This window comes from Stomoxys calcitrans, chromosome 1 (genome assembly GCF_963082655.1).
Source record: "Stomoxys calcitrans chromosome 1, idStoCalc2.1, whole genome shotgun sequence".
Taxonomy (NCBI): Eukaryota; Metazoa; Arthropoda; class Insecta; order Diptera; family Muscidae; genus Stomoxys; species Stomoxys calcitrans.
This window is the reverse complement of record NC_081552.1, coordinates 244759507-244831595: the sequence shown is the minus strand read 5'-3', so window position 1 is coordinate 244831595 and position 72089 is coordinate 244759507. Positions and strand designations below refer to the sequence as shown.

Below are 72089 nucleotides of genomic sequence, written 5' to 3'. Positions count from 1 at the left end.
GATCGGTTTATATGGCAGCCATATCAGATTATACACAGATTTGAACCGTACTTGGCACAGTTGTTGCAAGTCATAGCAGAACACTGCGTACAAAATTTCAGCCAATTCGGGCATTAATTGCGGTTTCCAGGGGCTCAGGAAATCAAATCGGGAGATCGGTTTCTAGGGGATCTATATCAGGTTCTTGACGGATTTGAACTGTACTTGGCACATTTGCTTGAAATTATAACATAACACTACATGCAAAATTTCAGTCAAATCGGATGGAAATTGAGGCTTCAAGGGGCTCAAGAAGTCAAATCGGGAGATTGGTTTATATATCAGGAGTCCACCGTAGCGCAGAGGTTAGCATGACCGGTATGACGCTGGACGCCTGGGATCAAATCCTGGCGAGACCATCAGAAAAAATTTTCAGCGGTGGTTTTCCCCTCCTAATGCTGGCAACATTTGTGAGGTACTATGTTGTGTGAAACTTCTCTCCAAGGAGGTGTCGCATTGCGGCACGCCTTTCGGACACGGCTATAAAAAGGAGATCCCCTATCATTGAGCTTAAATCGGACTGCACTCATTGATATGTGAAAATTTTGCCCCTGTTCCTTAGTGTTTTATAACACATAGTGTTCCATTGTGATTTCCAACAACTGCGGGAGGTACGGTCCAAATCGGTCTATAACCTGATATAGCTCCCATATAAACTGATCTTCCGATTCGACTTCGTGGGCCCCAATTGAGGCAATAGATAATTTTTCATCCGATTTTTATGAAACGGACCATATTTGAATATAGCTGCCCTATAGGCCGACCATCCGATCTCCCGATATAGGATATTGCGGCCATAAAAGGTCAATTTTTTACCCCAATTCGATGAAATTTGCCACAGTGTGTTCTGAAATTTGCCACAGTGTGTTCTGACATATAGACCGATCTCCCGGTATAGAGTATTGAGTCCATAAAACTAGAATTTTTCATACGATTTTGATGAAATTTGAAGCAGTGCGTTTTGGTATCGCTCTAAACCTTTCCAGATTGGGCCAACCTGTCGTCCAGATTGGGCCATATAGAGAATGTGGACCAGATATTCTACAAAACATTCTATACACCGTAACGCAGAGGTTAGCTTATCCGACTATGACGCTGAACGCCTGGGTTCGAATCCTGACGAGATCATCAGAAAAAAATGTTCAGCGGTGGTTTTCCCCTCCTAATGCTGGCAACATTTGTGAGGTACTATGCCATGTAAAAACTTCTCTCCAAAGAGGTGTCGCACTCCGGCACTCCGTTCAGACTCGGCTATAAAAGGGAGGTTCCTTATCATTGAGCTTAAACTTGAATCGAACTGCACTCATTGATATGTGAGAAGTTTGCCCCTGTTCCTTAGTGGAATGTTCATGGGCAAAATTTGCAATTTGCGTTCTATACAATACTCTATATCGGAAGCTTGGTCTATACGCCAGCTTTATCCAAATATGGTCCGATCTGAACGATATTCAAAAATGTGTAGAGGTCTATCAAATCGAACTGTTTCAAATTGCATCCAAATGGGATGAAAAATGCTCCTTTTATGGGCTCAATACTCAATATCGGGAGATCGGTCTATATGGCAGCTATAATCAAAAATGGTTCGATCTGTACGATATTCAATAATAAGGTTTAGAGGGGTGCCGGAACTCGCTGTGCCAAATTTCATCATTTCGATCTGAACCGCACTTCGCAGAAATGGATAGCGGTCAACCAGAACTTACTGCGCTAAATTTCATCGAAATCGGATGAAAAATCACCAATTTGTTGCTTCAAGATTTTAAGTCTGGAGATCGGTCTATGGGGTCACAGATCAATATTTCAAGGTATTGATCTCATCCTATGGTGGAGGGTATAAAAATGTAATTATTGGCTAAATACCCACGCATTGAGAATTTACCCGGTAGAATCCCATCTTTATATATATGGGGTCTATAACAAGCTAACATCCCATATGTCAAATCTTCGAACTTAACCTGCCTACTGTCCCATAACAGTTAGCCAACAGTGACTCATAGCAATGGCAAACCAATTGTTGTCTGCAAAATATCTGCATTAATATAAACGCAGACTATTTTCTTACATTCTATCAACCGCAGCAGACGGCAGCGAACGACAACAACAACACCAACGAAGCGAAATCCACGACATTTACTGCCGTTATGGTCCATTCATGTCACATCATCTCTACCGCTAACACCACCACCAACACCATCCTCGGTGTGTGGGTCTGAATCTGATTCTCAGATGATGCTCTGCGTCCGGGGGCTATGACACAGCCAGAGCCAGCCAATGCTGGCTGATAGGGTGAATGAATGCAATGATGGCGTTGCTGATTGTTAATGATGATGAAGCAATAAAATAAATTTCAATTGTAAACTGAGATATTCTTCGCATATTTTTGTAGACATTGCGTTGTGCCAGAACTACAATGAATGATCTCTGTAGAAACTGAGTACACATCCCAAGATCCTCATCATCATATTTACATAAATGACAAAATACAACAATGAATGGGATCATATGTCGAGCAGCCGCTCAACTGCCAGCCAGATAGCCGACCATACGACCAGCCATCTCAATTTGCATGTAAGAGGCCCATGTTTATCAGAGTTTCCTGTCGCCTGTAGCTGATGACATATCTACGATGGCGTTGAGACATAGCCAAAGGACGGACATGACTCAACAACTGCTGAGGCATTATTTTTGCATAGATAGCAATGCCGTCGTGATGGGTTGTATGGTATATCAAAAAAAATTTAATAAAAATCTCATAAAAAGTGATTTGTTTCACATTAAATATTATTGGGTTGCCCAAAAAGTAATTGCGGATTTTTTAAAAATAAATACATTTTTAATAAAACTTAGAATGAACTTTAATCAAATTTACTTTTTTACACTTTTTTTCTAAAGCAAGCTAAAAGTAACAGCTGATAACTGACAGAAGAAAGAATGCAATTACAGAGTCACAAGCTGTGAAAAAATTTGTCAACGCCGACTATATGAAAAATCCCCAATTACTTTTTGGGACACCCAATATTTTGCTGAACATTTTAGGAAAGACTAACAGTTGGCCAGCATGATGGGGAACATATTAAGAAATAATAATAATTAAAATAAATTTGTTTGGTGATATCTAAACATCATAAACTGTAATAACTACGGTTGTCAAAAGACAACATTCTTGCAAATTACCAAAAATTTTACGAACTTATATATGGGAGCTATATCTAATTCTCAACCGATTTTGAGCAAACTTCTCAAATAATGTGGTAGTCGTCGGAGAAAGCGATGTGCAAAATTTTGGCAAGATTGGTCAAACAATGCGGTTGCAGTGGCTCTTGGGCTGAAAATCTGGCGATATAAATATATGACAGCTATATCTAAATCTGAGCCGATTTCTATGAAATTCACCAGTAATATCGACAGTCATAAGAAAATCGTTCCTACGAAATTTCGAGGGAATCGGTTAAAAAATGGGCAATTTCTTGCAACATTTCTCAAAATCGGACGAACATATATATGGGAGCTATACCTAAATCTGAACCGATTTCGAGCAAACTTCTCAGATGCTTTGGCAGTCGTCGAGAAAAGCGTTTTTCAACATTTTGGCAAAATGGGTCAATAAATGCGCTTGCTGTGACTCTAGAATATAAAATAGGGCGATATATTTATATGAGAGCTATATGTAAATCTGAACCGATTTCCATGAAAATCACCGGTAATGTCTAGAGTTAAGAAAAAATCCTTCCTGCCGAATTTCGAGAGAATCTGTTAACAAATGAACATTTTATTGCAATATTACTGGAAATCGGACGAACATATATATGGGAGCTATACCTAAATCTGAACCGATTTCGAGCAAACTTCTCAGATGCTGTGGCAGTCGTCGAGAAAAGCGTTTTTCAAAATTTTGGCAAAATGGGTCAATAAATGCGCTTGCAGTGACTCTAGAAGTTAAAATCTGGCGATATATATATGAGAGCTTTATGTAAATCTGAACCGATTTCCATGAAAATCACCGGTAATATCTAGAGTCAAGAAAACATCCTTCCTGCCGAATTTCGAGAGAATCTGTTAACAAATGACCATTTTATTGCATTATTACTGGAAATCGGACGAACATATATATGGGAGCTATACCTAAATCTGAACCGATTTCGAGCAAACTTCTCAGATGCTGTGGCAGTCGTCGAGAAAAGCGTTTTTCAAAATTTTGGCAAAATGGGTCAATAAATGCGCTTGCAGAGACTCTAGAAGTTAAAATCGGGCGATATATATATGAGAGCTATATATAAATCTGAACCGATTTCCATGAAAATCACCGGTAATGTCTAGAGTCAAGAAAACATCCTTCCTGCCGAATTTCGAGAGAATCTGTTAACAAATGACCATTTTATTGCATTATTACTGAAAATCGGACGAACATATATATGGGAGCTATACCTAAATCAGAACCGACTTCGAGCAAACTTCTCAGATGCTGTGGCATTCGTCGAGAAAAGCGTTTTTCAAAATTTTGGCAAAATGGGTCAATAAATGCGCTTGCAGTGGCTCTAAGAGTGAAAATCGGGCGATATATACATATGACAGCTATAACTAAATCTGAACCGATTTCTATGAAATTCACCGGTAACGTCGAGAGTTAAGAAAAAATCCTTCCTGCCAAATGTCGGAAGAATCGGTTAACAAATGACCATTTTATTGCATTATTACTGAAAATCGGACGAACATATATAAGAGAGCTATATCTAAATTTAAACCGATTTCGAGCAAACTTCTCAGATACTGTGACAGTCGGCGAGGAAAGTGCTGTACGAGTTTTTGTGAAGATTGGTCAATAAAGGCGCTGGCAGTGGCTCTAGAAGTGCAAAACATGCCTGTACAAAATTTGAAGACGATCGGTTGAAAACTGTGATCTGTACTTTGTTTACAAATAAACATGGACCGACGGACAGACAGGCCAATAGAGAGACAGACGGACATAGCTAAATCGAATCAGAAAGTCATTCTGAATCGATCAATATACTTATCAATGGGTCTATCTCTCTTCCTGTGGGTGTTACAAACAAATGCAACAACAACTGTGCTAAGTGTGGTTGAAATCGGTTCATAACCTGATATAGCTGTCATATTAACCGATCTTGGGTCTTGACTTCGTCAGCCTCTAGAGGGCGCCATTCCTTTCCGATTTGGCTGAAATTTTGCATGAGGTGTTTTGTTACGATTTTCAACTAAGTATGGTTGAAATCGGTCAATAATCTGATTTAGCTGTCATATAAACCGATCTTAAGTCTTGACTTCTTCAGCCTCTAGAAGGACCAATTCGTATCCGATTTGGCTGAAAATGTGGACGACATGTTTTGTTATGATTTCCAACAACTGTGCTAAGTATGTTTGAAAACGGTCCATAACCTGATATAACTGTCATATAAACCGATCTGGAATCTTGATTTAGTGAGCCTCTAGAGGACGCAATTATTATCCGATTTGGCTGAAATTTTCTACAATGGCTTCTCCCATGACCTTTAACAATATGATCTGAATCAGTCTATAGCCTGATACAGCTCCTATATTAACCAATCTCCCTACTTTACTACTTGAGCCTCTAAAGGACTAAATTCTTATTCGAATTGGCTGAAATTTTACACACTGACTGCTATGGTCTCCAATATTCAATTCAATTATGGTCCGAATCGGACATCCCGGCCGATACGGGATAACTATGAGCACCACACAGGCTGGAACTTTGAGCTCCGACTTGTGTAGTGTTCATCGTTACCACGGGAAGCTTAGCTGAAAGCTATCGGCAGCGTCCACAGGTTGCGGATGGTAGAAAGCTCTGTTTTAATGCGAAATAGCTGCAAACGTGCCCGCTGGCAGTCAACGATTTTCGAGAGGAGAGTCTTAGTGAGGAGTCAGGTGGCACTGGCTCTTAACAAAATACTGATGATACTCGAGATGACAAGGCGTGTTATAGGCGCCTTCAAATAACCAATGGCCAACATCAGTGTCCCAGGTTAGGGGCGGCTGGAGGCGAGCGTCGGATTTTGGAGCAAGCGGTTCGCCACAACGAGGTATACATCTGCAATACCATAAAACCCATACGGTTGAGGGCCTGGGCCAGTAACCCATCCGCGGAAAACTATGAGAACTACTATGAAAAACAAAGGAATAGTAAAAACGGAAACCCCCCCCCCCCCCCCCCCCCCAACGTTGACGACCCACGCAAACGAAAAAAGGACCATGATTTGCGGATCTGCACCTGGAATGTCCGCACTCTTTATAGAGAAGGTGTAGTATACGCGCTGGCGGATGTATTAGAAAAGTACAAGGCAGACATAACCGCCTTACAGGAAGTGCGATGGACTGGGAATGGCGTCACTACAACACCAAACGGTGACGAACTATACTATAGCTGTCATAACACGAGGCATGCATTTGGCTGCGGATTTGTGGTTAGTCGGAGACTGAAACTCCTAGTCTCCAGCTTTACTCCGGTGGATGAGAGGCTAGCCACAATCCGCATAAAAGCCAAATTCTTTAACATCAGCCTTATTTGTGCCCATGCCCCGACGGAAGACAAAGACGAGTAGACCAAGGATATTTTCTACGAGCGCCTAGAGAGAGAATATGACCGCTGCCCCGTCGGAATAGTAAAAACGGAGCCTTATTTGTGCCCATGCCCCGACGAAGGACAAAGACCAAGGACATTTTCTACGAGCGCCTAGAGAGAATATTACCGCTGCCCCGCTTATGATATTAAAATCGTTCTGAAAAATTTTAATGCGAAGATAGGGAAAGATGACATTTTTGGTCCAACAGTCGGAAAATTTAGCCTTCACGAGATAACGTCCAGTCATGAGTTGAGGCTGAAAGAATTCGCCGCGGCAAAAAATATTCACACAGCCACATGGCTGTCACCCGATCAAAACACGAACCACGATCACGATCACGTTGTGATAGATGGAAGACATTCATCCAGCGTGTTAGATGTACGATCGATCCGTGGAGAGAATATAGATTCGGATCATTACCTTGTTGCAGCAAAGGTTCGCACCCGCTTGAACATGGCGAGGAAAGTACGATCTGACACTGCACGCAAGCTGGACTTTGAAAAGCTGCAAACACAACAAATGGCAGCGGCATATTCCACTCGACTGACCCAACTGCTTGATGAAAGCATTCCTGGTTCCGATGATATAACGGCGCAGTGGCAAACTATTGCCCACTCCATGGAAAATGCCGCGAAATTCGTACTTGGGTACCGGAAGCCTCCTCCAAGAAACCCATGATACGACCAATTGTGTCGAGATGCTACTAAAGCCAAAAATCCGGCATATAGAGGAACCCTGCAATCAGTAGCAACGCGCCAGATGTAGAAGAGGTATCGGAAGAAAAGGAAAGAGGAGAAACGACTATTCCGCTGAAAGAAAAAGGAAAGACTTGTGTGTCAGCGAATTGTACAGGAGTCAGAATGAACTCCGGAAATTCTACCAAAGAATTAAACATAAAACCGAATGCTTTGGTGCAGGCACATCCTCCTCCTGCCAACATCAGAGGGATAAATCTCTTCCCCATCGCATACAAGATACTCTCGAGCGTACTGTGTTAAAGATTGAAACCTAAAGTCCATGACATAATTGGGCCCTATCAATGCGGCTTAAGACCTGGTAAACGCACCCAGGATCAGATATTCACACTGCGCCAAATCCTGGAAAAGGCCCGAGAAGTACAAATCAACACCTACCATCTTTTTGATACTCCTTTACGTTCAAAGGTATTTCAAGCCATGTCTAAGTTTGGTATCGCTGCAAAATTAATAAGTCTCTGCAGGATGACACTTGCTGATACGCGTTCCTCAGTAAGAATGGGAAAGAATCTGTCCGAACCATTTAATACCAAACGAGGTTTCAGACAAGGAGATAGCCTATCGTGTGATCTCTTTAATATCCTGCTGGAGAAGATTAGACGAGATGCAGATGTGACTAGATATGGCACACTAATCACAAAAGAGTACATGCTACTCGCCTATGCCGACGATGTCGATATCATAGGTCGGTCACCGGAAGTAGTAACTGCAGCCTTTGAGAGAATCGAAAGAGTGTCAGAGAAAATGGGTCTGGCAGTACATTTACTTCATGACAGTACATTTACTTCATGACATAAGACGAAATGGATGGTTTCAACTTCCAAAACACCTTGTACAACCGAGCAGATAAAGAACATGGAGAAAGTCGGGAACCACAACTTTGAGATAGTCAGTAACTTTATCTACCTCGACACCGCCGTAACCGAAACAACTGACACCAGTTTTGAGATAAAGCGAAGAATAATACTGGCAAACATATGCTACTTTGGACTAAGGAAGCATTTTGGAAACAAGGCCACCTCTCGATAGACCAAGATTCCACTTTACAAGACACTGATACTACCCGCATTGTTATATGGTTCTGAAGCATGGGTACTTGTGAAAGCAGATGAGGCAGTGCTTGGAGTATTTGAGAGAAAGATTCTTCGTAAAATATATGGACCAGTTTGCGTTAATGGAGAATATAAGCGACGTATGAACCACGAGCTGTGAGAGCTGTATGACGACGCTAGCATAGTTACACACATCAAAATACAAGGGCTGCGTTGGCTAGGTCATGAATGAAGAAGCTCCAGCAAAGAAGTCTTTTGAAGGTAAACACGGTGGTACACGCAAACCGGGAAGACTAAAAGCCCGATGGAAAGATCGAGTGGTGGGAGACACCTCGAAACTTGGTGTCAGAAATTTTAGAATGAGCGCAGTAGATTGAGGCGCTTTGAACGCTATTCTACGTTCGGCTAGTGGAACAAATGTTTTGTCATAACCAATGAAAGTAATTAAGTAAACATAGCAATTATTCGCTTTTATTCTTTGTTAGCCTAAAAAGAGATAAAGGGAAAAGAACTCGAGAATTGCGATCCATGGTGGAGGGTATATAAGATTTGGCCCGGCCGAACTTAGCACGCTTTTACTTGTTTTTATACCCTCCATCATAGGATGGGGGGTATACTAATTTCGTCATTCTGTTTGTAACTACTCGAAATATTCGTCTGAGACCCCATAAAGTATATATATTCTTGATCGTCGCGACATTTTATGTCGATCTAGCCATGTCCGTCCGTCTGTCCTTCGGTCTGTCCATCAGTCCGTCCGTCTGTCTGTCGAAAGCACGCTAACTTCCGAAGGAGTAAAGCTAGCCGCTTGAAATTTTGCACAAATACTTCTTATTAGTGTAGGTCGGTTGGAATTGTAAATGGGCCATATCCGTCCATGTTTTAATATAGCTGCCATATAAACCGATCTTGGGTCTTGACTTCTTGAGCCTCTAGAGTGCGCAATTCTTATCCGATTGGAATGAAATTTTGCACGACGTGTTTTGTTATGATATCAAACAACTTTGCCAAGTATGGTTCAAATCGGTCCATAACCTCATATAGCTGCCATATTAACCGATCTTGGGTCTTGACTTCTTGAGCCTCTAGAGTGCGCAATTCTTATCCGATTGGAATGAAATTTTGCACAACGTGTTTTGTTATGATATCCAACAACTGTGCCAAGTATAGTTCAAATCGGTCTATAACCTGATATAGCTGCCATATAAACCGATCCTGGGTCTTGACTTCTTGAGCCTCTAGAGTGCGCAATTCTTATCCAATTGGAATGAAATTTTGCACGTCGTGTTTTGTTATGATATCCAACAATTGTGCGAAGTATGGTTCAAATCGGTCCATAACCTGATATAGCTGCCATATAAACCGATCTGGGATCTTGACTTCTTGAGCCTCTAGAGGTCGCAATTATTATCCGATTTGCCTGAAATTATGTACTACGGATCCTCTCATGACTATCAACATACGTGTTTATTATGATCTGAATCGGTCTATAGCCCGATACAGCTCCCATATAAATCGATCACTCTATTTTACTTCTTGAGCCCCCAAAGGGTGCAATTCTTATTCGAATTGGCTGACGTTTTACACAGGTCTCCAACATGTAATAATATAATAATAGCAGAGCAAATCTTTTCTTATATCCCTTTTTGCCTAAGAAGAGATAAAGAGAAAAGAACTCGAGAAATGCGTTCCATGGTTGAGGGTATATAAGATTTGGCCCGACCGAACTTAGCACGCTTTTACTTGATTTTATATATAAAATTTTATGCAAACTTAACTTTAACCATATTATTACTTAATTTATTACTGGTCAACAAAACAATTTTCTCAAAATTTGGTTTTCTTCGGTTGGTTTTTCGGCAAGGCGAGGCAAATCTGGCAAAACGCTCAATTAAGCATCTAACCAATTTGATTACGAACATATGCTGGCATGAGGCATGAAAATCAGAACGGTGACACAGATCTATAAAATTGATATTTTAATGTTATGGCGACAATCAATTATAACCAACTGACAAGTGTTTAGTGCTATGTTTAAGAAAATCATTTATCAATAACGGTAATTATAGTGTTTTTATCTTGTATGATTTCAAATGCTACAACCCAATTATCATTAATTAGATCCCAAACGAGGGCTGATCTGGAAATGTTTTTTTTTTAGAGCAAGCAAGCAAGTGGCAAATGTTTAAGGAAATTGCCTGCCGACTTTTGTAGGCCATGTAAAAAGTTTTCCCCAAAAAAGTGTCGCACTGTGGCAGGACATTCGGGCTCGGCTATAAAAAGGAGGGGTATTATCATTGAAATTGAATCGGACAGTATTGATTGATATCTGATAAGTTTGCCGCTGTTCCTAAATGGAATGTTCAGGGCACAATGAATGGATTCAATGAAATGGATTCAAAACCGTAAATCTGGAAATCGTTGTAAAGGGTGATTTTTTTAAAACTATAATACTGTAATATTTCAGTTCATTCGGATAAGAATTGCGCCTTATAGGGGCTCAAGAAGCAAAATCGGGAGATAGGTTTATATAAGAGCTGTATCAAGCTATTGATCGATACAGACCATACTAGACACGTATGTTGAAGGTCATGACAGAAGCCCTTGTACAAAATTTCAGCCAAATCGGATGAGAATTGCGATCTCTAGAGGTTCAAGAAGTCAAGACCCCAGATCGGTTTATATGGCAGCTATATCAGGTTCTATATCGATTTACGCCATACTTAGCACAGTTATTGGAAGTCATAACAAAACACCTCATGCAAAATTTCAGCCAAATCCGATGAGAATTGCGCCCTCAATTGGCTCAAGAAGTCAAGATCCAAGATCGGTTTATATGACAGCTATACCAGATTATGAACCGATTTGAATCATGCTTAACAAAGTTGTTGAAAGTAATACCAAAACACTACGTGCAAGATTTCAGTTAAATCGGACGATAATTGCGCCCTCTAGAGGCTCAAGAAGTCAAGACCCAGGATCGGTTTATATGACAGCTATACCAGATTATGAACCGATTTGAACCATACTTGGTACAATTGTTGGATATAACAAAATACGCCGTGCAAAATTTCATTCCAATCGGATAAGATTTGCGCCTTCTAGAGGTTCAAGAAGTCAAGACCCAAGATCGGTTTATATGGCAGCTATATCAGGTTATGAACCGATTTGAACCATACTTGGTACAATTGTTGGATATCATAACAAAATACGCCGTGCAAAATTTCATTCCAATCGGATAAGATTTGCGCCTTCTAGAGGTTCAAGAAGTCAAGACCCAAGATCGGTTTATATGGCAGCTATATCAGGTTATGAACCGATTTGAACCATACTTGGTACAATTGTTGGATATTATAACAAAATACGCCGTGCAAAATTTCATTCCAATCGGATAAGAATTGCGCACGCTAGAGGCTCAAGAAGTCAAGATCCAAGATCGGTTTATATGGCAGCTATATCAGGTTATGGACCGATTTGAACCATACTTGGCACATTTATTGGATATCAAAACAAAACACGTCGTGCAAAATTTCATTCAAATCGGATAAGAATTGCGCACTCTAGAGGCTCAAGAAGTCAATACCCAAGATCGGTTTATATGGCAGCTATATCAAGTTATGGACCGATTTAAACCATACTTGGCACGGTTGTTGGATATCATAACAAAACACGTCGTGCAAAATTTCATTCCAATCGGATAAGAATTGCGCACTCTAGAGGCTCAAGAAGTCAATACCCAAGATCGGTTTATATGGCAGCTATATCAGGTTATGAACCGATTTGAACCATACTTGGCACATTTATTGGATATCATAACAAAACACGTCGTGCAAAATTTTATTCCAATCGGATAAGAATTGCGCCCTCTAGAGGCTCAAGAAGTCAAGACCCAAGATCGGTTTATATGACAGCTATATCAAAACATGGACCGATATGGCCCATTTACAATACCAACCAACCTACACTAATAAGAAGTATTTGTGCAAAATAAAATTTCAAGCGGCTAGCTTTACTCCTTCGGAAGTTAGCATGCTTTCGACAGACAGACGGACGGACGGACGGACAGACGGACGGACAGACGGACGGACGGACAGACAGACGGACGGACAGACGGACGGACATGGCTAGATTGACATAAAATGTCGCAACGATCAAGAATATATATTTCTATGGGGTCTCAGACGAATATTTCGAGTAGTTACAAACAGAATGACGAAATAAGTATACCCCCCATCCTATGGTGGAGGGTATAAAAAAAAAACATAAAATTTCGGAAAAATTTATGAAATCTTTATTTGAAATAGATAATAGGGTCCATATAATTTCATGTTTGAAAATTATTTCATGCAAATGTTGCCTGTGCCTCAAATGGTCCATATGCTTAGTCCAATTTTGGACTTTCCGAAATTTCGGCCGGTATTTCACGAATAAATGCTTCAATGTTGTCTTCCAATGCGTCAATTTAAGCGGGCTTATCTGTATAGACATGAACTTTAACATAGCCCCACAAAAATTAGTTTAAAGGCGTTAAATCGCAAGATCTAGGCGGCCAATGGACCGGAGCCGAACGTGAAATAAAATGTTCACCGAACTCGCCTCGCAATAAGTCCATTGTTATGCGTGCAAACACACCGAGTCCCATATAGTCATGATTGGTTCAATGCCCATTTGAGGCATGTTTGGGGGTGGTGTGAACCCATATACTTTGATCTGATTTTGTATGCCAGATTCGTAAACTACTCCCAAATACCTTTCATTTAAGCCCCATAATGACATGAACGTGCAATATGGCTGTTTGGGGGAGTTTTTGGGTTGGGGCGCCCCAATGGGTACTTAGACACAAATGTTAATACCATATTCGTATTCTACTCTCCATTACCTTCCATTTGTTACCCATATTGTCCGAAACGATCCACTTTTGATTTTGGGTGGTGTTTTTGGCATAAGGGAGAGGGTCCGCCCCACGCCCGATATTAAAAACTTTTAAGGCCTATGTTTCGCTCCAGACAAACCTACGCAATCTGTGAAAATTTCAAGGTAATCGGTTCAGCCATTTTTATACCCACCACCATAGGATGGGGGTACACTAATCTAGTCATTCCGCTTGTAACACCTCGATCTTGATAGTCTCGACGCTCTGAGTCGATTTAGCCATGTCCGTATGTCCGTTCGTCCTTCGGTCGAAAACACGATAGAGGTCGAACGTGTAAAACTAGTCGCTTGAAATTTTGCACAGATACTAAATGCTGATGTAGGTCGTTGGGGATTGCAAATGGGCCATATCGGTTCAGATTAAGATATAGCTCCCATATATACCGATCTCCCGAATTGACTTTTTGAGCCCCTATAAACCGCATTTTAGGTCCGATTTGGCTGAAATTTTGCACATAGTGTTCCGTGACGATCTCCGACAACTGTGCCAAGTACCATCCAAATCGGTCTTTGACCAGACCGACCTCCCGATTAGTCACCTTGAGCCTCTAGAGGGCGCAATTCTTATCGGATTTCACAGAAATTTTGCACAACGGTACCAAGTATGGTGTAAATCAGTCCATATCCAGATATTGCCGGATTTCTTGGGCCTCTAGAGGGCGCAATTGTCAACTGATTTGGCTGAAATTTTGCATGTGGTGTTTTCGTATTATCTTCAACAACTATGCCAAGTTCAAGTTCAAATCGGTTCATAATCCGATATAGCTGCCATATAAACAATTCTTCCGAAGAGACTTCTTGAGCCTCTAGAGGGCGCAATTCTTATTATATTTCCCCCAGGAATTGCGGTTCTAATCTACTTAAAGACCGCAATACCACAGAGTTAAAGGATCGATGATTATTTTTAAAAAGAGTTGTAAGAAATTGTTCCGGCTCCATAAATTTGATAAATTATTAATAAAATAAGCGATGGTGTGGTAATAGCTAATAAATTATTTATCGTCTGTATGGAAAAGCCCAGTAGCTCTGTTGGATTTATTTAACCGTACAAGGGTGTCACCCGGATACATTTGTATAAAGCAGGCAAAAACAAGTAAAAGCGTGCTAAGTTCGGACGAGTCGAATCTTTTATACTCCACATACTCCTATACACCAGGGATCGCAATTGTCAAGTTCTTTGCCTTGTATCTCTATATAGGCAAGCAATGGATAATGGAGAAGAATTGTCATGCTATTGGAGCTATATCAGGTTATGAACCGCTTCCATAGCATACTTGGTTTGGATGTTGGAGACCATGGTCAAAGTCATTATGCAAAATTTCAGTCAAATCGCATAAGATTTGCTCCCTATAGGGGCTCAAGACTTAAAATCGGAAGCTCAAGTTATATGGTAGCTACATTAGGTTAAGGACCGATCTACTAGAACTGCGACCTTTAGGGGCTCAAGATGTAAAATCGCGAGATCGATTTATACGGGAGCTATATCAGGTTTTATACCGATTCAGGTTCTATTTGGCAAGATTGTTGAAACTCATAGGAAGAGTCTTTGTACAAAATGTCAGCCAAATCGGCCCCTATATCAGGTTATGAACCGATTTGCACCATGCTTAGCACAATTGTTGGAAGTCATACGAAAACTTTAGTTTTACTATAATCGACCATGACAGAACATTTGTTCCCCTGGCCGAACTCAGAATAGTCTTCTAAGCGCTTCGATCGTCTGCGCTTACTCTACAATGACACCAAGTTTCGAGGCGTCTCCCACCATGAGATCTTTCCATCGGGCTTTTGGTCGTCCCGGATTGCGCGTATCACCGTGTTCGCCTTCAAAAGACTTCTATGCTGGAGCTTCTTCATCCATTCTGACAACATGACCTAGGCAACGCAGCCGTTGTATTTTGTTTTGTACTATGTCGTCATACAGCTCGTGGTTCATATGACGCCTATACTCTCCATAAGCGCAAACAAAGAATCTTTCTCTCAAGCACTCCAAACACTGCCTCGTCTGCTTTCACAAGTACCCATGCTTCACTACCCGGGTAGTATCAGTGTCTTGTAAAGTGGAATCTTCGTCTATCGAGAGGTGGCCTTGTTTCTAAAATGTTTACTTAGTCCAAAGTAGCATCTGTTTGCCAGTATTATTCCTCGCTTTATTTCAAAACTGGTGTCATTCGTTTTGGTAACGGCGGTGCCGAGGTAGATAAAGTTGCTGACTATCTCAAAATTGTGGTTCCCAACTTTCTCCATTTTCTTTATCTGATCGGCTGTACAAGGCGTTTCGGGAGTCGAAACCATCCATTTCGTCTTATCTCCATTTACTGCCAGACCCTTTTTCACTGACTCTCTTTTGATTCTTTCAAAGGCTACATTTACTACACGGCAAAGGCGAGTATCATGTGTTCTCTTGTGATTAGTGTGCCATATCTATTCACATCTGCATCTCGTATAATCTTCTCCAGCAGGATATTAAAGAGATCACACGATAGGCTGTCTCCTTGTCGAAACCTCATCCTGCAGAGTCTTATTAATTTTCCAGGGATACCAAACTCAAACATGGCTTGAAATATCTTTGAACGTATAGGGCTATCCGAAAGGTCCTTCTCGGATCTTTTCCAGAGTTTGGCGCAGTGCGAATATCTGGTCTAGAGTGGATTTACCAGGTCTAAAGTCGCATTGATAGGGCCCAATTATCTCATTGACTTTTGGTTTTAGTCTTTCACACAGTACGTTCGAGAGTATCTTGTAGGCGATGGGGATGAGACTTATTCCTCTGTAGTTGGCACATTCCGTCTTATCTCCTCTCGTGGGTACGGGACAAAGTAGGGTGAGGTTCCAATCATCGGGTATGCGTTCTTCTAGCCAGGTTGCGCAAGCAAGCTGATGCATACGCCGTATCAGAGTGTAGCCTCCGATGTTGAAAATTTGAGCGGGTAACCCATCGGCTACTGCTGCCTTGTTGTTCTTCAGTCGGGTCACTGCTACTTGAACCCCATTCGGACTAGGAGGATGTGCTTGTACAAAAGCCATCGGTTTGGTGGTAGAATTTCCGGACTTAATTCTGACTCCTGTATATCTCAATTCGCTCACGCTCACGCATACGATTTATCAGCCTCCGGTCTTAAATATTGTAGTTCATCGGCACCTGCAGCCTTGTTGTTCTTCGGTCGGGTCACTGTTACCTGGACTTCATTCTGACTAGTAGGTCCAAGCAGCAGGGATTGGTTCTGCGGTAACCTCTTCGCCGCCAACAGCGGACACTAGCAGTTGGGCTAAATGTTCTTTCCATATCCTCAGCATGCTATCTGTGTCAGTTAGCAGATTGCCTTCTATGACTCTGCAGGAGGATGTGCCTGTGCCAAAGCCATCGGTTTGATGGTAGAATTTTCAGACTTAATTCTGACTTCTGTACATCTCAACTCGCTCAGACTCACGTCTTTCCATTTCCCTCTTTTTTTCTGAGAAATAGGCGTTTCTCCTCTCACCTTTTCTGGCCATACCTCTCTTTCATCTGGCGTTGCTACTGATTGCAGAGTTTTGCAGCATCTCGACACTCTTGGTCCTACCATGAGTTTTTTGGAGAAGGCTTCCGGTACCCAAGTGCGGATTTCGTTGCATTTTCCATGGAGTGGGCAATGGTTTGCCAATGCGCCGTTATATCATCGGGACAAGGAGTGCTTTCGTCAAGCAGATGGGTCAGTCGAGTGGAGTATGCCGTTGCCATCTGTTGCGTTTGCAGTTTTTCAATGTCCAGCTTCCGGGAGCGAAGCTTTGCTGCAACAGGGTAATGAGCCGAATCTATGTTTGCTCCTGGGATCGAAAGGACATCTATGACGCTGGTTGAATGCCTTTCATACGACATGATCAATTTGATTTCTTGTGTTTTGATCGGGTGACAACCATGTGTGTGGCCGTGTGAACCCTTCAATGTTGAAAGCTGGTGCTGCTAACTACCATGTTCTTTATTGGCCGCAATCCATTACGGAAAGTTTCTTCGTTTAGCCTTTATTTTTCTTCCCTATGTTTGCATTAAAATCTCCCAGAACGATTTCAATATCATAGGCGGGGTAGCGGTCATATTCTCTCTCTAGGCGCTCGTAGAAAATATCCTTGGTCTTCCGTCGCAGCATGGAAACAAATAAGGCTGATAAGATTGAAGAATTTGCCTTTAATGCTGATTGTGGCTAGCCTCTCATCCACTGGAGTAAAGCTGGAGACAAGGTGTTTCAGTCTCCGACTAACCACCATATCCATTTCCGACCTTAAAATGTATGTATATTCTTGATCAGTGTAAAAATCTAAGACGATCTAGCCAGGTCCGTCCGTCTGCCTGTTCGTTTGTCCGTCCGTCTGTCTGTTGAAATCACGCTACAGTCTTTACAAATGGAGATATTAAGCAGAAACTTTGCACAGATTATTTTTTGTCCATAAGCAGGTTAAATTCGAAGATGGGCTATATCGGACTATATCCTGATATAGCCCCCATTTAGACCGATCCGCCGAATCAGGGTCTTAGGCCCAAAAAAGGCACACATATTACCCTATTTTGCTGAAATTTGGGATAGTGAGTTCTGGGCCCCTCGACATAATTCTGCAATATGGCACAGATCGGTCCAGATTTCAAAATAGCTGCCACATAGACCGATCTCTCGATTTAAGGCTTTGGGCCCATAAAGGGCGCATTTACTGTCCGATGTCGCCGAAACTTGGGACAGGGAGTTAAGTTAAGCCCCTCGACATATTTTTGCAATTTGGCCTCGATCGATCAAGATTTGGATATAGCTGCCATATAGACCAGATATAGCTGCCATATTAGATGGCACCATAGCGCAGAGGTTAGCATGTCCGCCTATGACGTTGAACGCCTGGGTTCGAATCCTATCTAGACCTTCAGAAATTTTTTAGCAGTGGTTTTCCCCTCCTAATACTGGCATTATTTGTGAGGTACTATGCCATGTAAAAACTTTTCTCCAAAGAGGTTCCGCTCTGCGGAACGCCGTTCGGACTCGGCTCTGAAAAGGCTCAGTGCCCCGTATTGGTTTTGTGGGATCGCACATGTATGCCTGTATGTCGCGAGCCGCTTGCTCCAAGATCTGATGCTCGCCTTCAGCCGCCCCTAATCTGGGAAGAGACGCTAATGTTGGCCATTGGTAATTTAACTCGCCTGGTCATCTCAAGTACCATTGGTACTCAGTATTTAAGTAAGAATCAGTGCCACCTGACCCTTCACTGAGACCCCCCTCTCGAAATCGCTGACTGCCCCCAGCCGCATTTGCAGCTAGCTTTCCACTATACGCATCCTGTGGACGCACCCGGTTGCTCTCAGCTAAGCTTCCCGTGCTAGCGATGAACACAAGTCGGGGTCCCACACAAGTCAGGGCTCAAGTTTCTAGTCTGTGTAGTGCTCATAGTTATCCCGTGTTGGCCGGTGACTATGGTGGCAGAGAATAATGGCCGCTGCAATTTAGAATATGTGACTGAGTCAGCCCATATAAGCCCCACATTATTTAACAGTTGTCACGCCACAATAGTTTTGAAAGACTTTGATGCACACCTAAACAGTTCTTCTGACTCTACATCTTAATTGCGTTGCAACATAGTTGCTATAAAAAGGAATGAGGAATGCGATCAAATTTATTTAAATGTTGTTGGCATTTGGGTTTTGATCACCTTTGCTCACCTGATGGCAACAAAGTTTCCCCAAAGATCTTGTAGCATGCCCCGAAAGAAAACAACAACAACAAATAACTCTGTCAATTAAACGCCATGTTACTTTGGTTGTTATTCTCTGGTTTTTCTCGCTGTGTTAATCAATCAAATGTCAAACGATTGTCAATTTAAACAAAATATTCAGGAAAACTATTAGACTAGGTCGGCTGCACTGCACAACTATTAAATTTGAATGGATGCACTTACTCGGTGATTGCATTGACCGTCCTTACCGTCTGTCGGTCCCCAGCAACAACTGTCTTCCGTTAAATATGCGTATGAAAAGCATATTAATTTGTGAGTGGAACACCATCGTTGATTCGAGCGTCATTCCATTTTGGAACGACGTACTACGACAATGGAATGAACTCAAATTTAGACGTCACTTAAATGTCATGTCTTGCCATATTTGCATGTGATGTAGTGACACATGGAAATGCACTGCTCTCAGGTTTACTGGCTGGCTGGCTAGCAAACTGCCTAAGTTTGGAAAGTAAGGCTTTTAAGCATGGAAGTAAACCGTCTCGAAGACTAACTTATTTGACTCAAATTCAAGTCAAAGTAATCACAACTAAAATGGAATATAAACGGCATGCGAAATTGATGTTAACTTGCCGGGGTGAGTGAGTGAGTCCAACAAACAAAGAAAAAAAAAATCTCGGAATAGGTACTACCTTTTACGAAAAAAATTTTAAAGCCTTTTGGAGTAGGCTAGAAATGGACTCCAAAGACTCAACATCTGCGGTGGTGACGTCAGACCGTAGCGTGTTGTCCTGCCCTCCTATAGGTGTGGGTGCCTTGGCACCTGTAGTCGAGATTAATGCTTCAAGCGCACAACTAGTCGTCAGACTAATTAATGAGGAAGAGACGGATAAATCAGAGGGATGCACAGTTCGTCCCCAGCCCTTAAGTAAAGGTGGCGTTTCCGACTCGAATTCAAACAGCGACTGTGTCAATAAAACAGTCATCTCACAAGCAGACCGAGAAAGCGATCCGGTGCACGACGAAGGAGACAGAGTTGTATGTACCGGCAGCGTAATCGAACGAAAGAAGAAAAAGATCTCCCCGCTTTCAAGTACTCTGGGAAAAACAAGCCAGCCATCCCGCAATGGAGACTCCAGACAGTGTCCTTCGGAGGTAGACAAAGTCGGAACAGGAACGAAGGAAACGTGCACGGCCCCTGAGTCTTCATGGAGGACTGTGATCTCCACAGCCATCACGGAAGGAGAAGATGGTCGCTGAGGATGGTAAGGAGCCGCCCTCTTGCGTCAGAATGGCAAAGTCGGAACAGGAACGAAGGAAGCGCGTACGGCCCCTAAGACTTCATGGAGGACTGCGACTTCCAATAGGAGGCCAAAGCCATCGTGGAATGGGAAGATGGTCGCTGAGAATGTCAAGAAGCCGCCCTCCAACGCCAGAGTGGCAAGGAAGCACAACAGAGATGAGCTGACTCATGCAGCCGTCAGTATCGGTCCCAAGTGTACGATCTGGTTAACGATCAGATTTTTGAACGTGTGTGGAACTCTGTAGAGGGTCAAATGATCAGGACCATACCACAGAATCAGAGAACATGTTGTTTTGGCATAGGCGGAGCGATGAGGACCACGCCCACTAAGGCACTGGAGAGTATTCTAGATATCCGACCCATCGACATACAGATTAAGTGTGAGGCAGCCACTGCGGCTATGAGACTTAAGGCGATGGGAGATGGGAGAGAAGATATAATCGAGGCGACGATAGGAAACCTGGACGAAAGGGAAGAGGTTTCCGATCGGATACCTGAGATGAGCCTTGAAGTCGTCGAGTGTGAGGCACTGTTGCCATCGGCACAGTCTTGGATTGACGGAACCCTAGTATTGCCATCTGGAAGATCATGTCACACGGATGGATTAAAGCTAGAGGACAGAGTTGGCCTGGGGGTTTACATAGATAACCCAGGGACTGAGATCTGTTTAAGACTGCCTGACCATAATACGGTCCTGCTGGCGGAGATGCGGGCGATCACGGAATGCGTGAAGTGGTGTGGTGCTAACGCGAGAACGTCGAGCATGAACATCTTTACCGACAGTAAAATTGCCATAAGGGCAATAACAACCAGGACGGAAAGGTCACGAACAGTCTTGCAGTGTAAGAAGGAGATTAACGCCATCTCTGAGGTCTGAGGCCCGGCTTTCGCGTCTAACAAAAACCGGCACTTAGGTGGAGACACAATACCAGACATGAACCAACTTAGGGGAGTGGTATTGAAAACAATTAAGGATTTGGAAATAGCACAGAACTCCTTACTTAAACATTTTTTTTTGAGGTTACTTTATAGTTTTTAGAGCGCACAACAAGCCGATTACTAGCTTAGGTGTATGTCCATAGTGGCATGGGACGAATTAATATCTGCACCCTCTTTTCAATCTAACCTAAGTCTATGTCCGACCGTCCGTCTGTGGAAATCACGATAGCGGTGGAACGCGTAAGGCTAGCCGCTTGAAATTTTGCAGAGAGACTTCGTTTGATATAGCACCCAAATAAAGCCATCCTTCAATTTGACTTCTTAAACCATTAAAAGCTGCAACTTTTTTTCCTATTCTACCGAAATTTAGCAAATGGTGTTCCGATACATCTTTCAACGATTATGCCAAGTATGGTTCAAATCGGTCTATAACCTGATATGTCTTCCATATAATCCGGATTTGGCATCTTCAGCCCCTAGAAGCCGCAAAAGTTATTCGATTGGCCTGAAATTTCGCACGTAGTGTTCTATTGTCAACAATCGTGGAAAATAGGTTCCAAATTGGTTTTTACTCTGATTGAGCTTTCATATAAACAGATCTCGAGATTTAACATCTTGAGGGCTGAAATTTTGTGCACAGTGTTCCGTTACGACTTCCTACAAATCAGTTTGAAAACTTGAAATGGCTGTGTCTCCTATGCGTCCTAGAGGGAAATGGGCCTTAACACGTGACCCCATCGAATAATTCAAAATTTCATCAAGAATCAATTAAAAATCGAAACTTGACTTGAAAAATGTAAAATGGCTGTATCTCTTAAACTATGTGTCCCAGAGGGAAACAGGCCTTTATTCGTGACTACATCAAAATTTTAAATTTCATCGAAAATTTTATTAAAAATCGCAATTTTACTTGAATAACTTAAAATGGCTGTATCTCCTTAACTATGCGTCCTAGAAGGAAATGGGCCTCAAGTCGTGACCCCATCAAAAAATTTAAAGTTTTTAATTAATGTATCCCATCAAATTATGGGAGGCCACCGTAGCGCAGAGGATAGAATGTCCGCCTACGACGCTGAACGCCTGGGTTCGAATCCTGGCGAAAGCATCGGAAAATAATTTTCAGCGGTGGTTTTCCCCTCCTAATGCTGGCAACATTTGTGAGGTATTATGCCATATAAAACTTCTCTCCAAAGAGGTGTCGCAATGCGGCACGCCGTTCAGACTCGGCTATAAAAATGAGGCCCTTCATCATTGAGCTTAAACTTGAATCACTGCACTCATTGATATGTGAGAAGTTTACCCCTGTTCCTTAGTGGAATGTTCATGGGCAAAATTTGCAAATTTGCATTTTCAGTAAACTATGCGTCGTAGAGGGAAATGGGCTTTAATCGCGACTCCATCAAAAGGTTAACAAGAAACAAGTAAAAGGGTGCTAAGTTCGGCCGGGCCGAATCTTGGGAACCCACCACCATGGGTTTTGTTAAAATGTTTACAAAATAAATTAAGTTGAAGGGCATACTTTTTTTCTACATACCAAACTTCTATCAAACCAGCAAAGATTAAAGCCTCTAGGAACCGAACAAGGATGAACGAGAGACCGGTTTACATGGGAGATATATCAGGTTATAGACTGATTTGGACCGTACTTGGCACAGTTGTTGAAAGTCGTAACAAAACACCGCATACTAAATTAAGGCAAAGTCGTACAAAAATTGCGGCCAGTAATGTCTCAAAAAGTCAAATCGGGAGATTGGTTTATATAGGAGATATATCAGGTTACGGACTGATTTAAGCCGTACTTGGCAAAGTTGTTGAAAGTCGTAACAGAACACTACATGCAAAATTTCAGCCAAATCGAACAAAAATTGAGGCTTCTAGGGGCTCAAGAAGTCAAATCGGGAGATCGGTTTATATGGGAGTTATATTCAAATTTGAACCGATACCGGCTAAATTGATGAATGATGTCGAAGGGCCCAACGCAACTCACTGTCTCAAATTTCTGCAAAATCCGACAATAAATGCGCCTTTCATGGGCCCAAAACCTTAAATCGAGAGTTCGGTCTATAGGGCAGCTATATCCAAATATAGGCCGATCTAGGCCAAATTGAAGAGGAATGACGAAGGTCCTAACACAACTCACTGTACCAAATTTAAGCAAAACCGGATAATAAATGTGGCTTTTATGGGCCTCAGACCCTAAATCGGCGGTTCGGTCTAAATGGGGGCTATATCAAGATATAGTCTGATATAGCCCATCTTCGAATATTAAAATTCCCGACATCCGAAGAAAATAGGGTCCAAATCCAACTATGTTTAAATACAGCCGCCATATAGACCGATCTGACGATTGAGGGTCTAAAGCCCATAGAAGATGCATTTATTATCTAATTTCTTTGAAATGCGGCACAATGAGTTGAGTTAGGCCCCTCGACGTTCTGACTGAATATGATATAGATAGAGCCATATTTGGATATAGCTGCTATATAGACCGATCTCCCAATTTATGTTCATAAAAAGTGGATTTATTATCTGATTTCCCTGAAATTCGACAAAGTAAGCTGTGTAAGGCTCTTCGACACACGCGGTCCAGATCTGGCTACATTTGGATACATCTGGAGATCGGTATGTATTACAATACCGATCTACCGATTTAAGGGCTGAATTTGGTTACAATGAGTTGTATAAGCCCCCAACATATCATGGATATGGTGTAGATGGGACTTTTTTTACCCTTCACCATAGGATGGGGCTATACTTATTTCGTCATTCTGTTTGTAACACATCGAAATATGCGTCTAAGAACCCATAAAGTATATATATTCTTGATCGCCAAGTCATTTAAGTCAATCTAGCCATGTCCGTCTGTCTGTCGTGCTTGCTTTCGCTAACATTCGAAGGAGTAAAGCTAGCCGCTTGAAATTTTGCACAAATACTTTTTATTAGTGTAGGTCGGTTGGGATTGTAAATGGGCCAAATCGGTCCATGTTTTGATATAGCTGCCATATAAACCGATGTGGGATCCTGATTTCTTGAGCCTCTAGAGGGCGCAATTCTCATTTAATTTGGATGAAAATTTGCATGAGGTGTTTTTGTATCACTTCCAACAACTGTGCTGCCATATAAACCGATCTGGGGTCTTGACTTCTTGAGCCTATACAGTGCGCAATTCTCATCCGATTTGTCTGAAATTTTGAACGTGGTGTTTTTGTATCACTTCCAACAACTGTGCTAAGTATGGTGCAAATCGGTACATAACCTGATATAGGTGCCATATAAACCGATGTCGGATCTTGATTTCTTGAGCCGCAGGAGGGCGCAATTCTCATCTGATTTGGCTAAAATTTTGCATGAGGTGTTTTGTTAAGACTTCCAACTACTGTGCTTAGTATGGTTCAAATCGGTTCATGTTTTCATATAGCTGCCATGTAAACCGATCTTGGGTCTCGACTTCTTGAGCCTCTACAGGGCGCAATTCTCATCCGATTTGTCTGAAATTTTGTACGTGCTGTTTTTGTATCACTTCCAACAACTGTGCTTAGTATGGTTTAAATCGGTTCATAACCTGATATAGCTGCTATATAAACCGATCTGGGGTCATGACTTCTTGAGACTCTAGAGGGCGCAATTCTCATCTGATTTGGCTGAAATATTGCATAAGATCTTTTGTTATGACTTCCAACAACTATGCTTAGTACGGTTTAAATCAGTTCATAACCTTATATAGCTGCCATATAAACCGATCTGGGGTCTTGACTTCTTGAGCCTCTAGAGCGCGCAATTCTCATCCGATTTGGCTGAAATTTTGTACAACTGCATCTCCCATGACCTTCAACATACGTGTGCAATATGGTCTGAATCGATCTATAGCTTGATACAGCTCCCATATAAACCGATCTCCCGGTTTTGCTTCTTGAGCCCCTATAAGGCACAATTCATATCCGAATGAACTGAAATATTACACAATGACTTCTACAATGTTTAGCATGCATTTATGGTCCGTATCGGACTATAGCTTGATATAGCTCCAATACCATAACAGTTCTTATTCATTATTCTTTGTTAGCCTATAAAGAGATACCGCGCAAAGAATTCGACAAAGGCGATCCATGGTGGAGGGTATATAAGATTCGACCCGGCCGAACTTAGCACGCTCTTACATGTTCTGGATTAAGCTGCCATGTAGAACAATCTCCCTTTTATGTGCTCTAGGACAGTGGATTGGGTCAGCCATCGACATCCCTGGCGGGTTTGGTCCAGATCGGATCCTGCTAAGGTTTCATAAATGGGGTTTGTTTCAGCGGTCTTCACATAATGAAGTTAATATGGAATGGTGGGTAAGCAAAGTTTGGCTCGGCCAAACTAATTGCAGTTTTACTTATAACTGGTCCAGATCGGATCCTGCTAAGGTTTCATAAATGGGGTTTGTTTCACCGGACTTCACGTAATGAAGTTAATATGGGATGGTGGGTAAGCCAAGTTCGGCTCGGCCAAACTTATTGCCGTTTTACTTATTACTGGTTCAATTTAAATTTTTAACTGTTGATAACCATAGTATTTATTTGTTTGCTGGGTTATTGTCGCTCTCTCTCTCTCTCTTACAAATAGCAAAGCCATGAAAGTCTCGTTTCACTATTAATTCTGTGTCTGATATGCACATAGGTAAAAATTTTGAATGCTGAAAAAAAAATCCCAAACAAGCTGCATATCAAAATCTAAATGAGTGATATCCATATATGTTAGAAAGCCCCCTTCACCTCAAGCCTTACCCCACATATCCTCCTTCCATGCCAAACCAAACCAAAAAAAAAAAAACAAAAGAAAAAGAAAATTAAAGCACTCTAAATTGTATGCTAGCGACAAATGCAATAAAAGTGCGTGGAATGATGATGGTGGAGTGCTTCACTTATTTGGCTGTAAATTTCATGCCACAACATTTTGCTTGCCGCGCTTGAAGTATGAGGCATAAGGCATAAGGCAGTCGACATGCTAAATGCGCTAAATTATGCGCTCTGTTGCTTGGTCTCACGCCAGACGCACCGACAGACAGACATACACTTGAACAGGGTCTTATTGGGTCTTTAACAACGGCCAACCGGATACCAATGCACCGCGACATATGCCTTTAAATGGCAATAATTCAATTTTGATCTGTTTTCTGGTCGTAGTTTGGCTGCTTGTTTGTTGCGTTGCATGTACGGTTGCAAGTGCAGCATGCATACGCAAGTATTGCGAACAACAAAATTTAAATTATTTTTCAAGCATTTATTTACTTTTTATGGCAGCCACCATTAAAACGCTGTTATTTTCGCTAGTCTGTCTGTCTGTCTGTTTGTCCGTCTGCCTGTTCAGCAGCAGTCTTGTCCACTGATTGCTAGCTGGTATTTGCTACAACGATGTGCCACTGCTGCAAACAGCAGTTGGACAAGCACAACTAGTCATTGCCGCCATCGTCTGCCACTTGTTGCACTGGTTCTCAACAACAAGTGCCCCTAGTTGGGCGCTGTTGGCCTAACTCTTATTTGGCAAATGTTATTGCTTAGCTGCTGTGGTCTATCTATGGTGATGGTGGCTACTTGCCACAAATTTAGAATTTGCTTAAGGCTTCCTAGGTAGGAGTTTGCCAGTGCTGCTTGGGCTGGTCATTGCTGTTTGCTGCGGCTGCTGGTGGCGATGATGGTTTATGGCCGGCACGGTGTTGGTCTCTTATCTTGGTTGGCTTGGCTTTTATCGGTTCCACCCAGAAGTGATCGTTTGGGTAAATATTTTGATGGCAATTTTATCAGCTGTGGCTGTTATTGCTGCTATGCTATCGCAAGTGTCTATCATCGATTAATGGCCCATAATTTGAATAAACTGCAATGATTAAAATGAAATTCGAAAAGAAATTGCTGTCATTTGGGCGTATGGGATAGCGCATGACGGTGAGACTGAGGTTAAGAAGTAAATTTACAAATGTCCTGGAGGTATGTTAAATCTGAGAAGGAATTTGAAGGAACTCTTCTTAAACACTTGGTTTTTGGTGATTAAAACAAAAAAATTAAAAAAAACAAGTTATAGTCCGATTCGGACCATAAATGAATGCTGATCATTGTATTGGGTTGCCCAAAAAGTAATTGCGGATTTTTCAAATAGTCGGCGTTGACAAATTTTTTCACAGCTTGTGACTCTGTAATTGCATTTCTTTCTTCTGTCAGTTATCAGCTGTCACTTTTAGCTTGCTTTAGAAAAAAAGTGTGAAAAAAGTATATCTGATTAAAGCTCATTCTAAGCTTTAATAAAAATGCATGTACTTTCTTTTAAAAAATCCGCAATTACTTTTTGGGCAACCTAGAAGTCATTGTGTAATATTCGGATAAGAATTGCGCCTTGTAGGGGCTCAAGAAGCAAAATCGGGAGTCAGGTTTATATGGGAGCTGTATCAAGCTATTGATCGATTCAGACCATATTAGACACGTATGTTGAAGGTCATGAGAGAAGCCGTTGTACAAAATTCTACCCAATCGGATGAGAATTGCGCCCTCTGGAGACTCAAGAAGTCAAGACCCCAGATCGGTTTATATGGCAGCTATATCAGGTTATGAAACGATTTACGTCATACTTAACACAGTAGTTGGAAGTAAAAACAAAATACTTCATGCTAAATTACAGCCAAATCGGTTGAGAATTGCGCCCTCTAGCGGCTCAAGAAGTCAAGACCCAAGATCGGTTTATATGGTACCTATAGCAGGTTATGAATCGATTTGAACCATACTTAGCACAGTTGTTGGAAGTAGTACCAAAGCATCACTAGCAAAATAACAGCCAAATCGGATCAGAATTGCGCCCTCTAGAGTCTCAAGAAGTCAAGACCCAAGATCGGTTTATATGGCAGCTACATCAGGTTTTGAACCGATTTGAACCATACTTGGCGAAGTAGTTGGAAGTGACACCGGAACACCAAGTGCAAAATTTCAGTAAAATCGGATAAGAATTGCGCTCTGTTGAGGCTCAAGAAGTCAAGACCCAATATCGGTATATATGGCAGCTATATCAGGTTATGAACCGATTTGAACCATACTTAGCACAGTTGTTGGAGGTGATACCAGAACACCACGTGCAAAATTTCAGTCAAATCGGATGAAAGTTGCGCCCTCTAGAGGCTCAAGAAGTCAAGACCCCAGATCGGTTTATATGGCAGCTATATCAGGTTGTGAATGGATTTGAACCATACTTAGCACAGTTGTTGGAAGTAGTACCAAAGCATCGCTAGCAAAATAACAGCCAAATCGGATGAGAATTGCAACCTCCCAAAGCTAAAGAAGTCAAGACCCAAGATCGGTTTATATGGCAGCTATATCAGGTTATGAACCGATTTGAACCATGCTTAACACAGTCGTTGGAAGTGATACCAGAACACCAAGTGCAAAATTTCAGCCAAATTGGGTAAGAATTGCGCCTCTAGAGGCTCAGGAAGTCAAGACCCAAGATCGGTTTATATGGCAGCTATATCAGGTTGTGAACCGATTTGAACCACACTTAGCACAGTTGTTGGAAGTGATACCAGAACACCACGTGCAAAATTTCAGTCAAATCGGATGGAAATTGCGCCCTCTAGAGGCTGAAGAAGTCAAGACCTAAAATCGGTCTATATGGCAGCTATATCAAAACATGGACCAATATGGCCCATTTGCAATCCCAACCGACCTACACTAATAAAAAGTATTTGTGCAAAATTTTTAGCGGCTAGCTTTACTCCTTCGAAAGTTTGCGTGCATTCGACAGACAGACGGATGGGCGGACGGACATGGCTAGATCGACTTAATATTTCATGACGATCAAGAATATATATACTTTATGGGATCTTAAACGCATATTTCGAGGTGTTACAAACAGAATGACGAAATAAGTATACCTCCATCCTATGGTGGAGGGTATAACAAACAAAGCGCAACAATTCCATTTTTGTATAATAAAAGATTTTATTTAAATTTCAAACCAATGTTGATAATTAATCTTTTAATTTTCATCATCTACTTGGTTCTGTTCTTATATGGTTTTTCCAAACTGTGTTATATTTGAGAAGATTTAATGTTTTGTTGTTAGATCCTTAGGCCAATCTATCAAAACATAAAGAACAAAGAGATAATGAAGGAGAGAGAGAGTGAGAGAGAGTACGGCGAATTTTTCAAGCCAGTTTACCTATAATACTCTCTCGCTATGCTAAAAATACAACATAACGAACTCAATGGCAACTCTGCATAATCCACGAAGGAGAACAAAAAGCAACGCAGTAAGACTGTTGGCCTCAACCACAAGTGAGTGAGAATAGTTCTCCTTTGCTTTTGCAAGGGCTATGCTAAGATCGTTACCTACAGAGCAACTTCAGTTGTTCTGCGAATAGCCAGCGAAATGGATGTTTATCGTTTGATCGAGGAAGTACGCAAAAGACCGGCTTTGTGGGATTTCAGCAATGTACGCAACAAAACACACAGCATGCTAAATGACCTATGGGCAGAGGTGGCCAAAGCCATGGATGTGGATGATGGTAAGTAGAGCAAAAACAAATTCCTTTTCTCAAATAGAACGCAGAAACATAGAGTTTGCCCTGCAACACATTTTTTTTAATTTAACTTCTAAAGCTACATCACTGATGTTCAATAGGTATTGATTTCCCATCGCCTCTTTTAAGAGGCACCTCGCACAAAGATTAGAAATAAATGAAGAAAATTAAGAGAAGAGAGAATTTCAACATAACTGTGTAGGGACAATGAATGAGTTTTCAATGGAGAGTGGACACTTTTTTATACCCACCACCGAAGGATGGGGGTATATTCATTTTGACATTCCGTTTGCAACACATCGAAATATCCATTTCCGACCTTATAGAGTATATATATTCTTGATCAGCGTAAAAATCTTAGACATGTCCGCCAGTCTGTTGAAATCACACTACAGTCTTTAAAAATAGAGATACTGAGCTGAAACTTTGTTCAGATTCCTTTTTTGTCCATAAGCAGGTTAAGTTCGAAGATCGGACTACCTTCATATGGACCGATTCGTCGATTTAGGGTCTAAGGCCCATAAAACCACATTTATCATACGGTTTTGTCGAAATTTGGGACAGTTAGTTGAAATTTGGGACAGTTAGTTGCGTGAAATCTTTCTGCATTTTGGCCTAGATCGATCCATATATGGATATAGCAGCCATATAAAGAAGGAGGCCACCGTAGCGCAGAAGTTTGCATGTCCGCCTATGACGCTGAACGCCCGGGTTCTAATCCTGGCGAGACCATCGAAAAAAATTTTCAGCGGTGGTTTCCCCCTCCTAATGCTGGCAACATTTGTGAGGTACTATGCCATGTAAAACTTCTCTTCAAGTACGTGTCGCACTGCGGCACGCCGTTCGGACTCGGCTATAAAAGGGAGGCCCCTTACCATTGAGCTTAAACTTGAATTGGACTGCACTCATTGATATGTGAGAAGTTTGCCTGTGTTCCTTAGTGGAATGTTCATGGGCAAAAGTTGCAACTTTGCCATATAGATCGATCCGCCGATTTAGGCTCTAAGGCCCATAAAAGCCACATTTATTATCCCATTTTGCTGAAATTTGGGACAGCGTTAGGCCCTTCGACATTCTTTTTAATTTGGCTCAGATCGGTTCAGATTTGGATAAAGCTTCCATATAGACCGATCTCTCGATTTAAGCTCTTGAGCCCATAAAAGGCGCTTTTATTGTCCGATTTCGCCGGAATTTGGAACAGTGAATTGTGTTAAGCCCCTTGACATACTTCTGCAATATGGCACAGATCGGTTTAGATTTGAACATAGCTGCCATATTGGCCGATCCGCCGATTTAGGGTCTTAGGCCCATAAAAGCCACATTTATTATCCGAATTTGCTGAAATTTGGGACAGTGCAACTCACTGTCACTGTTGGGCTCCTTGACATCTTTCTGCAATTTGACTCAGATCAATCCAGATTTAGATATAACTACCATATAGACCGATTCGCCGATTTAAGGTTTTGGGGCCATAAAAGGCGCATTTATTTTCCGATGTCGGCGATATTTGAGACGGTGAGTTGTGTAAGGCCCTTCAACATTCGTCTTTTATTTGGCTCAGATCGGTCCAGTTTTGGATATAGCTGCCGCATAGATCGATCTCTCGGTTAAAGGTCTTGCGCCCATAAAATGCACATTTATTGTCTAAAATAATTTTAAACTTTGACGACTTAAAGCAGTACTTCACGTGTGGCAGCACAAAATGGCGCTCGCTTTCAAGCATCAGAGTTAAAATTTTTTTTAACTCTTCCGCGTTGCTTTTGTAACACCAAAAACAAAGTCCAACGTGCACATTCTGTTTCGGCCTTTATGCTTCGATGCATTGGAAGTTTGCAAAGCGTGGTAACCTAAATGGGATCGGCAATGGGAATAACTTAGATAATATCTCTACATCTGGCAACACTGTTTTGTTAAAAAAAACTACAACAAATCCCTTATTTACTTCTCATTTCCATTTTCTCTCTTTTTCCATTTTTCTTTTCTCCGATGACTTCATTTATTTGTCTGTGCATGGCTGTGTGTGTTGTGAACTTCTCCCCTCAACGGTAGTTGAACGCGTCCGACGCAAATGGCAACATTTGCGTCATTCATATCGCTCCATGGTGAGATACTATGAACGCCGCCAGAAGATCGATAAAAAGTGGGAATACTATGATGCCTTGAGTTTTATTAAGGATAACAAACGCAAAAGGCTTAGGAAAAAACAGGCAGCAGGGCAACCCCATATGAAAGACACTTTCCAAAAATCTGAGTTGCCGAAAGCTGACACCAGCATTGACAATCAATGCATGGAAATTGTAGACGAGGAGATAGACACTTTTGATGACAGCACATCCTTGGAGGAATTTCAAAGCGTAAGTTCATCGGCCCTTCTTAATGGATTGGCTTTGCCCAAAGGATTAACTGTGGCCAAACTGCCCATGGCTACTAAAGATGAAAATGGCCACCAAAATGATTGCCACACTGAGCCACCACTAAACTCAGGACTTGCAGAAGTAACGCTCAACCATTCCGTGACGAATACAAAGCCGGCTCCAAAATGTCCCTTAAGCGATTATTCCAATGATTGTGATTATAATTTCTTGATTAGTTTTCTGCCACAACTCAAGCGAATGAATGCGCTGCAAAATTTACAATTTCGTGCCAAAATGAGTGAAATTGTCTTAAATATTCTAAGTCCTACTTTGGAAGTGCCATGTCAAGTAATACCTTCAATGATGTCCCTACCGAATGGTTTGCAATGGAAGTAGAGTTGAATGAAATGAAATGAAATGTCAAACCAATAAAAAACTTTAAATATATATGTAGTTATAATAATTTCTAGACTTTAAGGGTTCATGCTTAAAAAAATTTGAAAATATTTTTTGGAAAATTTGAATTAAATTAGTTTTTGGAAAACATATCTAAAAAATTCAAATCTTCTTACATTTCTAAGACTAGCTAACCATGTGCGTCCGTCCGTCTGTCTGTTAAAATCACAACAAGACTAAAATTTTGCTATATCGGACTTTACTGACCTATGGCAGCTATATCTAAATATAGTCAGATCTGTACCATATTCGGGACGCATAACGGGAGGCTTTGAACAACTAACTGTTTCAAATTTCGGCGAAATCGGCTAATAAATGCGCCGAAATCGGCAGATCGGTCTATAAATGCGGCTTTTATGTGCTTAAGATACCATATCGGCAGATCGGTCTATATGCCAGCTATATCTGAATATAGCCCGATCTGGTCCATATTCGTGAGGGATAACACGCGGTTTTGAACAACTCACTGTTTCAAATTTCAGCCAAATCGGCTAATAAATGAGCCTTTTATGGGCTCAAGACCCTAAATCGGGAGATCAGTCTATATGACAGCTATATTCAAATATTGGCCGTTCTAAACCACAAAGGGCACGGATGTCGGAAAGCCTAACATAGGTCACTATGCCGAATTTGAGCGTAAAATCGGCTAATAAATGCGCCTTTTATGGGCCCAAGATCCGAAATCGGCAGATCGGTCTATAAATGTGGCTTTTATGTGCCATACCATATCGGCAGATCGGTCTATATGCCAGCTATATCCAAATATAGTCTGATCTGGTCCATATTCGTGACGGATAACATGCGGTTTTGAACAACTCACTGTTTCAAATTTCAGCCAAATCGGCTAATAAATGAGCCTTTTATGGGCTCAAGACCCAAAATCGGGAGATCAGTCTATATGACAGCTATATTCAAATATAGGCCGTTCTAAACCATAAAGGGCACGGATGTCGGAAAGCCTAACATAGGTCACTATGCCGAATTTGAGCGTAAAAGGATAATAAATGTGCCTTTTTATACCCACCACCATATGATGGGGGTGCGCTAGTTATTCCGTTTGTAAAACCTCGAAATATTGATCTAGGACCCCACTCTTATATATGAAATTCAATTTGTGTTTGTTTGTTCCGTATAGACTCACAAACGGCTGAACCGATTTCCTCGAAATTTTCACAGATAGTGTAGGTTGGTCTGGAAGAAAACATAGGCTATATAATTTTTTGATATCGGGAGGGGGGTAGTACTTTTAGGGTAAGGGGAAGGTCCGCTCCCCCTTACCACAAAAATAAAAGTGGACCGATCGCGACAATATGGGATTCAAATGAAAGGTATCCAAGAGTAGAGTACGAATTTCATAACAAAAGTAGGGTCCAAATACCTGGGGGCCGCTCCAGCCCTAAAACCCCTTATAATAGGTCTATTTGACGATCATGACAATATGGGACTCAAATGAAAGGTATTCGGGAGTAGATTACGAATATGGTCAGGAAGTAGGAATAGGCTTTATAATTTATTGATAACAGAAGGGGCCGGACCCTCCACCGTTACCCCAAAAACACCACCCAAAGTCAAAAGTGGACCGATAAGGACAATATGGGTATCAAATGAAAAGTATGCGGGAGTAGATAACGAGTCTGACAAACACATTCATGTCGAAGTATAGGGCGTTAACCACCCCCACAAAAACGCCCAAAATGGGCACATTATACAATCACGGAGATATGGTACTCGGTTTGTTTATTCCGTATAGACTGAAAAACGGCAGAACCGATTTTCTCGAAATTTTCGTTTATTCTGTAGATTGGCCTGGAAGGAAACATAGGCTTTATAATTATTTGGTATCGGAAGGGGGACGGACCCTCCCCCTTATGCCAAAAACACAATCCAAAATCAAAAGTTGACCGATCGGGACAACGTAGGTATCAAATGAAAGGTATAAGAGAGTAGAATACGAATATGGTATTAAATTTTGAGCCTAAGTACCCATCGGGCCGCCCCAACGCCAAAACTGCCCCAAACAGACATATTGGACATTCATTTCAATATGGGGCTCAAATGAAAGGTATTAGGGAGTAGAATTCGAATCTGGCATACAAAATCAAATCGAAGTATAGGGGATCATGCAATGCCTCAAAAACACCATTACAACCATTATGACTAAATTTGCGTCTAAGTACCCATCGGGCCGCCCCAACCCCAAAAACTGCCCCAAACAGACATGTTGGACGATCATTTCAATATGGGGCTCAAATTAAAGGTATTCGGGAGTAGATTTCGAATCTGGCATACAAAATCAGATCGAAGTATAGGGGATTACGCAACGCCTCAAAAACGCGATTACAACCATTATGACTATATTATACTTGGCTGAACTGATCTTCTTAAAATTGTTATAGATTGTGTACGTTTGTCTGGAGGGAAACATAGGCTATAAAATTCTTAGATATCGGGTGAAGGCGGACCCTCCCCCTTACCCCAAAAACGCCACCCATATCCGAAAGTGGTCCGATGGGCACAATAAAGGGCTCAAGTACCCAGCGCCCACATATTCGAAGTTCATGTCAAAATGGGACTCAAATGAAAAGTATTAGACAGTAGATTACATATATGGCACATAACACTAGGTCCAAGTAATTGGAGATCGCCCACCAATGGGCATATTAGCCGACCATGGCTATATGGTACGAAAATTAATGGTATTAGGGAGTTGATTACGAATATGACATTAAAATTTGCGTTCAAGTCTGAGTGGCGCTTTTCCTCCTAAAAATACGTCAAATGGGTCATTTGACCCATTATGACAATATGGCAACACGAGTTTGATGTCCAATTTTCGAGCCAAGTGTTTTGGGGTACGCCCTAAAGCACCCCCTAAACTGAACTTCTTTTCCGCAGGGAATAAAGAACGAATTTGATATCTATTTTCAGTGCAAAGTGCCGGTGCAGTGGCCGCTCCAGCCCCAAAAGACCCTCCAAACGGTTCATATTTACCGGCAATGGCAATATGGGGCTTAAATTAAAGGGATTTGGAAGTGAAGCACGAATTTGATATCCATATTTGAGTCGAAATATCTGAGGTGCCATCCCGCCCCTAATGAGAACATTACCTTAAGGAGGAACATTACCACCAGGAACCGAGAAGGGGCAAATTCTCACACATTAATGAGTGCTTTCTGATTCAAGTTTAAACTCAAGGATAAGGGAAAATTTTTTATAGACGAGACCGGACGGCGTTTCGCAGTGCGACACTTCTTTGAGGAAAGTTTTTTAAATGACCATGCGTGTACCTCGCAAATGTCGCCAATATTAAAAGGGGATAAACACCGCTTTGTTCGATGTTCTCGCCAGGATTCGAACGCGTTCAGCGTCATAGGTTACAATGGCACGAATTCGATATACGCATTCAGGGCGAAGTGTCCCCACCGTAAAAAGATATTAGAGGGTTAAAGAAGGCGCAGCGGAGCGGGCCCGGTTTGGCTAGTAAAGTATATATGTTATTGATCGTTTCGAAATTCTGATTCGGACTAGCCATGTCCGTCCGTCGAAATCATGATAGCGGTCGAACGTGAAAGCTAGCCACTTAAAATTTTGCACAGATACTTTATATTGATGTGTGTCGTTGGGGATTGCAAATGGGTCATATCGGTTCAGATTTTGATATAGCACCCATATGAACCGATCTCCCGATTTAAGTTATTGAGCACCTGGAAGCCGCAATTTTTGTCCAATTTGGCTGAAATTTTGCACATAGTGTTCTGTTATGACTTCCAACAACTGCGTTAAGTACCGTTCAAATCGGTCCATAAGCTGATATAGCTCCCATATAAAGCGGTTCTCCGACTTGACTTCTTGAGCCCCTGGAAGCCTCAATTTATATCCGATTTGACTAAAATTTTGTACATAGTGCTCCGTTGTGACTTTCAACAAGTGAGCCAAGTACGGTCCGAATCGATTCATAGCTTGATATAGCTCCCACATAAACCGATCTCCTGATTTATCTTCTTAAACCCTTACAAGCCTCAATTTTTGTCCGATTTAGCTAAAATTTTGCACATGGTATTCTGTTATGACTTTCAACAACTGTATCAAGTACGATCGGAATCTGTCTGTAGTTTGATAAAGGTCCCATATAAACCGATCTCCTGACTTGACTTCTTGAGCCCTTACAAGTTGCAATTTTTGTCCGATTTGGCTGAAAATTTGCATCTTTAATCAGATCTGGCAACCGTAAACATTTGTCCTCGGCTACCAAACGACGACTTACCGACTTGCTGATGCTACACTCTTATACTACTATACAACACAAATTCATTCGCATAGTGTAGTCCGTGAGAAAAAAAATCTACTAATCTGTTTGATGTACAGTACCTGTAAATGAATTTATCTTGCTACTACATAATTGATGCACCATATCGTTCTGGAACGTTTCTACCTAAATTTCTAACACGTTTTCCACAACAAAGCAAAGTTAACCGTCATCTGGTTATGCGATAATTGAAGACCATAGACTTTAAGCAGGACACAGGTAACAAACATTTACGCCAAAACAGGCATGTCGTGATCTAGGTGCCGGAGCCAACAACAAAATCAGAAAAACCAGAATACCTATTTACAAAATTTTCCTAAAGGGTAAAAATTTCCTCCTGTTGGGTTACTTCGAGATATAAATTTTTAAAAACTCTGTTACAAGGTTTTTCTTGTAATTTATGATAAAATTTAATTGTGTTACACAGTGTAATAACTATTTCATGCCTAAATATATGTGAAAGTCAAATAGCGATGATTTTTCATGAATGTTAAATCCTAAAATTTTGTTGGCGATTTTTTATCTTTTGCAAAAAAAAGTTACAGCGGCAACCCTACTATAGCTGCATATATTTGCTCAAGAGATTTCACGGCGAATAACTTAACCTTCAGGTATAGCACGAGAACACAGGCAAAGAGAATTTAGTTTTTGAGCAAATGGCGAAAACAGTGGACGTGTATGGCCTGATTGAAGAGATCCGCTTAAGGCCGGTTCTGTGGGACCTTAAACATGAGCAAAACAGTAATCGAGCGGTTGTGCAGAACTGTTGGGAGAATATAGCAAAGATTCTTAAGGCAGATGGTGAGTGTGAGACGGCTGTTAGGCTAGAGATGTTTTTTTGTTATTCAAGGCTTTGTTTTTTTTCTTTCCTTTCATCCTGTCTTCTCTATGCCATTCAATTCGCTTTGTTAATGACGTCATGACAAAAGTTCGCATTTGCAAGGGTAGATGGAGAACCCTGCGCGATACCCATAGTGCTCTGCAACGCAGAGGAGTTTTTAACATGAAGCGACGATGGCGTTATTTGGATGCTTTGTATTTTCTTAATGGACAAGAGCGAAAGCGAAAAAGACGCAAAGGCGAAAATAATGCAGATGATCTATTGGCAAGTGGAGACTCATGGGAAGGCAATACAACGACTTATAATGGCAATGAAGCAGCAAAGAGAAAAGTTGAAATTGGCGATAAAAATTCTCTGAATTCCATTCTGAATGGGTCTGATATAGTGGAGCATAAAAACTTGAATGAGGATTATAATAAATTTTACACCATATTTTGTGATGAAGAAGAGCAGAGAAGGGAGATGGACCTTATGGATGGTCTGATCCACAACGATGACAATGCATTTGATGATCTTTTGGATATATCTGAGGACTCGGAAGATATGTTGCCAACAAGCCATAATATTTGGGATAGAAGTGGAGTAGAAATAGTAAAGCCTATTGATAAGGACACAAACAACTATGCCCAGCCGCCTCATAAGGAATGTCCAAAAGCCAGCAGTGATGTAAACATAAAAAGAACTTTTGCGGATGATGATAGCATAAATCAAAGCTCCCACAGCATATCGATACTTCGAAAACCAAAGAATGTTTATAACTCATCTGCATCTAGAACGCAGCTGCCTACAAAACATGTACACTTTCCCGAAAATCTTGGCCAAGCAAGAGTTAGTTCTAAAAAACCCACTCAAGTTCATGCCAATAATTTTTCAGTGCCTGTTTCGGATGATCCGGATTACAATTTCCTTATGAGCTTTCTACCCTATATGAAGGCAATGAATCATTTACAAATTCTTAAATTTCGCTCAGGAATGTGCGAACAGATGTTGACAATTCTAAACCCCCACACAAATGGAAGACAATCTACGGGGTCATTACAAAGAAATCCCACTGTTGCCGTAATGCCAAATTACTTGACGGGAAGTAGTGCCAATAATGTTGCAATTAATGCGGTTACCTCCACTACCTCATAGACCATACATTTAGAAATAAGTCATTTGAGATATTCTTTAAGTTTGTTTAAAATAAATGTTTTTTTTTTACTCCAAATATATGACAAATTCAAAACTAAATACGAGTATATAAACTGAATTTCGAAAAATGGTAATGGGTAATTCTTTGAGGGTGGCAGCACTGTTTGTTAAGTGAAAAGTGTTAAGTGTACTCTGCTACTTCATCATGGAGACACTCACAAACAAGCAACGACTACAAACGAATTTAATTTTTTTTATACCCTCCGACATAGGATGGGGGTATACTAATTTCGTCATTCTGTTTGTAACACCTCGAAATATGCGTCTAAGACCCCATAATGTAAATATATATATTCTTGATCGTCATGACATTCTAAGTCGACCTAGCCATGTCCGTCCGTCTGTTTGTCGAAAGTACGCTAACTTTGGAAGGAGTAAAGCTAGCCACTTGAAATTTTGCACAAATACTTTTTATTAGTGTAGGTCGGTTGGGATTGTAAATGGTTCATGTTTTGATATAGCTGCCATATAAGCCGATTTTTTAACTTGATTTCTTGAGCCGCTAGAGGGCGCAGTTCTGTAATTTTAATACCTCCGATATAGCCTATGTTTCCTTCCAGACTAAGCTACACAATATGGGAAAATTTCGAGAAAATCAGTTCAGCCGTTTCTATGCGGAACAAACAAACCCAGTCCCATATATCCGTGATTGGCTAATGTGCCCATTTTTGGTTTTTTTGTGAGGTTGGGGTGACCCCCCTATACTTCGACATGAATTTGTATGCCAGATTCGTTATCTACTACCGCATTCTATTCATTTAATAGCCATATTGTCCTTATCGGACCACTTTTGATTTTGAGTGGTGTTTTTGGGGTAACGGTGGCGGGTCCGCCCACTTCCGTTATCTACAAATTATAAAGCCTATTCCTAATTCCTAAACATATTCGTAATCTACTCCCGAATATCTTTCATTTGAGTCCCATATTGTCGTGATCGTCAAATAAACCTATTTTAAGGGGTTTTGGGGCTGGGGTGGCACCCCAGGTACTTGGAGCCAACTTTTATTATGAAATTCGTACTCTAGTCTTGAATACCTTTCATTTGAATCCCATATTGTCCCGATCGGTCCACCTTTATTTTTGGGCAGTACTTTTGTGGTAAGGAGGAGGGTCCGCCCCCTCCCGATATCAAAAAATTATATAGCCTATGTTTCCTTCCAGACCAACCTAAACAAATCTGTGAAAATTTCAAATTATCGGTTCAGCCGTTTTTGAGTTATACGGAACAAACAAACACAAATTGAATTTTATATATAAGAATATGCCTCAAGTCCCAAAGATGCCGCCCTACCCCAAGCGGACATATAGGCTAATCGGGACTGTTTGTGATCTATTCTCAAGCGGGTCTCCGAAGTACACCGGGACAGCTAGTACTTTATAAGGTCGTAAGTTGATACTTCAATGTGTTGCAAACCACCCCCCATACTTGGGTGGTGCGTATAAAAGACAAAGTTGTTTCACTTTTATTATTTTCTGTCCCACTGTGCAACGTTTAATTCTAATAGTTTGATCCATTTTCTAAACAACAAAACTATCGAGTTTGCATAGCACTCGCTAACAAACTAAACACAAACAAATTGATCGAAGACAACAAGCTCGAGTGAGGTAAGACAAAAACTCGCTAGACATTTTAAAATCCCTCATTTCTCGCATACATTAATCAGCCATGCACAAGCAACAATTTGTTTTCTGTCTGTGTGCCTTTGCTCAATATATCGCTTTATCGATCCAACAAACAAGCAAACATACCAACCATTTTAATGGTGATGCTTTGCATTAAAAAAATTAAATGGCAGCTCTATAACCAAATGCACACACACACACACAAACATAACGGACGATGAGAATTTGTGGCGTAGCGTTCTACAGTTGCAGATGAAATGAGCAAAACAAGCGAAGAGAATTTTAGTTGAACAGCAAATGGCAAAGGAAATAGACGTGCGTCGTTTAATAGAAGCAGTCCGCAAAAGGCCAGAACTGTGGGATCCAAAGCATGAGCATAGCAAAAATCGTACATTAGCTCACAGAAGCTGGGAGGAAGTTACCCAAGAAATAAATCACGATGATGGTGAGTGTGTGCGTGTGTGTGTGTGTGTGTGCGGCAAATGCTAAGCAAAAATTCATTTACATTGTTTTTATTGATTTTTGTTATTGCCTTCTCTTCTTTTCCTTTGGAATTGTGTATTGTCTATGCTTGTGTTGGTGTGGTGGTGGTTTTTTGTATGTGGTGATGTTGCCACCAGTTTCCCTGTGCAAGCGTAAATGGAGATGTATACGCGACACTTATCGTGGTCATGTTCGTCGTATCATACAACAAAAGTTGCATGGAATGACGCCTGCCAAAGTCACGTGGTCTCATTTTAAAAACTTGAGTTTCCTGAAAGAATATCAACGACCACGAAGAACATTTCTGGATACGGACATAAGCGAAGACATCTCTAGCGACTATTTCGATAATACAGCTGATGATGATGATGATGATGGCAAAGACAATGTTCAAATCATAAGTAATGAGGCTGTTGCTGATGATGATGAGGATATACCAGTTGAAGAGTATCTAGGCATATTCACTCCCTATGTACAGCCAGCAGTAAATCCTAGTAGCTATGATGTTATTAAAGTGGAAGAGCCTAGAGTTGGCACCACTGGTACTACTGCTACCGAAGTATACACCATAAGCGATGATGAGGAGGATGTTAGGGTGGTGGACCAAGCTGCCGCTGGCGTCAGCCTAAAAGATGATATTCTACTAGACGATCTTTTGGCTGCATCCGATCTACAGACCGCATCCATAAATGGTCAAATTATCTGGAGTAACGGGCAAGTCGCTCAGCTCAGTGCTAAGAATGCCGAACGCCTTTCTTCTGCTGTTATGGACAAAACAGCTGATAAAGGATTGATAATTGCCTCGGTTGCCAGTGGCGGCAATGATGTGAGAATTTTTGCGAATGATGATATGGAACTTGAAGATTACGGCAGTTTAATGAAGTCTCAAAGACTTACCTCTGGTAACTTAGGCATACAAATGCCCTCAACTGATATGGCAACTACTAGTCAAGGTTCCACTGTTGCAACTCCACGAATAGAAATCCCCATACAATCCACTCCAGAGAAAACTACGCCTTTCCCAGAGCCTGGACCTGGCGATTCAGACTATGATTTTCTGCATAGCTTTTTGCCCTACATGAAGAAAATGAACGAATTCGAAAATCTTAGATTTCGTTCCCAGATGTGTGAACTTTTGCTAACAATCAAAGATCCCAATGGCACTGAAAGTAGGCCGACTGCGTCGTGTAATACGGTTAGAAGTAGTGCCGAAAATGTTATCATCAATGTGGCCACCTCCACAACTTCTTCAGATACAGGTTGAGAAATTAGTGGTTTTCCTTATTTTTTTCTAAAGAAAAAAGTGTGCTACAATAAGACACAAAAATTATATAAAATGTGGTAAATTTTATAAAATTTTTTTAGGTTTAGTTTTTTTTATAAATACACCAAAAATTTTAAGCATATGAAGATGTGGCATTTTCAGTTTTACTACACTTCAAGAAAAACTCAAGCACAGTGTTGTCAAATTGACGCCAATGGTTCATAGAAGTAAATCAACACACAGTTGTTATCAGATCAACCACAAATGTTCATAAATCAACAACAGTTTCTTGTGAACGAAACTTTAGAAACTGTGCACAACCATTCACATTCTGTCAACGCCTGAAAATAGAACATGTGTTTCATCCATCTTATGATTGTGTGGAAACAAACTCCTAACCACATTGCACCACAGCCGCCTATGTATCGGGTTTTTCAATAAGTGCGCCAACAAAGGTTTTTTAATAACGGTAGTGGATAACAATGACATTTTTCATAGAACTCGGTTTCTTTTGCATGGTCACCACGGGCACTCACACAAACAACGAAAAATAACGCGCACTAGTAACAAACACCAAATCAGAGTTGCACTAATCTCTAATTTTGACAGTTAGTGCATTCAATATTTTGTTGTTGGGCAACTGTTCCTAACTGTAAATGAATATATCTTGGCATAATATAACGAAGAGGTAGCAAACAGCTGAGTACAATTTTTTTTCTCGCGAAGTGCACTATCTTTCAACGAGTTTCCATAACATTCAGTTGTGTGTGAGTATTATAGCTGAGAACCATAACACTCACACACAACGAAAAATGGCGCAAACTAGTCACATACTCAAAATCAGAGTTGGACAAAACACTAATTTTGACAGATAGTGTATTGAATTTTTTGTGGTTGGGCAACTGCATTTACTTGTATCGATTTATCGTGGCATAGACCATAGACTTGGCATAATCCCACAAGAAGTAGCTTAACGGCGTCAAATCGCATAACCGAGTCGGCCAATCGACTAGACCATTACGTGAGATAGCACATTCTCCAAACTTGGTTTCCAAAAAAATAGATTGCGGCATTCGCTGTGTGGCTTGGGGCGCCGTTCTGTTGGAACCACATGTCCTCCAAGTCCATATCATCCAATTGGGGACAAAAGTATTTCGTAAGTATTGAACGGTAGCGATTCCCATTCACGACAACTTACCGCTCATGATCATTACGGAAGAAGTACGACCTAATAACGCTGCCGGCCTATGAACCGCAACATAAATGACCCATAGACTACGTGTAAATTGTTGTCGGACTAATAACGCATATTTTGCCTACTGACAAAGCCATTCAGCCAGAAATGAGACTCAACGCTAAATGACCCATAGACTACGTGTAAATTGTTGTCGGACTAATAACGCATATTTTGCCTACTGACAAAGCCATTCAGCCAGAAATGAGACTCAACGCTAAATTGGACAATTGGGGCCAAAAATAATTTGTTAGCATTGAACGTTTAGCGATTCCCATTGACGGTTACTTACTGGTCTTGATCATCACGGAAGAAGTACGGCCCAATGACACCGCCAGTCCATAAACCGCAACAATAATGACTCATGGAGTACGTGCTGATGGTTGTCGGATCAATAACACATATTTTGCCTATTGACGAAGCCATTCAGTCAGAAATGAGCCTCATCGTCAAATAGGACGTAGCGATCTTAACATTGAGGCCACTGACTCCGAATTCGGTAGGGAATTTTAATAATTTCGACTCGTATATCTTTCCAAACCTTACTGAAGAGAATAGTCAAAAGACCGGCAAAAAATATGACGTTTTTTGCTGTCCCTTCGGTCTACTTTTGTAGTGTTCCTGATAAAATAACCCTGTACATGCAATGTTTTTAAAGTCATTCAAACTTAAGGTTGGCGTCATTAGTGGAAATTTCCTTTAAGCTAGAGTTGATGCTCTTGGTTTCAGTCGTCGTTGAGACCGATTTGACTTCTTCTGCCCTTAGAAGCCTCAATTTTCATCCGATTTGGCTGAAATTTGGAACAAAGACTTCCGTTATGACTTCCAACACCCATGCCAAGTATGATCCGAATCGGTTTATAAATAAGTTTAGCCACTTTACAAACCGATCCCTGAATTTGACTTCTTGAGACCGTAAAAGCCTCAATTTTCATCCGATTTGTTTGAAATTTGGAGCAAAGACTTAAGTTATGACTTCCAACATCAACAGAAAAAAATCATGGTGAGAGGGAAATCCGTTTCCCGATTAACAAGAATATGCTGATTACTGACCCATGTAGTAAAACTTTTCCACCATTTAAAACCAAGCTTCACAGGTGTTTCACTATATTCAGCATCCATTTACTTGGGGAAGCTCTAAATAATATAAGAGATGTTCCCCAAAAGTGAGGGGGAACTTCTCTTATGCCATTTGAAACTATCCTATTCAAGTTAAGCTCAGTGTTAAGCAAAATACAAGTTTGCCCAGGAAGTTGGCAAGCTTCTCACAGATGAAGTCGGAGATGGACCCTATCTATATATAGAAAATTGGAAACAAATGGAATTGGACATAAATTCATCATCTATACGCATAAACTTGCATAGGACAGCACTTAATGAGATAAGAGAAGTTCCCCATAAACAGGGGAATTTCTATTGGTTTATTGCCTTCGGTAAAAATTTATATCAAATCTGGTACAAACGGGTCCAACATACAATTAATTTTTACTTGGCTTACGTCATTCACTAAAGTCGCTTCGGTTAAACGATTGCCTCGATGCAACAACAAAAAACATCATATGACGCAGCGTTGGTATACAGCGACAAACAAATGAAATTAATTCATTGCTTGTACTCTCAGAGCTCATGAGAAAAAGGGAGTAAGGGTTGCCAACTACCATAGTTTTATCGTGATATTATAGTAACTAATTTAAGATATGAAAATAGAAACATTAACGACTGCCATATTAAAAAAAAAAACATGTATATACAAGAAAAGATGAATTGAATAACATTAGTATTTGTTTTTATATCCACCACCATAGGATAGGGCGTATATTCATTTAGTCATTCCGTTTGCAACGCATCGAAATATCAATTTCCGACCCTAAGTATATATATTTCAAATCGTCGTAAAATTCTAAGACGATTTAACGATGTCCGTGTGTCTGTACGTCAAAAATTGAGATATAGAGCTGAAATTTGGCACAGATACGTCTTTTTGATGCACTCTGGTTGAATTCCTGCACGGGTCAAATCGGAACATATTTGGATATAAACATAGACCGATCTGCCGATTTAGGATCTAAAGCCCATCAATGCTTTATTTTTATCCGATTTCGCTGAAATTAGAAACAGTGAGTAGCTTTAGGCCTTTCAACAACCGACGCAAATATGGTTCAGATCGCACTAAATTTGGATATAGCTGTCATATAGACCGATCTGCCAATAAAGGGTCGCTGAAATCTGAAACAGTAAATTATTTTAAGCCTCCTCACATCCAACCCAAAATATAATTCAGATAGGACTATATTTGGATATAGCTGCCATATAGGCTGATCTCCCGATTAAGGGTCTTCATCCCATAAAAGCTATATTTTTTAACCGATTTCGATGAAATCTGAAATATTGAGTAGTCGTAGGCCTCCCAACATCTGATCTGATTATGCTTCAGATCGGACAATATTAAGATAAAGCTGCCATATAGAACGATCTGCCGATAAAGGGTTCGAAGGCCATAAAAGCTTAACTTTTTCTGGTTTCGCTGAAATTTAAAACAGTGAGTAGCTTAGGCCTCCCAACAACCGAAAATGGTTCAGATCGGATTTTGTTTAGATATAGCTGCCATTAAGACTGATCTCCTAATAAGGGTCTGAAGCTCATAAAAGCTTAATTTTTCATCCGATTTCGTTGAAATTTTTAGGTTTTAGGCTTCCCATAATTCGACCTCAATATGATTAAGAACGGACTTTATTTAGATATAGTTGCCATATAGACCGATTTCCTGTTAAATGGTCTGAAGCCCATAAAAGCCTTGTTATACCCACCACCGAAGGATGGGGGTATATTCATTTTGTCACTCCATTTGCAACACATCGAAATATCCATTTCTGACCCTATAAACTGCCGTATAGACCGATCTCTTGATTGAAGGTCTTAGCTGATAAAAGGAGCATTTATTGTCCAATTACGCCGAAATTTGGGACCGTGAGTTAAGTTAAGCTCCTCGGCATATATCTGCAATTTGGCCTAGATCGATCATATAGCTGTCATAAGACCGATCTCTCGATTTAAGGTTTTTGACCCATAAAATGCACATTTATTGTCCGATGTTGCCGAAATTTGGGACAGTGAGCTGTGTTAGGCCCTTCGACATCTTTCTGCAATTTGGCTCAGATCGGTTAAGATATGGATATAGCTATGTGAAATACATAAATTGTAATAATTTTTTACGCTAATGGCTTAAAAGGAGCACTTGAAAACAATTGATCCCAGTGTTATATGAAAGTAAGATTGATCTGGTGAAAAAAAAATATCTACTTATGTTTAAAAAAATCATGTATTTTGCTAGAAGTTTCTCGAAGCTATTCCGAAATCTGAACGGAATACTCTGCTTAAAACAAAATTGCATTGAAATTTTCTCTAAAGACAAATTTTTATTGAGTTTCTCTGAAGTCTAGAGTTTATTGAAATTTTCTCTGAAAACATAAATTTTAATAAAATTTGCTCTACATACGCAATTTAAGTTAAGTTTTTTTAAGAATGTGTCACAAAAAAGAGATCACTTTAAACAACACCTAAAATAGCACTTTAATGAAAGCCCAAAAACTGGATTTTTTAAAAAATCAAACTTATCGCTAGTGTCTGGATTTTTTTTTTGCAGAATCCAAAAATTTCCAACTATTCTTTGGCATATGCGATAGCATTTTGCAATTAAATTGAATTTTGTAATGATATATGGACTATGGATTTTCTAATCCACAGGCTTTAGTAATAATTGCATTATATTACTTAGTTTTAAAACCTAGATCCCACAATGGCATACCAAAAACTATAGACATTTTAACAGTCTTTGCTTTTTTTAATTTTTCCATTTGTTTTAGCTTTCTTTCCAAAAATTTTAATTTTTTTAACTCTACATATATCTAAAATAAAAATGATATTGGCAACCCTAACACACACTTCTTTATCTCAACCCCAGTAGTACAAGCATGAGTCATTTGCGTACAGAGAGCACAAGCAATGCTTGCCAGCCTAACGTCGCAGTATGCCAAGGCAGTGAGTGGCTTAGATACTTATTGTTCTTGTTTTTGTTACAGTTTCATCGAGACAAACATTGAAACGTCGCCATCATCTCTCTACGAGGAGACAATAGTTGGTGAACTTTAGCCAAGTGAAATGGACGCACGTCGTTTGATTGAGGAAGTTCGTAAAAGACCAAAATTATGGAATATTCAATACAGAAAGACAATAGCATCGCCAAAGGAAACATACCATTTATGGCGAGAGGTGGCCGATGCTTGCAATGTGCTGACTGGTAAGTTCACATTTTTGTACACCATACATATGTGTGTGTGTGTGCGTTAGCTCATAAATGTGAACACTGTACACCGAAAAAATAGAGACATGAGACTCATGGCATTGTATTTTTCTCTCTCTCTCTCTCTCTGTTCGTGGCTTTGTTTGGCTTGTGGCCATTACCCTCTCTGTGTCTCTAAACAATATTAAATTGTATTGCCATGTACACTGCGGAGCAGTTGACGAATGCAAATGTAAATGGAAAAATTTACGCGACAGTTATCGTCGCTATGTGAGTCGCTGCAAAAAGGAGGGAAAACAATTTACCCCGAAAGGAATATATTTTGACGAAATGGAATTTGTTCGAGAGCAGCGTATTTATAGAAAGTCTAAACCTAAGCCCAATCAAAATGAAAAAGCAAAACAAGGCTCTACTTCAGAAGCAAATGGTCAATCGCAAAATGTTGGCGAAATTAAATGCGAGGCCATAGAGATCAGTGACAATGAAGTCGCATCTGAACTGGGGAGCTATGAAGATAATGATGATTTATCAATGGATAAATTCCAGGATATACAGCAAATATCAGACGACAGTACTTCCTCACAACATTTTAGTAGCATAGACGAGGTGGTCAATCAATCGCCGGAAGAAAATCCTATGGAACAAAGAACTTTGGATAGTTTGCTCATCCCCACTGTAGCAGATGGCGGGGAACAAAATCTTGGCCAAATTAATCCAGAAACTTCAAAGAACAGTTTGCTCATTTCCTTGGTAGCAGATCAGAAGGAGCAAAATATTGGAGTATTTAGTCAAGAAACTCCAAAGCCTAAAGAACACAATCAGGACTCTGAGCTAAATTTTCTCATTAGCTTTCTACCTCACATGAAGAAAATGACTGATATGCAAAATCTACAATTTCGCGTTCGAATGAGTGAATTGGTATGTAAAATTTTGGCTCCAAGCTTAACACAGCAAACATGAGAAGGAAACAATTCTCAACACAATCATGGCCATGGCAGCCGGTTGTACGTACCGGATTGACTCGATGGAGTCTTTCATCGGCAAGGGCTGCTTCCTCAGTGTACAACACACTGCTACAACAACAAACAATTCTCAAAAAATTTATAAGAATATAAAAAAAATAAAGTTTTGTTACTTAAAGATTATTGTCAAGTTTTTTTGTGCCGATGAAACGCGTCCAACAGTGGGGTGACATGTGTCCTGCCTTGTCTGAGAAGCTGGCGGTTTCTTTTCTTCAAGACTCATTTAACAATCTCTCCTTTGGGTGTTCCATTCGCTTGGTCATTGAGCTCGACTTGAAAAACAATGAAGCAAAAAAGTTTTCGCAGATTTTAGGCAATTTTCATAGCAAAAGCTAAGTCGTATAAAATACTAGGTTACTAAGGGCATCAAAAGTTAAATCGGGAGAACGGTTTATATGGGGCCTATCTCAGATTAGTGACGGATTTGAACTGTAACGAATAGTCTATTTTTCGCTTTGATTTTTGCCTTAACCTAGTAGCTTGCGGGCGTAATGGGGGCCCAAGGGGTCTGGCAAGAAACATTCTAGAGCCGGTCGATGTGCTGAAATAGACATCAATGACTCCTGTGTCTAAGAGACACTGGCCAAAATGCTACTTTTTGTCGATGGTATACCAGGATTTGGGTTTAGACGAAAGGAAAGTCTTCTTGCCTAATAGCTCTGTGGGTCCTTTGTCAGAAGGACAATGGTCAAGACGCCTACAATGATGGTTACAGAGACGTGATTCCCTCACTGTGACGGAGGGCACCGGTTCGTGTCTGGGGTTAAGTTAAAAAGAGGGTGCGGATATTAATCCGCCCCATGTCACTTCTAAGCCAGTAATAGGCTTGTTGTGCGCTATAAATACCAAGAAGTAAAGGCGTGCTAAGTTCAGCCGGGTCGAATCATGGGAACCCGCCACCATGGATTCGCTAAAAATTTATGCAAATTAAATTTAGTTGAAAGGCAAATTAAAGCTTCTAGGAATCGAACAAACATAATCGAGGGACCGGTTTATATGGGAGCTATACCAATTTACATCGTACTTGGCACAGTTGTTGGTGGTCGTAACAGAACACCGCACTCGAAATATCAGCCAAATCGGACCAAAATTGTGCGTTGTAAGGGCTCAAGAAGTCAAATCGGCAGATCGGTTTACATGGAAGCTTTACCAGGTTATAGACCGATTTGGACTTTACTACGTACATATGTTTAAAGTCATAACAGAACTCTATATGCAAAATTTAAGCCAAATCGGATAAAAACCGCAGCATGTAAGGGCTCAAGAAATCAAATCCGGAGATCGGTTTATATGGGAGCTATATCAGGTTATAGAACGATTTTAACCGTACTTGGCATAGTTGTTGGAAGTCATAACAAAACAACACATGCAAAATTTCAGCCAAATCGGACAAAAATTGCGGCTTGTAAAGGCCCAAGAAGTCAAATCTGGAGATTGGTTTATATGCGAGCTATGTCAGGTTATAGACCGATTTGAACCGCCCTTGGCACAGCTATTGGAAATCATAACAGAACACCACATGCAAAATTTCAGACAAATCGTACGAAAACTGCGGCTTGTAAGGGCTCAAGAAGTCAAATCAGGAGATCGGTTTATATGGGGGATATATCAGGTTATAGACCACTTTGCACTGTACTGGGCACAGTTGTTGGAAATCATAACAGAACACTGCATGCAAAATTTCAGCCAAATCAGACAAAAGTTGTGACTATTAAGCGCTCAAGAATTCAAATTCGGAGATCGATTTATATGGGAGCTATATCTAAATTTGAACCGATATGGCCCATCTGCAATCCCCTATGACCTAAATCAATAGTTAGTATCTGTGCAAAGCAGTTTTTTGGCCTTCACTGCCTAATTGTCTGCCCTTTCATGTCCTCTTTAGGTAAGGTAAGAGTAGCAGTCCTTTGCAGACTCACTAAGACAATTTTAAGTCCATTGTGATATCACAATAGCGACAGACCAAGACTTCTGGCGGGAATCGAACCCATGACCCCTGCACTGGTAATCCAAGCACGCTACCAACTCCCTCTTACTGTGCTATGACCCGTCATCCAAACGATGCTGATTTTGCCATCCTCAGAGTAATCGTTAAACTCCTTTTTACATTCCAAGACTGATCGTGACCTGACCGTAGCGGTTGTTATTATCCTGACGTTCGCAATCGACGTGCTTTCGTGAACACAACACAACCTTACACATTCCGTGATCACCCGTTTCTCTGCCTGCAGGATGGTATTATGGTCAGGCATTCGAATACAGATCTCAGTGCTTGGGTTCTCAATGTAGACCCCCAGGCCCACTCTGTCCTCTAGCTTTGATACATCTGTGTAGCACGATCTCCCAAATGGCAATACAAGAGTTCTGTCAATCCAAGACTGTGCCCCCGACAGCAGTGTCTCGCACTCGACCTCAAGTGTCATCTCAGGTATTCGATCGGAAACCTCTTCTAATACATCTAGGGGTTACGCGTGATCAATGGCTCCACTGTCTGACACTAGGCAACGATGGCTGTTATAGTTACAGCGACATGATTCATTCACGGAAATTGTGTATACGGGAAAGGTAAGCGAGCACATTGGCTCTGTGGTTGTGGTAACGGACATGTGGTTCGCACACGGCATGATTCGGTTGTCAGGTCACCGCGACATGTATTTAGAGACTTCATTGTAGACGGCTGAAACGCATGCAAGAAAAATGGGCAAGTGGCGATGAAACTTTCCAGGGATTACTGCTTTGAGGTAAAAATCAGACTCAGGACTATACTTAATTTGGTCTCTCTCTCTCTTCACCCACTGTGCGGTCAATGCGGACAACTCTTTGTCTTCCTACTCTTCTATATCCTAATCATCAACCTCCTCTTCTCTTGCAGCGTTTTGATGGCTATTTCCATGAATTTTGACAAATATCCGGCCAAAAATACATTCTTCTTCCCACCATAAGAACCCAAAGTTTCCATGATGCCACCCTTCTTCAATAAGTTGATGTGATCTTCTGCGATTGGATCACATTATCCTCATGGTCATATAGCTCCTTACCGGATTTATTTTTTCTACTTTTTTGTACAGTCTTAATCAACTCATTTGATATTCAAATAAAGTTTATTTCTCCTAGAAAGATTTTGCCCCCTAGAGGTCGTTCACAGGCATTTCACTTACAAACGAACTTCAAATCCATGTTCATGGTTTAAAATCACGTCTGCATACCAAGTTACATAGAAATCGGTATTGAGTCCTATAAAGTGCATTTTGGTCCATTATTTATGTTACGTAATTTACTTTCCAATTGTTATTTATTATTTAAATTCTTATTTTATTTTATTTTTTTTCTTCAAAAAAAACCGACCGAAAATCTGCTGCCAAAAAAAAAAAATTTTTGTTGGCAACCCTGACACATCTCAGTATCTCTCCACCCCAATGACTAGAGAGCACAATCAATGAGTGAATGCCTTGTATAGCTGTCTGGCTATCAAAGCAGCAGCATTCCATGTAATTGTTGTTGTTTCAACGAAGCAAACATCGAAACGACGCCTGAAAAATTAAGCGACTTTAGTTGGATATCTTGAGCCAAGCGAAATGGATGTGCGTCGTTTGATTGAAGAAGTTCGTAAAAGACCGGAATTGTGGAATATGCAGTACAGGAGCACAATGCGAACACCAAATAAAATGCAGCCATTGTGGCAAGAGGTGGCTGATGCTATCAATGTGGAAAATGGTAAGTTTTTGAAAAAGTTCCTACTTTCACACATACATACAAATGTATTGTAGTTTAAAACTGAAATGTCTCTCTCCCTCTCTCTCTCTCTCTCTCTCTCTCTCTCTCTATTGTATTTTTTTTTGTGCTTCATCGAATGTTGCCCACACTGCGGATTAGTTGAAGATTGCAAACGTAAATGGAAAAATTTACGCGACAGTTATCGTCGCTATGTGAGTCGCTGCAAAAGGGAGGGTAAGACCTTTATACCCAAAGGACAATTTTTTGATTACATGGAATTTATTCGCGAGCAGCGTCGTTATAGAAAATCAAAATCTGCAGCTAATCAAGACCAACAGACCAATGAAGAAAATCAACGCCCTGATTCTCAAGCCCAAGGTAATGGCCAAATTAAATGCGAGCCCATTGAAATAAGCGATTTTGAAGAAGATTCTGAGCTGGAGAGCTGTGAAGACAATGATGATTTATCAATGGATGAATTCCAGAATATACCAATACAGGAATTATCAAATAATAGCACACCCACGCATAATTTCAACAACACAGAAGAAGGGAAACCACCAACAGTTGTTGGTGTTGAGGAATTATCAAATAACAGCACACCAAGACATAACTTCAATAGCACAGAAGAAGAGAAACCATCCACAGTTGTAATTTTTAATGCAATAGAACAAAGAGCGTTGGAGGGAAATCATCCGATTCCTCTAAAACCAGATCAAAAGGAGCAAAATTTTGAATTTCATAAGCAGCAAACTTTAAGCTGCCCAGAAAACATGCAGGACTCTGAACTGAATTTTCTTATTAGCTTCTTACCCCATTTGAAGAAAATGAATGATTTGCAAAATCTGCAATTTCGCGTCAAAATGAGTGAATTGGTATGGGACATTTTGTCCCCAAGCTTAACAATGTCTAACACGCCATATAAAACATGAGGAGGACATTCTTTGTAAAAAATGTTATGTAGCAACTTAACCATACTCATAATTTTTTATAAAATATTTTTTGTAAATATTATTTATTAATTACATGTTTTACAAAAATAACATTGTTCATAAAAAAATGTTTGTATAGCTTATTTCACTAAAATTGGATTGATTTGATTTCTAGAGAATTTTATTAATATTGAATTTTTTACAAAGTTTTGCCGAAAATTTGATTCTTTGAAACAAAGACTTAAGACCTTTAGGAAATTTAAATCCTATCGACTTTTTTTTCATAGAAAATTTCGTCGAAATGTGATTTCAGAGAAAATTTTGTCGCATAAAACTATTAAAAATTGATTTTTCCTAAAATTTTTCGTCATAGACAATTGGGAAATTTTTTTTTTACTTTTTTCTGAATAATTTATAAAATTTTTATCTTCTATAAAAATTTTCTCACTTTTTTTTTGTAACCACTGTGTAACAAAACAATTGCCACAATATGAAACGACCTTATTACACCCAGAGCGAAAGAGAAATACGAACATATATACATGTGCGTGTGTGTATGTTTGTTATCCCACTCATGTTTCTCGCCCATTTAGCTAGGCGAGAGCAATTCGCCGCAATTTTATTTGAATTTTTGTTTTTTAAACGATTTTCGTTTCGTTTGCTCGTTTAGTTTAACGAAAAATGCCATCCACAATGGATGTGAAGCGTTTGATAAGTGAAGTACGCCAGAGACCGGTGTTGTGGGATATGACAAAAGCCAGGTACACGGCACCAGTAAAGTGGATGGAGGTGGCCGAAGCACTGGGAGCAAATGGTGAGTAAAGTTGTTAGCGAGAGATACATCTGTTTTGTTTTTTGTTGACTAATAAATACCTCAAAAGTACAGTTATAAAATCTTTGTATACATATATGGGTCATTCCATACCTGGGAATAGTAACGAAAAAGTTTGTGTGCTGAAGTGTATATATTAAAATAAGGCAAATTGCATGATATTGAGGGTATTTAATGTTGAAATGAAAGGTTTTAATTACTTCATAGGGTATTTAATAGGGTGATCCGAGAAAACCGAATTTTAAAATTGTTAACAAAGGTTATACGCAAAAGTTGCGATTTACAATTATTATGGTAATGCCTGGGTAAGGGCAACGCAATCCAGCTAAAGTCTAGTTAACGGAGATTAACATATTTCATTGAACTATTGGGAATCGATTTTTTTATATAATAAAATATTCTATTGTGTTCGAAATCTGGGAGTTCTACAATTTCTTAAATCAAAAACAAAAAAATAAATTTTAAAAATATTTCCTCACCTAAACAATGTTTGTTATACCCACCACCGAAGGTTGGGGGAATATTCATTTTGTCACTCCGTTTGCAACACATCGAAATATCACTTTCCGTTCCTATAAAGTATATATATTCTTGATCAGCGTAAAAATCTAAGACGATCTAGACATGTCCCTCAGTCTGTCTGTTGAAATCAAGCTACAGTCTTAAAAAATGGAGATATTGAGCTGAAACTTTGCACAGATTCTATTTTTTGTCCATAAGCTGGTTAAGTTAGAAGATGGGCTATATCGGACTATATCGTGATATAGCCCCCATAGAGACCGATTCGCCGATTAAGGGTCTTAGGCTCATAAAAACCACATTTATTATCCGATTTCGCTGAAATTTGTAACAGTGAGTTGTGTTAGGCCCTTCGACAGCCTTCAATTTGGCCCCGATCGGTCCAGATATGAATATAGCTACCATATAGACCGATCCGCGAATTAGGGTCTTAGGCACATAAAAGCCACATTTATTTTGCGATTTTGCCGAAATTTAGGACAGTGAATTGTGTTAGACCCTTCGACATCCTTCTTCAATTTGGCCCAGATCGGTTCAGATTTGTATATAGCTGCCATAGAAAACGGATCTCTCGATTTAAGGTTTTGGACCCATAAAAGGCGCATTTATTGTCAAATTTGTCGCCGAAATTTGGGAAAGTTTGTTAAATTAAGCCCCTCGATATGCTACTGCAATATGGCACAGATCGGTCCAGGTTTGGATATAGCTGCCATATAGTCTGACCTCTTGATTTAAGGTAAAGGCGCATTTATTGTCTGATGTCGCCGAAATTTCAGATAGTGAGTTGTGTTAGGCCTTTTGACATCTTTCTTCAATTTGGCCCAGAACGGTTCAGGTTTGGATATAGCTGCCATATAGACCGATCTCTCGATTTAAGGTCTTGGGCCCATAAAAGGCGCATTTATTGTCCGATTTTGCTGAAATTTGGGACAGTGAGTTGTGTTAGGCCCTTCGATATCCATGTGAAATTTGGCCCAGATCGGTTCAGATTTGAATTTGCTGCCATATAGACCGATCTATCGATTTAAGGTTTTGGGCCCTTAAAAGGTGCATTTATTTTCCGATTTTGCTGAAATTTGGGACAGTGAGTTGTGTTAGGCCCTTCAATATCCATGTACAATTTGGTCTAGATCGGTTCAGATTTGAATTTGCTGCCATATAGACCGATCTCTCGATTTAAGGTTTTGGGCCCTTAAAAGGTGCATTTATTGTCTGATGTCGCGAAATTCGGACAATGAGTTAAGTTGAGCCCCTCGACATATTTCTGCAATTTGGTCTAGATCGATCAAGGTTCGCATATAGCTGTCATATAGACCGATATAGACCGACGCCGAAACTTGTGTTAGGCTCTTCGAAGTTTTTCTGCAACTTGGCCTGAATCGTTCCAGATTTGCATATAGCTGCCATATAGACCGATATCTCGATTTAAACCTTGGCCCTATGATCCTTATCCACATCGGAATATATTTCAATGTAGCTGCTATGGTGCATAAGGTATGCATTTGTCAACGGATTTTGACGAAAATTTAGCCCGGCCGAACTTAACGACTTTTTAATTGTTTTATTTCACGATTTTGCAACAGATGTCTTTTAAGTTAAATTTCAAAATGCTAGCTCCATCGATTCGCCCTGTACAAAATTCACCAATGTCGTACAATTTTGGTACTTTTTTTAGTGCTAATGTACAAATGCAACAATTTCCAAAAACTCTTATGGTCACCCAATTTAGGTGGCTACCGAAGTTCCAAAATTCACAGTTCTAGCTCAATTTATAAAGAAAGTATCAATTGCTGCACTAACTTACTATTTCTCTCTCTTTGTCTCCGGTACAATTTTCCAAATTTTTTTGTCACCAGACCTTATTTTTTCGTAACGCTCTTTAATTTGAGCCCGAGAACATAATATTAGCCCTTTCCGTTTGCACTGGGCAAATATGTATCAATTCGTACTTTTTGGTATTTTTAAGTACCTAAACGTACGAATAACACCCAATGCAGCCTTCAACCGAAAAATTTCATGATTCTAGTTTTAGCCGTTTGGGAAGGGTCTCTCATGCCTCTCTTTTATATACACAGAGATGGATTTTGCCTGCAAATTAAGAAACGTCATATATTTGTATTCGTTCATAAACCCCTCATGCAGTTCACTAGAACTATCAGCTAATTTACAATATTACCTACCATAAACCATGAGACAACTTAAGCAATGCACACACATTATCTAAAGCTTACCATTTTCCTGTATGGAATGACCCATATATATACACACATCCTTGCTAACATACCTAAGTATAGTATCTGCATTAAATATCTACAGCATTATGCTTTTGGTACCTACTCAAAAGTGTTGCTTACCTCTCTTTCTTTGTTTTTATTTGCATGCTTTCGCTTTGCTGAAACAACTGTACTGCGTGTATAAAAAATGTTTGTCTCTACACTCGTTGCGGTCTCTTCGTATGTATTCGCCTCAATGGGCACAACGCGATGTTCAATTTAATTGAATGCATTGCAATTGGCTGTAATTCTTTCGCCGCTGCCAGTTGAGGACTGCAAACGCAAATGGAAAAATCTACGCGATACATTTCATGGTGAGGTTCGACGATTTGCGCGGCGCAAAAAGAGAGACAAGTCATTGGGAGTGTATGATCCAAAAATAAGTTACAAAAGTAAATGGGCCTTTTATGACGATTTGGAATTCATCAAAGAAAGCAAAAGAAGGCAAAAAGTCGCGGCCGATGATAATACAGTCGATGAAGAAGGTGCTAATAATACAATGGAGCAGCCAAGCACAAGCCTGGATGAGCCCCAACCCTCTACGACAGAGGTTAAGATTAAAGAGGACGTTGATGAAGATACCACAGCCTATGAGTTGGGCATTGATGATGACGACGAGACTGCTAATGATATGCTGTTTGAGGAATTTCAAAATATTGCCACACCACAAGCGGCCCGCCGCTTATCGGCCACTTTGTCCTTGACCAATTCATTGGAGCAGAATCTTTCCAATGACATGCCAGAGCAGCATATCTCCAATGATACTCCCCGATTAGACAATGGGGTGAAGCAGGAGAAATGCAGATGCCCTTCTTCCAATTCGCGCAACGAGGATCGAGTCCATTTCCTCGAAGATCTGGAGAAGGAGGAGCAAAAGCTCATACAGTCCACCAAAAGGGATATAAGTCGGGCCCAGGATCACATAGGAGATTCCGATTACAATTTTCTTGTCAGTTTTATGCCGCACATGAAGAAAATGTCCGATTTACAGAATCTACAATTTCGTGGGAGAATGTGTGACTTGGTTTTGAGTATTTTGGCGCCCACCATGGCTGCGGCGCCAAATGCTCCAGCATTACCAACATTGACCCAAGCCCCATTCATGGCCCAAGGGGAAAATAATCCGAATGTAATGTTCAATTAAAGGCGTGGCAGAGGTGATAAGGAAGGAATCGTTGACTATACTGCCCTCTGTTATTTGTCTCAAAGGACTGAAATCATCATTATGTCATTTTAAACATTTAGGCTAAGTTTAATTTTCATATCACTTTGCATCATTTAAAATAATTGTAAAATTTTTTAATTTTAAGAGATTTACGGTTTTTGTCTTCCCTATGTGAAAATATGACAAATTTTAGGCTTTAAAATAGGTTTATTTGACAGTTCTCTAAAGGAAATCTGTCAAATAAACCCATTTCAAAAGACCGTTAATATTTACATTTTTTTTATATCGATCAATAAAATAATAAAAAAAAAAATTTAAGAATAAAATAAGTAAAAGCGTGCAAAGTTCGGCCGGGGCGAATCTTATATATCTTCCACCATGGATCGCATTTGTCGAGTTCTTTACCCGGCATCTCTTCTTTTTATTTGGGAGCTGTATCAGGCTATAGACCGATTCAGACCATAATAAACACATATGTTGATGGTCATGAGAGGATCCGTCGTAATAAATTTCAGGCAAATCGGATAACAATTGCGTCCTCTAGAGGCTCAAGAAGTCAAGACCCAAGATTGGTTTATATGGCAGCTATAGCAGGTTATGAACAGATTTCAACCATACTTGGCACAGTTGTTGGATATCATAACAAAACACGTCGTGCAAAATGTCATTCCAATCGGATAGGAATTGCGTCCTCTAGAGGCTCAAGAAGTCAAGACTCAAGATCGGTTTATATGGCAGCTATATCAGGTTATGAACAGATTTGAACCATACTTGGCACAGTTGTTGGATATCATAACAAAACACGTCGTACAAAATTTCAGGCAAATCGGATAACAATTGCGTCCTCTAGAGGCTCAAGAAGTCAAGACCCAAGATCGGTTTATATGGCAGCTATATCAGGTTATGAACAGATTTCAACCATACTTGGCACAGTTGTTGGATATCATAACAAAACACGTCGTGCACGATGTCATTCCAATCGTATAGGAATTACGTCCTCTAGAGGCTCAAGAAGTCAAGACCCAAGATCGGTTTATATGGCAGCTATATCAGGTTATGAACAGATTTTAACCATACTTGGCACAGTTGTTGGATATCATAACAAAACACGTCGTGCAAAATGTCATTCCAATCGGATAGGAATTGCGTCCTCTAGAGGCTCAAGAAGTCAAGACCCATGATCGGTTTATATGGCAGCTATATAAAAACATGGACCGATTTGACCTACACTAACAAAAAGTATTTGTGCAAAATTTCAAGCGCCCGGCTTTACTCCTTCGAAAGTTAGCGTGCTTTCGACAGACAGATGGACGGACGGACATGGCTAGATCGACTTAAAATGACATGACGATCATGACGAATAGTTCGAGGTGTTACAAACAGAATGACGAAATTAGTATACCCCCATCCTATGGTGGAGGGTATAAAAAGAGAGGGAGAAAGGACAGAGCCTGGTGGAACACCTGCGGTCAATCTATATTCATCAGATGAGAACCCATCTTCAACAATTGTTATAGTGCGGTCTCTAAGTAAGCTCGATATAAATCGGGCGAATTCATAACCAACACCAAAAGCAACAATCTTTGAGAGGGGTGCACTCTGCCAGAACCTATCAAATGCCTTGGAGATATCCAGAGCCTCACTCTCACCGAACTGGTGAATAGAGCGAACTCCAACGTTCAGAGAGGAATGCCATCAGGTCACCCGTAGAGCGATTTCTGCGGAACCCATACTGTCGGTCGCTAAGAAGACTATTGGCCTCTACATATCTCACAAGATGGTGATTAACCATGCCCTACATAATCTTGGAAACCGATCTGAACCATATACGATAAGGATGTCGAAAAGCCTAAAAAAAGTCACTGTGTCAAAATTCAGAAAAATCGGGTTATAAATGCGCCCTTTATGGGGCCAAGACTTAAAATCGAGATATCGGCCTTTATGGCAGCTATATCCAAATCTGGACCGATCTGGGCCAAATTGAAGAACGAGTTGTGAAGTGGCCTAACACAACTCTATGTCCCAAATTTCAGCAAAATCGGATAAAAAATGTGGCTTTTATGTGGCTAAGAACCTAAATCGGCGGATCGGTCTATATGACAGCTATATTCTAATCTGGACCGGTCTGAAGAAGGATGTCGAAGGCCCTTACACAACTCACTGTTCCAAATTTCAGCAAAATCTGATAATAAATGTGGCTTTTATGGGCTTAAGACCCTAAATCGGCGGATCGATCTATATGGGGGCTATACCAACCTGCTTAGCCTGCGTATGGACAAAAACAGAATCTGGGCAAAGTTTCACCTCAATATCTCTATTTTTAAAGACTGTAGCAAGATTTCAACAGGCAGACGGACGGACATGGCTAGATGGTCTTAGATTTGTACGCTGATCAAGAATATATATACTTTAGAGAGTCGCAAAGGAATATTTGGATATGTTGCAAACGGAATGACACAATGAATATACCTCCATCTCTTGGTGGTGGGTATAAAAAGCTTTAAACATCGAATAATGCTTAGCGTAAAAATACCAAAAATTTCATTAATCGTTATCTCCCTATAAAATGCGTATGCCACCCAATCATGTTTCCGATTCAATAGGATATGTAAAACAAATAATGGCAACCCTATGCTGGTAGATCGAGAGTAAAAAGCAAGAGAATGTTAGAGACATCACGTTGAAGCGATGAAGATATTCGCCACCAACAAAAAGAATGGTAAAAATTAAATTCGCTTCTTTCGGCAGCTGCATGCCCTTTATGCCATGTATGTTTGTACGAGTATGAGACTACAACGAACAATTTCAAGGCGATGGCAATTCAGTTTAACGATAAAAGCCGAAGCAAATGGATGTGCAGCGTTTGATCGACGAAGTTCGCGTAAGACCAGGATTATGGGATATGCAACATCCCGATAATAAGTCAAGAACAATAATACCCAAGCTATGGCAAGAAGTGGCTGACGCTCTAAAGGTGGATGATGGTGAGTTTGTGGTAGGGTTGAAGACGTTATCGCCTGTGTGAGTGCCTTTTAAGTAGAGCTGCTGCCTACCTAGCAAGGCATGCGAATAGAGAGTACGACAAGCCTTACCGAACTCTGCTCTCTTATATTTTATTCTAATTATTTCTCTTGTTCGCTCTCTCACTCTCTTCAAATATGTTTGCTTGGTGGCTGTGTGTTTGTGTGGTGGCTGTTAATTCGAATGCCTGCCTGCCTGCTTGATCTCTGTTGTCGTTATGTTGTTGGCTTCGCTACACTCTGGAGCAGTTGAGCAATGCAAACGAAAATGGAAAAATGTACGCGATGCCTATCATGCTCTCGTTAAACGCACTCGAAAACGTATAGAGAAAGACATCAAAAGGGGTGTTTATGATCCTCAAAAAGACTACGATAGCAAATGGATATACTACAAATCGTTGGAATTTGTCAAGGATTGTAAGCGAAAACGTCACTCTATGGAATGCCGTGGGGATCAAGCAACCGAGCAGCAAGAGGCTGATGAGGAGGAGGAAGATGAAGAGCAAATACCCACACAGGATACCAGTCGCATTAAAATTGAACCCGGTTTCATTAACATCGATGAGTTTCAATTCAACGAAGACGAGGAGGAGTATGAAAAGGAAAATGCTGAATACAGAGCACAATTTCTTACGAATACAATGAGCCCCGATGAACTGCTTCAGAATTTGCCAGCGTCCACCACCATCTACAGTGTGAGTAATGGCACTGGGAAAAAGTCCCCGCCTGCGCCTCCTCCCATCACTCAGCCAGTAAAGATTAGACCAATTGCTGCACAAAGTGAGCAAAATGTTCAGTTTCTTGAAAATCTCCATCAGGAAGAAGAAAAACTCATGAAGGCCACACAAAAGGATATTTTACAATGCTCAGATCATACCGCAGATCCGGATTATAATTTTCTTGTAAGTTTTATGCCTCAACTGAAGCAGATGAATGCTTTGCAAAATCTACAATTCCGTTCCCGCATGTGTGATTTGGTGCTGAACATTATGGCTCCAAATGTGGGTCCACCTCCTTTGACGGCCAGCCCGGCTTTGAGAATTCAACCGCAACCATCCCCTGCAGCACTTCAAAATAGTGGCGTCAGAAGAAACGCTGAGCATATAACCATTACCACACCTGCCGTATTGTCTAGCCTGATGGGACGACGTTAGCAAATATTCTCGTGAAGATGATTTATTTTTATTGAACCACCAAATGTATTATTAAAAATTTTTTACCAATAAATTTAATTTAAGATTTTTTAAGCGAATTTAAAGTCAGTTAAAAGAGAAAAGTGCTTGTTTCCCTTTGAGCCCCCTTTTGCCATAATCCACATATATGTCCAGTTTGCGGGGTATGTAGGGTGGGGCGGCCACCTACGCATTTAGCCTAAAAAAATATGAGCATCCAGCTTTACTCTCACATTTCTTCTATTTAAGCCCCAATTGGCACCACCATAGGATGGGGGTGTACTAAGCTACTCATTCCGTTTGATGCTCTCGACATTCTAAGTCGATCTAGCAATGTCCGTCCGTCTGTCGAAATGACGATAGAGGTCGAGCGCGAAAAGCTAGCCGCTTGAAATTTTGCACAGAAACTCAATAGCGATGAAGGTCGTTGGGGATTGCAAATGGGCCATATCGGTCCAGATTTAAATATAGCTCTCATATAAACCGATCTCCCGATTTGACTTCTTGAGCCCCTGGAAGCCGCAATTTTTGTCCGATTTGGCTGTAGTTTTGCGCGTGATGTTCTGTTATGATTTCCAACCTGATCGTTTAAATCGATCAAGAACCTGATATAGCTCCCATATAAACCGATCTCCCGATAAAGGGTCTGAAGCCCCTAAGAGCTTTATTTTTTAACCGATTTCGCTGAAATTTTAAACAGTGGGTTGTTTTAGGTCTCTCGACATCCGCCCCAAATATGGTTTGGACCGGACTATATTCAGCTATAGCCCCCATATAGACCGATCTCCCGATAAAGGGTCTGAAGCCCCTAAGAGCATTTTTTTTTTCAATTTCACTGAAATTTGAAACAGTGAGTAGTTTTAGGCCACCCGCCATCCGACCCAAATATGGAAAAAATAGGACTGTATTTAGATAACCGATATGCGGGTTAAGGGTCCAAAGCTCATAAAAGCTTTATTACCCGATTTTGTTGAAATTTGAAATACAAAATTCAATAGTGACTTATGTTTATAAGACCACTCAATGTAAGCGCCGAATTTGGGTGCATAAGTTATCAAATTTTCATCGGATTGTGACGAAAGGGGGTTAATATTGTATATATACCCGAGGTGGTAGGTATCCAAAGTTGGGCCTGGCCGAACTTAATGCCTTTTTACTTGTTAAATTTGGCCCATATCGGTCCAGATTTCGATATAGCAGCAATATAGACCTATCTCTCGATTTAAGGTTTTGGGCCCATAAAAGGTGCATTTATTGTGCGATGTCGCCGAAATTTGGGACAGTGGGTTGTGTTAGGCCTTTCGACATATTTCTGCAATTTGGCTCAGATCGGTTCAGATTTGGATATAGCTGCGATATAGATCGATCTCTCGATTTAAAGTCTTCCGTTCATAAAAGGTGCATTTATAGTCAGATTTTGCCAAAATTTGGGACAGTGAGTTGTGTTAGGCCCCTCGACATCCTTCTTCAATATGGCTCAGATCGGTTCAGATTTGGAAATAGCTGCCATATAGACCTATCTCTCGATTTAAGGTTTTAGGCCCATAAAAGGCGCATTTAGTGTTCGATGTCGCCGAAATTTGGGACAGAGAGTTAGGTTGAGAAACACGATATACTTCTGCAATATAGCACAGATCGGTTCAAATTTGGATAGGGCTGCCATATAGACCGATCTCCCGGATTGAGGCTTTGGGGCTATAAAAGGCGCATTTATTGTCCGATGTTGCCGAAATTAGGGACAGTGGGTTGTGTTAGGCCTTTCGAGATATTTCTGCAATTTGGCTCAGATCGGTTCAGATTTGGATATAGCTGCCATATAGACCGATCTCTCGATTTAAGGTCTTAGCCCGAAAAAGGCGCACTTATTGTCCGATTTCGCCGAAATTTGGGACAGTGAGATGTGTCAGGCCCTTCGACATTCTTCTTCAATTTGGCCCAGATCGGTCAAGATTTGCATATAGCTGGCATATAGACCGATCTCTCGATTTAAGGTCTTAGCCCGAAAAAAGGCGCATTTAGTGTCCGATTTCGCCGAAATTTGGGACAGAGAGTTGTGTGAGGCTCTTAGACATTCTTCTTCAATTTGGCCCAGATCGGTCAAGATTTGGATATAGCTGGCATATAGACCGATCTCTCGATTTAAGGTATTGGGGCTTTAAACGGCGCATTTATTGTCCGATTTCGCCGAAATTTGAACCAGTGAGTTGTGTTAGGCTCTTCGACATTCTTCTTCAATTTGGCCCAGATCGGTCCAGATTTGGATATAGCTGCCATATGGACCGATCTCTCGATTTAAAATCTTGGCCCCCTAAAAGGCGCCTGTATAATTCGCTTTCGGTGAAGTTTTACACAATGACTTATGTTGGGATTTTTGACATTTGCGTCTTATATGGTTCAGATCGGTTTATGTTTAGGTATAGCTACTAAAAATACCAATATTTTGTTATACACATTTGTACAATCAATTGTACCTATCAGTATTTGGTCCAAATCGAAACATATTTCAATACAGCTGCTATGGGGAATAAGGTATGCATTTTTTCACCGGATTTTGACGAAAGGTGGTTTACATATAAACCCGAGGTGGCGGGTATTCAAAGTTCGGCCAGGCCGAACTTAACGCCTTTTTTACAAAAGATACAACCCACAAATCCATGGAAATGAGAAAACTACGAATGCATCAACGAATTTCCCTAAACAAAAACAAATAGATGTTCGTGTTAAGCCTAAAACAAATCAAATGCCAATAATGAATGGAAATTATTATGCTGCTATCGGGAAAAACCTGTCCAAGTTCTTGGGATGCTAATGCACGTGCATGTCCACTTACCTAAAAACTAGAAAACAAAAATTCCAAAATTCCAAGACTAAAAACACAAATGTGCCACGGCATATCTTTTTGAAGAGAATTTCACAAAAGGTAGAATTGTCGAATGTTTCCTGGGAAATTCCCTACAACTTAGTTGCATGACAGCAGCGCCTTTTAATCAACCGCCTGGTAATGTCAGCAACATGAAGCTGCATTAACGCTAAACTGCGAATTTTAACACCTGAACGTCGTTTGTTTTTGTTGTCCAAAAATCCACAGCGGTGCTGCAGCATTCTATGGAGTTGCATTTGTGCCCACACCATCATAACGAAGAAGACACACCTGATAAAAGGCTATGGACAAGACGCTCTTAAGCTGTAAGCATATGATGCGGTGATTAAGCAAACAGTCGTCATAGTTGTGGACGGATGCAGAATAGAAATTTGCATTGTCTAGCAGAGCTCGTTTTTATGGCATTTACCTGTTTTGGGATAGGTTACATGTCTATCTCTCTAAATGGCTGGCTGGCTGGCGGATTGACTGCTTAATGACTAAGTGAATAAGAGTGCATTTGTAGATGGTACCACCGAAAGGCCAGCCAGGGCGTTTATAGTGTCTGTGAGGAATTTAGCATGGCTTACTAAAGTTCAGTTATGGTTGACTAGCAAAAGGTATGCCAAACATTATTAACACTTTTATGGCCATTTAATGGGGCTTCATCAGCAACAATCAACAGCTAGAAATGAAATCTATGGAGATTTTTTTTCCCTCAAAGTCTTTTTGTAAGGCAAATGATGAACTAAAATATTTTTAAAGAGAAGCTCATACATATGTGACAAATTAAATAGCAATAGAAAATTGTTTTAATATAAAATGTGACAGAATTGGTCTTTAAATAAGATTTAATATTTTTTATACTCTCCACCATAGGATGGGGGTATAATTATTTCGTCATTCTGTTTGCAACTACTCGAAATATTTGTCTGCACTTCGATATATCTGTTTAGAGGAGTTTGGGGGCCCGCTGGGTACTTGGAATCAAATTTTAATACCATATTCGTTTGCTGGTCTCCAATACATTGTGCCCATTGGAGCACTTTCGGATATGGGTGGCGTTTTTGGGATGAGGGGGAGGGCCCGCCTATACCCGATATCTAAAAATTATATAGCCTATGTTTCCCTCCAGACAAACGTACACAATCTTTGACAATTTTCAGAAAATCGGTTCAGCCAAGTATCTTAAAGTGATAATGGGTCTAATGGTGTTTTTGAGGGTTGGCGTGACTCCTTATACTTCGATCTGATTTTGTATGCCAAATTCGAAATCTACTCTCGAATACCTTTCATTGAAGCCCCATCTGTCCAATATGTCTGTTTGGGGGAGTTTTGGGGTTGGGGCGGAACGATGGGAACTTAGACTCAAATTTTAATACCACATTTGTATTCTACTCTCCAATACCTTCCATTTGATACCTATATTGTCCCGATCGGTCCACTTTTGATTTTGGGTTGTGTTTTTGGCATAAGGGGTAGTGTCCGTCCCCCTTACGATGCCGAAAAATTATGTAGCCTATGTTTCCTTCCAGACAATAAGCGAAAATTACAAGAAAATCGGTTCTGCCGTTATTCAGTCTATACGGAACAAACAAACCGAGTCCCATATATCCGTGATTGGCTAATGTGCCCGTTTTGGGCGTTGTTGTGGGGCTGGGGTGACCCCCTATACTTCGACATGAATTTGTATGTCAGATTCGTTATCTATTCCCGCATGCTTTTCAATTGATACCCATATTGTCCTTGTCGGTCCACTTCAGATTTTGGGTGGTGTTTCTGGGGTAACAGTGGAGGGCCCGCCCCCTTCTGTTATCAATAAATTATAAAGCCTATTCCTAATTCCTGACCATATTCGTAATCTACTGCCGAATACCTTTCATTTGAGTCCCATATTGTCATGATCGTCAAATAAATATATTTTAAGGGGTTTTGGGGCTGGGGTGGCCCCCCAGGTACTTGGACCCAACTTTTATAATGAAATTCGTACTCTACTCTTGAATACCTTTCATTTGAATTGCATATTGTTCCGATCGGTCCACTTTTATTTTTGGGTAGTACTTTTGGCGTAAGGGGGAGGGTCCGTCCCCTCCCAATATCAAAAAATTATACAACCTATGTTTCCTTCCAGATCAACCTACACAATCTGTGTTGTTCCAATCGGTCCACGTTTATTTTTGGTTAGTACTTTTAAGGTAATTTTTTTAAAAAATCTTGCCTGTGCTATTTTTTTGATCACAGCCATAAAAACTCGCCATCCTTTCCAACTTACACACTTGCCTAGCTAATTGCGAAGGATGAAAGTCATCTACCAGCAGATTAACATAAAAGTGTGAAATCTCAACGCGTTACTTTTATTTAAATTCTAACCTTTTCCCAAACATAAATTGAATGACCAATGAAATCTGAAATCTCCCATCCTAACACTTTTATAGCATTTCGAAGACTCTTTCTTTCAACGGACACATTCTAATGCATCTGTGGTTCTCAACAAACTGCATTACTGACAAGTCAGACAGCTTTGCCAGCCTTGGCCACCACACCAATGAAGGTGTCTAAAGTGTTGAGAGAGTGAGAGCTGCAAGTGCACATCGTTAAAGCAGGATACTCGTAAAAATGAGCATTCGTTGCAGAAAAATGACCATCAAATGGCAGATTACTGATCCAACAAAATCCTCCTCAATGTGGCAGTTAAACACTTGCCAAAGAAAATTATGCACGTGCGTGGCTAAATTAATTAAAAGAGCATTCCAAGTCGTGATTCTTGCCATCTATCTGTTCGTTAGCCACATGGCCATATGAAATCGGTTACTCTGGCACATTGGTAGTTCAGGTTTTAAAACTGCTAGCTGCGAGCTGCTATCTCTCTTTGATTTGACAGTTGGCCGCCAATGGTTTTACCAGTTGATCCTGTTTCTTTGCGCATGCGGCTTCAAGGAATGCCTGCTCCATTGAATTTGAATGTTTGCTCTAAAAATTGGTCACGTTCAATATTTTCGTATGCAAACGGCAGAGGCATCTCATGGCCAGTATGGGGAGAAGAGAGGCTTTCAGTTGCAAATCTGGCATATGGTTAGAATGTGGCTTAAAAGATGGTTACTGCCAGGCATGTGACAATTTCTTGGCCACATGTGTCTTGGCTTACTTAATTACTGGTGACCGTAAAAATAGTGGCAATTAATTGTTGGTTGTAACATAACTATGGGGAATAGAGAATATACGACTCCATAAAGAAGACTGTAGAGGAATTTTAAATCTCATTAACATGTACTGAAACTGACAACGGACTGTACAAGTTTTCGAATTGAGTTTATCTTTTCGAAATTAGATTTCCTTAGTAAACATAATCTTCAATAGGATTAGTGGTACTCTAATCTATTCACTCCCGTATTGATTAAAACCCAAGCTTGGCCTCTAGCAGGAATAATATGACCACACAGGCCGAAAAACCGACAACTCACATCTAATCTAGGCAAATGCAAATTTTGCCCATGAACATTCCACTAAGGAACAGGGGCAAACTTCTCACATATCAGTGAGTGCAATTCGATTCAAGTTTAAGCTCAATGATAAGGGGCTTCCTTTTTATAGGCGAGTCGGAACGGCGTGCCGCAGTGCGACACCTCTTAGGAGAGAAGTTTTACATGGCTTGGTACCTCACAAATGTTGCCAGCATTAGGAGGGGAAAGCCACCGTTGAAAAATGTTTTCTGATGGCCTCGCCAGGATTCGAACCCAGGCGTTCAGCGTCATAGGCGGACATTCTAACCTCTGCGCTACGGTGACCTCTACTAATCTATTCACTCTGTAAGTAACACCTCAAAATATTCATCTGCGAGCTTGTAAAACGGATGTCGAAAAGCCTAACATAAGTCACTGTGTGAACAGATCTAAGGCAAATTGCAGAAATATGTCGAGAGGCTTAACTTAATGTACTGTACCAAATTTCGGCGACATCGGACAACAAATGCGCCCTTTTTGGGGCCAAGACTTTAAATCGAGATATCGGTCGATATGGCAGCTATATGCAAATCTTAATCGAATGTCGAAGGGCCTAACACAACTCACTGTCCCAAATTTCGGCGACATCGGACAATAAATGCGCGCTTTATGGGCCCAAAATCTTAAATCGAGAGATTGGCCTATATGGCAGCTATATCCAAATCTGGACCGATCTGAGCCAAATTGAAGAAATATGTCGGGGGGCTTAGCTTAACTCACTGTCCCAAATTTCGGCAACATCGGACCATAAGTGCGCCTTTTATGGGCCTAAAACCTTAAATCGAGAGATCGATCTATATGACAGTTATATCCAAATCTGGACCGATCTGAGCCAAATTGAAGAAAGATTTCGAGGGGCTTTACTTAACTCACTGTCCCAAATTTCAGCAAAATCGGATAATAAATGTGCCTTTTATGGGCCTAAGACCCGAAATCGGCGGATCGGTCTATATGGCAGCTATATCCAAATCTGGACCGATCTGAGCCAAATTGAAAAAGGGTTTCGAGGGGCTTAACTTAACTCACGGTCCGAAGTTTCAGCAACATCGGACAATAAATGCGCCTTTTATGGGCCCAAAACCTTAAATTTAAAAATCGGTCTATATGGCAGCTATATCCAAATCTGAACCGATCTAAGCCAAATTGCAGAAATATGTCGAGGGGCTTAGCTTTACTCACTGTCTCAAATTTCGGCGACATCGGATAATAAATGCGCCTTTTATGGGCCCAAAACCTTAAATCGACAGATCGATCTATATGACAGTTATATCCAAATCTGGACCGATCTGAGCCAAATTGAAGAAAGATTTCGAGGGGCTTTACTTAACTCACTGTCCCAAATTTCAGCAAAATCGGATAATAAATGTGACTTTTATGGACCTAAGACCCTAAATCGGCGGATCGCTCTATATGGCAGCTATATCCAAATCTGAACCGATCCGTGCCAAATTGAAGAAAGATATCGAAGGGCCTGTCACAACTTACTGTCCCAAATTTCAGCAAAATCGGATAATAAATGTGCCTTTTATGGACCTAAAACCCTAAATCGCCGGATCGGTCTATATGGCAGCTATATCCAAATCTGAACCGATCCGGGGAACCAAATTAAAGAGGAATGTCGAAAGACCTATCACAACTCACTGTGCCAAATTTCAGCAAAATCGGATAGTAAATGTGGCTTTTAATGGCTTAAGACCCTAAATAGGCGGAGCGATCTATATGGGGGCTATATCAAGATATAGTCCGACATAGCCCATCTTCGAACTTAACCTGCTTATGGACCAAAAAAAGAATTTGTGCAAAGTTTCAGCTCAATATCTCTATTTTTGGAGACTGTAGCGTGATTTCAGCAGACAGGCGGACAGACGGACGGACATGTCTAGATAGTCTTAGATTTTTACGCTGATCAAGAATGTCTATACTTTATAGGGTCGGAATTGGATATTTCGATGTGTTGCAAACGGAATGACAAACTGAATATACCCCCATCCTTCGGTGGTGGGTATAAAAATTCAGCCAAATCGGAGAAAAATTGAGGTTTCCAGGGGCTCAAGACCGGGAGATCGGTTTATAGGCTTCTAGGCTTAAGATCGTGATATCGGTTTATATGGGAGCTATATCCAAATCTGAGCCAATATTGCCCATTTACAATCCCCAATGACCTACGTCAATATTAAGTATCTGAGCAAAATTTCAAGCGGTCAAATTTCACGCGGTCGAATTTCACGAAAGCGGTCGAACTACGGGTTCGTGATTTCGACAGACGGACGTACGGACATGGCTAGATCGACTTAGGATGTCGAGACAATCAAGCATATCCATACTTTATGGGGGTTCTAGATCAATATTTGGAGGTGTTACCCCCATCCTATGGTGGTGGGTATAAGAAAGTTTCAGCTTACTATATCTTTTTTTTTCCTACCACCACTGGACGGGGGGTATACTTATCTAATTCCGTTTGTAGTACCTCCATTTCTTGATCTCCGACCCCATATTTGAATATAGCTGTCCTTTATACCGATGCGTCGATTTAGGGACTTAAGACCATAAAAGCCGCAAAATGTTGCGAAATTTTTATACCCTGCACCATAGGATGGGGGGTATACTAATTTCGTCATTCTGATTGTAACACCTATAAATATGCGTCTGAGACCCCATAAAGGATATATATTCTTGATCGTCGTAACATTTTAAGTCGATCTAGCCATGTCCGTCCGTCTGTCCGTCCATCCGTCTGTCTGTCGAAAGCACTCTAATTTTTGAAGGAGTTAAGCTAGGCGCTTGAAATTTTGCACAAATACTTCCTATAGGTGTAGGTCGATTGTGATTGTAAATGGGCCAAATCGGTTCATGTTTTGATATAGCTGCCATATAAACCGATCTTGGGTCTTGACTTCTTGAGCCTCTAAAGGGCGCAATTCTCATCCAAGTCGATTGAAATGTTGCACGTAGTGTTTTGGTATTAATTTTAAACATTTGTGCTAAGTATGGTCCAAATCGGTCCTTAACCTGGTATAGGTGCCATATACACCGATCTTGGATCTTGACTTCTTGAACTATTAGAAGGTGCAATTCTGCAACGATTTTGCTGTGATTTTGCACGTGGTGTTTTGGTATCACTTTCAACATTTGTGCTAAGTATGGTGCAAATCGGTCCTAAACCTGGTATAGGTCCCATATAA

The 72089-nt window shown here is 40.6% G+C and overlaps 6 protein-coding genes across 6 annotated transcripts; all 6 read left to right on the top strand.

Moving 5' to 3' along the window:
* The first annotated feature begins 29686 nt into the window (after positions 1 to 29686).
* On the top strand, positions 29687 to 32593 carry LOC106088863 (uncharacterized). The gene is made up of 2 exons (XM_013254572.2): positions 29687 to 29828; positions 31893 to 32593. The coding sequence occupies exons 1-2, from the start codon at positions 29693 to 29695 to the stop codon at positions 32591 to 32593; spliced, it is 837 nt and encodes a 278-aa protein (XP_013110026.2). The 5' UTR covers positions 29687 to 29692.
* A 5022-nt stretch (positions 32594 to 37615) lies between these two features.
* LOC106088864 (uncharacterized) lies at positions 37616 to 38994 on the top strand. The gene is made up of 2 exons (XM_013254573.2): positions 37616 to 37760; positions 37889 to 38994. The coding sequence occupies exons 1-2, from the start codon at positions 37616 to 37618 to the stop codon at positions 38932 to 38934; spliced, it is 1191 nt and encodes a 396-aa protein (XP_013110027.2). The 3' UTR covers positions 38935 to 38994.
* Positions 38995 to 40910: 1916 nt separating this feature from the next.
* Positions 40911 to 49040, top strand: LOC106088875 (uncharacterized). The gene is made up of 5 exons (XM_013254583.2): positions 40911 to 41062; positions 41238 to 42359; positions 43428 to 43513; positions 47748 to 47895; positions 48116 to 49040. Exons 1-5 carry the CDS (start codon positions 40915 to 40917, stop codon positions 48856 to 48858), a joined length of 2247 nt encoding a protein of 748 aa, XP_013110037.2. The 5' UTR covers positions 40911 to 40914; the 3' UTR covers positions 48859 to 49040.
* Positions 49041 to 52387: 3347 nt separating this feature from the next.
* Positions 52388 to 53734, top strand: LOC131994113 (uncharacterized). The gene is made up of 2 exons (XM_059360414.1): positions 52388 to 52634; positions 52794 to 53734. Exons 1-2 carry the CDS (start codon positions 52496 to 52498, stop codon positions 53564 to 53566), a joined length of 912 nt encoding a protein of 303 aa, XP_059216397.1. The 5' UTR covers positions 52388 to 52495; the 3' UTR covers positions 53567 to 53734.
* A 483-nt stretch (positions 53735 to 54217) lies between these two features.
* Positions 54218 to 58629, top strand: LOC106088872 (uncharacterized). The gene is made up of 2 exons (XM_013254581.2): positions 54218 to 54380; positions 57457 to 58629. The coding sequence occupies exons 1-2, from the start codon at positions 54248 to 54250 to the stop codon at positions 58332 to 58334; spliced, it is 1011 nt and encodes a 336-aa protein (XP_013110035.2). The 5' UTR covers positions 54218 to 54247; the 3' UTR covers positions 58335 to 58629.
* Positions 58630 to 60519: 1890 nt separating this feature from the next.
* On the top strand, positions 60520 to 62618 carry LOC106088871 (uncharacterized). The gene is made up of 2 exons (XM_013254580.2): positions 60520 to 61339; positions 61625 to 62618. The coding sequence occupies exons 1-2, from the start codon at positions 61204 to 61206 to the stop codon at positions 62527 to 62529; spliced, it is 1041 nt and encodes a 346-aa protein (XP_013110034.2). The 5' UTR covers positions 60520 to 61203; the 3' UTR covers positions 62530 to 62618.
* The last annotated feature ends 9471 nt before the right edge of the window (positions 62619 to 72089 follow it).

Excerpts from the sequence above, each read along its gene's own strand:
- LOC106088864 (XM_013254573.2), top strand. The coding sequence starts at position 37,616 with ATGGCGAAAACAGTGGACGTGTATGGCCTGATTGAAGAGATCCGCTTA. Across the intron at positions 37,761-37,888 it reads AAAGATTCTTAAGGCAGATG|TTCGCATTTGCAAGGGTAGA; the intron begins GTGAGTGTGAGA and ends TCATGACAAAAG.
- LOC131994113 (XM_059360414.1), top strand. The coding sequence starts at position 52,496 with ATGGATGTGCGTCGTTTGATTGAAGAAGTTCGTAAAAGACCGGAATTG. Across the intron at positions 52,635-52,793 it reads TGCTATCAATGTGGAAAATG|TTGAAGATTGCAAACGTAAA; the intron begins GTAAGTTTTTGA and ends ACTGCGGATTAG.
- LOC106088863 (XM_013254572.2), top strand. The coding sequence starts at position 29,693 with ATGGATGTTTATCGTTTGATCGAGGAAGTACGCAAAAGACCGGCTTTG. Across the intron at positions 29,829-31,892 it reads AGCCATGGATGTGGATGATG|TTGAACGCGTCCGACGCAAA; the intron begins GTAAGTAGAGCA and ends CCTCAACGGTAG.
- LOC106088872 (XM_013254581.2), top strand. The coding sequence starts at position 54,248 with ATGCCATCCACAATGGATGTGAAGCGTTTGATAAGTGAAGTACGCCAG. Across the intron at positions 54,381-57,456 it reads CGAAGCACTGGGAGCAAATG|TTGAGGACTGCAAACGCAAA; the intron begins GTGAGTAAAGTT and ends CGCCGCTGCCAG.
- LOC106088871 (XM_013254580.2), top strand. The coding sequence starts at position 61,204 with ATGGATGTGCAGCGTTTGATCGACGAAGTTCGCGTAAGACCAGGATTA. Across the intron at positions 61,340-61,624 it reads CGCTCTAAAGGTGGATGATG|TTGAGCAATGCAAACGAAAA; the intron begins GTGAGTTTGTGG and ends ACTCTGGAGCAG.
- LOC106088875 (XM_013254583.2), top strand. The coding sequence starts at position 40,915 with ATGGCAAAGGAAATAGACGTGCGTCGTTTAATAGAAGCAGTCCGCAAA. Across the intron at positions 41,063-41,237 it reads AGAAATAAATCACGATGATG|TTTCCCTGTGCAAGCGTAAA; the intron begins GTGAGTGTGTGC and ends TGTTGCCACCAG. Across the intron at positions 42,360-43,427 it reads CACAACTTCTTCAGATACAG|ATTGCGGCATTCGCTGTGTG; the intron begins GTTGAGAAATTA and ends CCAAAAAAATAG.